The sequence below is a fragment of the Cryptomeria japonica genome, chromosome 11 (genome assembly GCF_030272615.1).
Source record: "Cryptomeria japonica chromosome 11, Sugi_1.0, whole genome shotgun sequence".
In the NCBI taxonomy this organism is placed as follows: Eukaryota; Viridiplantae; Streptophyta; class Pinopsida; order Cupressales; family Cupressaceae; genus Cryptomeria; species Cryptomeria japonica.
Window position 1 is genome coordinate 362243610 of NC_081415.1, and position 72089 is coordinate 362315698.

Genomic DNA, 72089 nt, shown 5'->3' on the forward strand with positions numbered 1-72089 from the left:
TTATAGTTCTTTTTGTTCTTTTTCATACTCTTCTTGAGTTTGTTGAGTGTTTACTTCCTGTGATGTTGAAGGCAGTATCTTTTCCTTCCACTTAGGCTGATGATGGGAAGTATGTTTCTGGTCTAATGTCTTTCCTGGATTGTATCCCAATCCAGCTTTATCATTTGTAGACTTAGCTTTTAGTTGTATAGGTTCAACAATACCTTCTTGATGTTTTCCCAGAGGACCAGTACCTGAATATCCCATGCATTGAATCATTTTATATCCTAGTGTTGGCATTATGTGAACCGGCATGAGCCTGATGTGAACCGGCATAAAGACATAATGATATTGTATGTTGTCATTGATGTCAATATGGGACATAGTGTGAACCAGCACATGTGATAAGTGAAGAAAGAGGAACCGACATATGTGTGAACCGGTATATGCCAAAGTGAAGCGGCATATTTGCTCAAGGTGAACTGGCATGTAGTTATGGGAACCGGCACATGGAAGCACTATATGACTACCAATTGGTAGGAAGCTTCCACTTTGGGGTTTCTGGTTGGAATACCTCAAGTCTATGTGACTCAATCGATGATCTTTGTGTGATAAGTTAGCAGTATGATGGAGGACAGATCGTGTTGCCACGTAAGCTCTGTGTGCGTGAAGGACCTTGCATGAAGATGACTATTCCTATCTACCTCATGAATGTGCAAAGTCTTTCAAACAGTGATAACGCGTGATGGGTTATCAACTGCCATGAAAATGGTGGATAATGGATGATGGAGAATGTCTTGAGATCGATTCAAGACTGGTGCATTTAATGCAGTATGATTCAATGGTCAGGATCAAACCGTTTGAATTGCTCAACCTAACAGATTTAGGGTTTAGGGTTTTTGCTACCGACCTGTATGTTTCCTATAAGGTCGATGTTGGGTTTCTGTCTGAGGTTGTTGGCAAAAGTTGTGAGTGTGTATCCAAGGAAAGTGATACGTGATTCTTGCCAGACCAAAGGAGAGAAGAGATACCTGCAAAGTGAATGTGTAGAAGGAAAAGAGGAGCCTAAATGGATCTTCATTAGCATTGAGTGCTGTTAACAGATCATTGTAATACTTGTTGATCTCTAACCACTTCAACAGTTGTAAAATCCCCTAACAGGGTAGCCATAACTGGCTTGATTCAAAATCCCTTAAATCGGGTGGTCTTAACCGGCTTGTCTCAAATCCCTTAATCGAGTAACTTGAGGCTAATGAGTTCTGAGAAGCTAGAGAAGCTTAGGAGATCCTTTCAACTATTGAGTTCTTAAAATCCTCTAACAAGGTGACCCTATCGGGTTTAACCCTTAACCGGGTATACCTTAACCAGATGATCCTTAACAGGATCGGTTCCTACTAGAACCTATTGTAATGTCCTTAACCGGACAAGGCTCCTAATAGAGCGGACTTCTAAAGAGTTCAAAAAGCAGCTTGTGGGTATTCATCCCCACCGTGGTTTTTCCCAGTTGGGTTTCCACATGAAAAATATGTGTGTCATGTGTAATGCTCCTATCTTGTGATGCTCTGTTTTATCTGTTAAGCACATGAAGGTTCTATGTTTTATGTCTGTCTATAAAACACATTGAACTCACTGTTGTGAAGATCTGATGGTTAAGTTTACTAGTTTGTGGATGAGAATATAATGATAATGTGGTATTGAGCTAAGAGAAAAGATTATTGAGTGACCGGTTCATGACTGATTAAGCTATACTGGATGTTACCAGTTGCTCTCTATTTTATCGATATCCCTATTTATCAGTCATTTGGGGTATTTGTTGTCAAACTAGTTTTTGACTGTATTTGTGTTGGTACTGATTCACTCCCCCCCCTCTCAGTACCGGTTTGGTACTAGTGGTTCATCATTGAGTTATCACCTAAACCATATTGTGTCGGGGAAATCTCACAATGTCATACTTCTTTATTTTCACTATCTTCTTTGAAAAGCCATTTGAGAACAACATCCTCTTCTATTTCATCTACAAGGGAAGTAGAGGATTGTACAAAGAGACCATCATATATGACATTTGGAGTGGAAGTCTATGGCTTCATAACCTCTGATGGTTTTCCTAACTGTCTTGGAGATGGAGGAAGAGAGATTACTGAAAGTATTGGTTCTATCTTGTATCCATCTATGCCAATATTTGTGATTTTCAATTTCTTTTCTAGGTCCTTTATCAAGGTTTCTGAACTGTCAGTGGTAGAGGCTACTCTATTATGAGGCACAAAGGTATCAACACTCTTTGTTAATGCATTATAGGGGGAGTTTGTATCAGCGGGAATACTGACGTCAACTCTGTTATAAGGAAATTTTAAGCACTGATGATATGTAGATGGAACTGCCTTCATTTCATGAATTCATGGCCTGCCTAGTAAGATGTTGTATGAAAGAGGGAGATTAGGCACCTAAAAAATAACATCTCTTTCTATAGGTCCTACCCTGATTGGTAATAGTACCAAACCTTTAGAGGTTCTTTCTTCTTCATCATAGGCTTTGATTGTTATTTTCTTGGCCAGATCAATGACATTTTTAGAAAATCCCAGCTGTGTAAGTAGATTATAGGTACAAATATTCAACCCAGCACCTCCATCTATCAAAACGCATTTAACTCGGTGTTTATGGATCATAGCTTCAATGTACAATGGCTGGATATGTGGGTGATTTAGTGAGTTGTCATCTTCTTCAGAGAAAGTGAGATAATGAGGCAAAGTCAGGTGATCCATCATAGATTGAAACTGGTCGATATCTAAATCTTTTGGGATATTAGTAGTGAGCAAGGCTTTATCCAGGATCTCTTTATGAGGATAAGAGATTTTGAGCAATTCAAAGATGGAGATGTGAGCATTCGTTCTTTTCAATTGTTTGACAATGCTATAACCAAGAGAGAATGACGAAGCCAGTTGTTTGGATTTATCCATGGTTGTATCTATTTGTCTATTCGAAGAAGTTGGTAGGTTTGATGTTGTTTGAACAAGAGTTGAAGAACTAGCTCCTTGGAGAGTGACTTTCTTCTGAGCACGGGTCACAACATTTGCATTTTGTGATTCGTGTTGTTTATCTTTGATTATGATCATATTCCAATATTTAGGTTGGGAAGACTCAATCATATTGATCACATTATCATTGTTGGTATATGTGTAATTAACTTTGGCACCTCCGTTTGACTTTGAGGAATCATCTTGTTCATAAATGGGTAAGGGATCTTTGAAAGCTTTGTGATTAGTATTAGTTGTGTGATTTCCAACAACAATTTTGCCAGCATCAATGAGGTCTTGAATCTCATGCTTGAGCTTCATGCAATTGTTTGTGTTATGACCTTTGTTTCTATGGCATTCACAATATTCATTCTCTCTCCATTATTTTGGTTTGACTTCGAGATCATATGGCCTATAATTGTCTGGTAAGGTTATCAAATCATTTGCCAATAAAGTTTTGAATGTGGATTCGTATGATTCTTCTAGAGGAGTGAAGTCACGTTTAGGTTTCGAAAGCCAAGGTTTCTCTTTAAACCACTCTTTTACTTTCCTCGGAGGATTTTCTGCTACAGTTTTAGCTACTTTGAGTGCTTGTGTGCCACTAGCCAGGTTAAATGTCATGGATTTTGATTTTTCTTTAACAGTATCTACCACTTCATCATTAACAACATTTATGTTGTTGTCTTTGCCATATTTCCAATATTTGTTCTTTTCTTTGGAACTAGAACCTTGTTGTGTTTCTTTCCAAAGTGAGATGTCTCCTTTCTTTATAAGCACATCTTCCATTCTAAGGGTACTGTCTACCATTTTGTTGAATGAAGGGTATACTTGCATTTGGATACTGTATTTCAATTCAGGGATAAAGTTGTTGACAAAGCTATCCATCTTCTTAGAATCTAGAATAGGTCATGAATATCTAGAGAACATTTTTCTCCAACGTTGGAGGAAAGTGAGAAAAGGCTCTCCTATTTTTTGTTTGGTATTGCAAATCTCTATCATAGTGATTGGATGATGAATGTTATAGGAGTATTATTGTAGAAACAATTGGATTAATTATTCAAAAGTTTTTATTCCCATAGGTAGGCTTGAGAACCATTCCATAGCTTGCCCTCCTAAACTTCTCGAGAAAAGGCGCCTGAGATATGTTTGTTCGTGCATGAACTCCATACATAAAGCACAAAATTATCTGACATGGTCTTGAGGACTTGAGTTGCCATCGTATTTGTCAAATTTTGGAATCTCTTCTCATGAAGGAAATGAAGGTATGTAAAGGTTTTTATCAAATGGAAATGGGCATATCGTGACCAGAGAATATTGTTTTAATGATTTATCCTTGTTTTTCAATTCTGTGATATCAGTCTATAACACTTGTAATTGTTTGTTTACCATTGCTAAGGGTATCTCTTCCTCTTTAGTGATGAGGGCCTCAACATTATAACCAATAGGAAGTTTAGCACCTTGCTTTACTAGTTCTAGAAAATAGTCTTCTTTTTCTCTAGTCATGATAACCTTCATCATTTTTTGAAAATCTTTATCCTTTTGACATTTATGAATATTAGTTTCGGTAGGTTCAGAGGCTTCAGATTTGCCTGATGAGGAATCACTGTCAGTAGCATGGATACTAAGATCATCATAAGCATTGTGTTTAGCAACTCATCTTTCTTGTTTTGTTCCAGATATGGCGGGAGACAAGGGTTGATCATAAACTGGTATATCTGATGATGAAGGTTTATTAGTAACAAGGTCCTCTACATAAAATGGATTATCTTGATATGAAAAGGATGGTCTTTTGCCTCTGTCGGCTTTCTTATGAGAACTTCTGGTTTGAGTAGGCATTTTTATTGACTAATGTGACCTAGAGTTGTTTGTGATGCAGAAGTCAAGATCAGATTTGGAGCTAGTTGTTTGTTTAACGTATTTATTGAGATAAGCAACTAAGATTTAGTCTAGTTTTAGGAAAGATATATCCTATGTAAGACATGATCTAAGTTACCTAGTTTGATTTAAGAGAAGTGACTAAGACTCAATCTCATTTTAGGAACGATCTATCCTATGTAAGACATTATCTAAGTAACTTAAGTTTGATAAATGGTTGATTGAACTAGCTGAAAGATGATTGACAAAATCATGCAATACAATGGCAGAAGTACACTGTTTAGATTTGTTAATGCTCAGGATGATGATAACCAGTTTTATGCTCATTGTAGACTATTTTTAGGTAATTTTGACTGTTCTGGACTGACAAAATCATATATTCATACGACAGGGTTTACAAGACCAGACAACAGTTTAATAGCTTCAGGATGATGAAAACAGTATTTAATAGTTTAATAGCTTTAGATGACAAACTGATGAATGTGATGTTTTCTCATACGACACAAGAAAAGGGATCATATGATACTTCCCTAAGAAGGACGATAGTTTATCAGATCTCGTACAACAACTAATGCAGGGTCAAACGACAAATTGTAACGCTTGATGAAATTTCGTACGAAAATTAGGTATGTAGTAGGACAATAAATCAGAAGACTTGTACGACAATTTACTGGACAGAGACAAAATTCTGACAGACAGAGTTTTCAATGACTGACAATGACCAGTTTTGAGGTGGACTGAGTTTTTGATAGCTAATGTAGACTAGTTTTTGGTACTAACAGAGTTTTGACAACTAAGGTAGACTAGTTTTTTATACGGATAGATTTTTGACCACTAAGATAGAATATTTTTTGATACGGATAGAGTTTTGACCACTAAGATAGACTAGTTTTTGATACGGATAGAGTTTTGACCACTAAGTTGTTTATTGTTTTCTCCAGTTTTGGTATTCCAGTTTTAGTTTCAGGGATGAAAACACAGTAAAAATGCAATAGGTATAATGAATTCAATCACAACACGCTAACCCTATGGAAATTGGTGAGAGAAGAAAACCTTTTTCTTGCAGACTCAAGTACACACCCAATAGCTAGTCAGAATACGGTCGTTGAGTCTCACGCAATGGATTCTCAACATCGTATTAGCTGACTCCAAATGCTAATGGGGGCATGAAATGGCAAGTATCTTGGGAGAGTTACTATCTCTCTTGCACAAAGATTATCCCCCGTTTCGGAGGTGAATCGGGTATCCTCTATCTTATAGTTCTTATTCAGGAATTATGTTTTAAATTACCCCTTGAAGTCACACAAGCATGATTGAGGCCTATAGCCTGACAAGGTACCGAAACAAGTTGTAGTCACATAAATGTGATTGAGACCGCGAGGCCCTCCAAAATGCTCGATATGAGATATCTTAAAGAGAAAACTCAAATAATCCCATCCTTTGAGACTTTAATCAACCAAAGGCCTATTTATTATAGTGAGTTAGAATGCCCAGGTCTGACTGTCCTCACTTGGGTCATTCTCACAGGGTGATTACTCTTTCCCACTGTGATAGGCCCGCTAAAGGTACACAAATCTCAAACTTAGAAAAAGCCTCAAGGGTCTGGATTTCTGATTGTTTGTGTAGACAAGAGAATACTCTCCCACCTCTCAAAATTTTCTTAAAACACAAAAGACATATTTGTTCATTAACCAGATAGCAATTTAGGTGCCTAAAAATGAATTTAAAGAATACACGATTTTACTTGAATCTCCTCAGACAACCTACAAAGACAACAAATCAGTAATCATATTGTCTTTGTTTGACAAGCATATTCTTCGACAAGCATTCTGCAAAAAATGATTAGGCTATGAAAAATCCTCAGACCAATGAACAACAAGCCAAGGTCAGCATTAGTATGATCAAAATTGAATAAAGAACTTGAAGAATGAAATATGCTTTTAACCCAAAAATACAAAATACCGTTCCATGATTCTCACCGAGTCGTACAATAATTCATACGAGATTGCATGATATCTATAGTTTGTTGTTCGGGCATGTGGGAAATCTCGTACGATATTTTGCAATAACTGTACAGACAAAAATCAAAAAAAAAAAAAATCTGAAAAATAAGAAAAATTTAGTCTTCGAGGCCGAAAGATGTAGTCTTTTTCCCAATGGTGGGCGCCATAAATGTGTGTGTGAAAAGTGGAATAAGTATCTACAAGATGTAAGACACAACACTTCAAATAAGTCATTACATGTATGGTTAGATAGATATAAGTATGAATAATAAAACCATAACAAATAAACCAATTGCCTTCTAAAAGGTGTGAATATAGACTTTCTCTCAGATTTGTATAAGCAATACCAGTGACTAGACTACACCAAGATGAAGGATTTAATCTATATGAGCATGATATTAAGCTAAATGGATGCAAGATTTAAGCTAGATGGATGAATAGTAAGCTATATGAATTCAAACAATCATAATTGAACTAAATATGCAAAAAAACAACTAAACTAAGATGCAATAATCTCAAAAAAGAAAGCACAATATCTTCAATGACTCTAGAGCAAAAACTGTATAATAACAATAAATCTCCATGGTTTTTTGAATGAGAGATGAAGGTTGAATTTATATAGAATAACAAGAGAGACCAATGATCAAGATCAATTAGTAACGAGCGGTTGAGATTATTCAAGAAAAAGCACAATTTAGGATAATTGAAATAATTGAGAGATCAGATTCAGTTAACCTTGAGATAGATTCCAATTATAGTTTAATTGAAATGCATTCAGATCATAAGTTTGAGTTTGCATTGGAGATAAAATTCAATTAATTCCATGCAATTATGATAAAAATAGGTGATTCCATGCGATTTCTTTGATTTATTCAAGAAAAAAGTCTTTTCAATGCAACTGAGCCTCTTTTCTCAAAAGCTTTGAGTTCCAATTTTAGAGAATGATTAATAATTCATTTAATTGCTTTTCTAATTTCAAGTTATCACAATTTAGAAGAAGAAATAATATCTCAAGTTTGATTTCTCTTTCAATTCAATTCTTTTATTTTATTTTCAATTTAACTCTTGCTTTGTATATTGATTCCTCTTTTGTAATAATTTAATTCTTTTTTTATGATTAAATGGCAAATTTATTAATTAATTAAATATGCTAGGATATTTAATAAATTAAATAGGACAAATGATCAAAATGATTTACTTGGAATGATTTAATTAATTAAATAAATATTTAATTAATATAAAATAATTCACTTGTCATGTGACATTTAATGATTGAAGAATTAATTAATTGTGTGCTCAAAGTTGATTTATTTGCCTTTGGTTAGGACCTTGGTGATGTTGTCGAGATTAGGGGCTCATTGTTTACATGACCATTTTTTGGGTATTACAATAATGATATGACCCTATGACTTATGAGGATGAAGACTATGCAAGGACTAAAACAGGGATTATGACAACAGTGCAAGGACTTATGCAAAGATTATGATGACTATATAAGGAGTTATGTGAATATTATGAGGATGCTAATGGGATACGAATGAGGAATTTATAAGGACTATGCAAGATTATGCAAGAACTTATGCAAAGATTATGACAACGTATATAGGAACTCCATGAGGACGTAGATGAAGACTATGCAAGGATTTTATTGAAAGGACTGATGTAAAGTAAGGACTTAAATGAGGACAATAATGAGGACAATAATGAGGACTATGAAAGGACTATAATTCAAGTACTATTGCAAAGTAAGGACATAAATGAGGACGTGAATGAGGATGATAATGAGGACTATGCAAGGACTATAATGCAAGGACTGATGCAAAGTAAGGATGCAAGTGAGGACTATAATAAGGATGATAATGAGGACGATGCAAACCCTAAGGAATCTAAGAAAACCTATGGTCACAAGATTGTAAGATCTCTTTGCCGTAAAAAATTTGGAGTTTGTTGGACTGTTTGACGTTCCAAGATAGACTTTGTTTCAAGTAACTCTATTTGTGGGACAAGTCTTTTTTTCAATTCTAAGAACACTATCTGAAGATAAGTATAGCTGGATGAATTATGTTTTGATGAACTCTAAGAATTCAGAGCTATGCAAGGTAGGGCCTAAAATAGCCCAAATACTAACTCAATACTAGTCTAGCACATCGATACATACAAAAACACAAAAGACAATCTTAGGTCAGATAGTGGAAACCGTTCAATGCGACCCTGCAATAAAATATCAAGACAAAATGGACAGATAGAGAGTCTGGTAGCATTGGCTCCACTCCATGGCACACACTTCTCAGGTATGTCAGTCTCTCTTACCCCGAAGATCCGAAGATCTCATCACCGAGGATTTTTTCTCTCATCATGCAAGGTACATGGAGGGTATCTCTGGGGTATGATCTGCACTCTCGAAACCAATGAATGAGGGATTTGGGCTACTAAGTTGGTTCTTATTGTAAGTTTTGAGGGGTCTCGATCCAACAACAAATTCTTAGAGAAATCCACTTAAGGCTTTAGTTAAGCTTATCAGTGCAGGGAAGGCCTCCACATACATCGAATTCACTCAACACTCTAGCCACCTGACCATTATATTTATATAGCGACTCAAAAAACCCGCTCGAGAGTACAACGAGAGAGATGATATCCCTAACGCATCCCAATTTGAAGTACCTTTTTTGGGTGATGAAATCCCCAGTCAAAGATACCCCTCACTACTAAAATAAAAGTGGGTGTCGTTATCACCTTTCCCTCTCTCCCAAGACCCTGAAGGCGGGTGGAAAGGTACTTAATGCAACAATAGGTCCACCCAAGACACAAGAAATTTTGTTTTCCCTTAAATATCACAATGTATAATTTATTCTATTCATAAGGCAGATTCATGTCAATTTTAAAGCCCAAATTGAGGTGTGAGATACACATGTGCATGTTTATTTTAAACACCAAAGTGAAGTGTGAGATCAAGCATGTCAATTTTAATCCAAGATTTATTTTAAGCACCAAGATGAAGTATGAGATCATGCATGTCAATTTTAATCCCAAGATCTATTTTAAGCACCAAGATGAAGTGTGAGATCATGTATGTCAATTTTAAACCAAAATTCAAAAGTGAGTTAACCCTAAAGAAATTTGCAATCAAATTTTCAGTAGTCTCAAAATAGTCTAGGATGATCAAGCCTTCTCTGTAAGTTGGCCACATGATACAAATAGACCATTAGTAGAAGAAATCAAAATGACAACATAAATTAAAAAAAAAATTAGGACATTTTATCACCGCCAAAAATACTGCGTTACACAAAGAATATCACCAGACCCATAAGATCTTCAATAAACCGCAGAATGATTAATGCGGACTGCCAAAACAAATAGGACACAATCAAGAAACACCAACAAGCACGTTAGAACCATCTGCAATAGTTGCACCAACACCACTTAATCAAATCTTCATCTATCAATACGCTAACACTCGAGAACACTTAACAACAGCCATTCGGACTAGAAAGATGACTTGCAGAACACAAAATCATGAACCATCTAAAATGAAGATACACATGAACATCCAAAACACTCTCCCAAATCCACAACCAAAGATATAGTCATAACGGAGCACAACAGATCAAATACCAAACTCTGCCAACCACTAAATAGAAATACTAAACCTCAAACCAAATCAAATGATATGATCAAGTAAAATTTTGATCACTAACACCAATAAGGAATGAAGTATTTTAGCATCCCAAATAGATAAACTAACCAGATCAACTCATTGTAATCACCAGATCACCAAATAGCTCTCTGCAACACCAAAACATTGGAATATATTGACATAAACGACAAAAATGTCCTAGCAGCAACACTATCCAAGAGATAAGTAGATTTATAGGATAGTGGATGTGTGAAAGAGGGATGGAGGAAGGACTCAAGCATCAAGTTCCATGGATATTATCCCTTATAAATGTGCTATAATGGACTAGAAGGAATTTTGGAGGTATGCTCATAAACGTCGGTAGAAATGGATGTGGAGATAGAGAAGGATAAGGATTTATGCAAAGGATTGGATTAAAGGAATGGGATTATGAAAAATGGATGTTGGATAATGGATGGGGTTTTGAAAGACTTGTGGATAAATGCATGGGGATGTTGGGAATATCAACATTGGCACACACCTCAAGGGGTGGTAGAGTTGTCGAGGAGAGGATTTTGAATAGATGGAGGATCAAATGTGTATTTTGGGAAATGAGGACCCAAAATAGATGGAGGGGATGATGGATTTGAGATAGTGGAGTTTAGGGCATAAGGGCCTAAAATGGATTTTGATTATGAGGGAGTTTTAAATGAAGGATTAGAGGACTTATGAGTGGAGGAAACTTTTGGATTACCAATTTTGGATGCCAATTCGGACTTTCCTTTTAGATGCATTTCTTTTATAACAACTCTATGGGCCTTGGTACTCATGTTTCTCAGTAGCCTTTAATTGTTCAAGAGGTACCAATAAGTTCTTCGTCAAGTGAGAGAATGTTGAGGAATTATGCCTCAAACTTACTAGTTAGAACCTCTCATAGAAGATTAATGTCTTCAGAGATTTTGGTGTGACTCCTTTAGTGTCTTGGAAAAGTCAAGCATAGAAGGATTTTGGTGTGAATTTTGTCTTCACCAAGACTAGTTGAGTAGCTAGCCGAAGTCACTTATTTCTCTGATGAGCTTTTATTTTGGTGTGATGGTAGAATGGTCTTGATGATGAGCTGTGGATATTGATGTAACTATTCACGTGAAATCTGGAATCTACATCTGCAACACAAATACTCAATAGATCATTACATGCATGGTTAATTGATCAAAATCAATAAATGTAAAACCATCACAAATCAACCTAGTGCCTCCTAAAATATGCGAGTATAGATTTGCTCTCAGATTTGTCTAAGCAATACCAGTGACTTGACTACACCAAGATGGAGGATTTAATCTATATGAATGCAAACTAGATGAATGCAAGATTAACAAAATAAGCTAGATTAATCCAAAATGATATGAGATACATGATTGTATGCATGATTAATCTAAGATGTTAATTATGCTAGATGATTGAGATAAAATTTCCTATAGTAATGATGCTAAAACTATGAATGCAAGGGATCTTTATTACTCCAAAATGAGGGGTATTTATAGGAATTCCAAGGCCAAAGCTGAGGTGGTAGGAATCGACGGTCCAAATTTGATTTGAAGATATCAAGGGCTAAGATTGGGGAAGTTGGAGAAGAGGTTGGAGGAAGGGACACTTGTCATCTCTATTGTGACAAGTGTCAAGGAACCTTACACATGAGAGGGCAAGTGTCCAAGGGAGGAGACATGTGGAAAAAGTGCCATGTGTCTCAAGGAGAGAATATCCAACCCATAAGAGGTTAGGATGAGCAAGAAGATAGGGTTAGTTAAGGTTAGAGGGTGGTTAGGTTAGGAGGTTAGAAGTTAGGAGCCATTAGCTCATATTTGAATTTAGAAATTCAAATATTAGAAAAAAGATAATTAATTTCAGCAAATCATGATTTGATTTGTTTTAACTAATTATGAGATTAGAAGAGTGAATTGAAATGGGGGGGGATTAATTAATTTAGATTAATTAATCAAAGGGGAATTATTGAAATGAACTTAATGAATAAATCCTTAGATTTATTTATAAGTAGATTGAATGGGGAAATTAATCAAATTATTTGCGAATTCAATTAATTGGGAAGGGTTATTAATTAAATAACTATGTATTTAATTAATTATATCCAGACCATTTTTAGGTGTGTACAGTAACAACCAGGTTCGATAATACCCTACAAGCAGTTCGCAGAATCCTTGTTTCTTACCAATTTCAGTGAGACAATTGGTAAGTCTCGACACCATGACAAAAATTTGGGGTGACATGAGAGTTCAATGAGAGACTCCAAGCTGGTAGTCAAATTTGTGGTTCTTACCGATGAAAGTCATATCGGTAAAAATTTGTTGAAGTTTTGGAGACATGAAGGAAGTTTGGGGTAACATCGGTGTTCGTTGAGACTTGTTGAGCTCATAGCCAGGGTCTTCCTTCTTTTTGATATCGATAAGATGAGTGTTGGATCTTAGCAAAGTATAGGAGTTCAAAGTGACATTTGAGTTCGATAAGACTCTTCAATCCAAAAGATGAAGTTCCTTTCCTTGGAGATAAGACCATTTCGGTATAGTGTTGTTGAGTCTTGGCGATGAGTAGTTGCATTCGGTGAGACTTCAATGTTTGGTAAGAAATTTCCAAGAAGAAGCCAAAGCTATAGTCCATTTTGAAAAGCCGATATCCAATATCGATAAGACAAGAGGGTTGTCTGGGTGATACAATTGATTTCAATGAGACAATGAAGATTGATAAGAGATTTCTAAGACATTGTCGAAGAATCAACTCTTGCCGATATCTTGTGAAACTTGGTGGGGACCACAATGGACTGTTTTGACTCATTGAGTTGTTTGTTGGTGATTTGTCCAAGCTAGAGAAATGGGAATTCATTGTGAGTTATATGTACTTATTTGATAGCTTGAGAGTTAGACTGTTAGAGAAATGAGGAAACTAAATCAAACCATTTTCTATACAGAAGATATAAACTTTTGGGAAATCAGCTGTAGAGGATGACGGTCAATTGTTGATTCAAGTGGGTGTTGAATGTGATTGGTTACAAAGTGATCTGAGACTGTGGTCTGTGGATTTGAAAACAATCTAATATTTTGTAATGCTGCTTGAACAGAGACTAGAACAAAGCAATTGGTTTGTATATTGTATGTAATCAATTTTACTGTAATACAAGTGACTTTCTTCAATGTGTGGGTTTTTCACCCTTAAGGGTTTTCCCACATTAATTCTGGTGTCAACTTTGTGATTGTGATTTTTTATGTTGCTTTGATTTCGTACATTGTGTATCTTGATGACCGTAGTTTGAAATTAGAAGTAATTATTGCTTCACTCTAAGAAATTGGCATTCTAGAAGGTGTTTCCGCACTCTACTTTCCTTAAATTTTATGGATTGTTGGCTCTATGCATTTTAGAGATGGCATCCAAATTGCTTCCAATAATGATGGTATGGGTGCATGAGGATGGATGACTTGGAGATTTTATGGATGGGATGACAGAGGGGGAATGTTGTGAGGAATTCAAAGATGTGTGCCCTTTTTTATCTTGCTTAGGGATCATTTAAGGTGATGGAGTGGTGGATGGAAAGATGTAAGGACCCAAGATGGATGGAAGGGATTAAGAGTTTAGTTTTGGAACATAAGGACCCAAAATGGATTTGGAAGATGGGGGAGGGGAACTTTTGGATTTAGATAGAGGGATTTTAGATTTAGGAGGGATGGAAGATATACCAACATCTTGAGCATGAGCTTTGTAACCAAGGCCATATGAACTTGTATTTTCTTTGACTTGAAGAGGTTCCAATATTCCTTGTTCATGGAGGCCTAACCCTTTTCCTTGATAATTCATTTTTTGATAAATTCTTTTTTCAATAGGATACTTAATTCTTTTGGAAATAATATGTGTCCATTTTGAGGGGGATGTGAGGTGAAAGGGATTGTAAGTTATTGGAGGAAACCATAGTGGATAAAGGTGGAAGAGCCAAGTTGATAGGTATGGGATTCATGGATGGACTGGATAGGTGTAATAGGATCACGTGGATGACCAATATCATGTGGAGGATTAAGATCATGCGAAGGATTAGGATCATGTGTGGGATTATAAGGAATGTTAGGATTGTGAGATGGATTGGGATCATGACATGGAGATGAGAGGACACTTTAATATTGACTTGGGATGGGAACATGTGGTGGAGTAGAAGGTATGATTGGATCTTGAGATAGAAGGAGATCATGCAATGAGGTGGAGGGGATACTTGGATTTTGAGATTGAATGGATTGCAAGGGGAATGAGGAGGTGTAAGAGGTTCATGGGATGGATTGGGATCATAGGATGGAGTGGAGGGTAGACTTGGATTTTGAGATGGAGAAGCATCATGAGAAGGATGGATGATTTGATCTTGAGGTGGACTAGAGGAATCTATGCTATCATGCTCTGTAATATGTGCTTGACATGGATGGGGTTGGGAATATAGTTTGATGGAGGAGGATATGGATTATTCAACTTGGATAGATGGGGGAATGAGGGTATCATGAATAAAAGGGGATTGAGGTGTGTCTTGATGGGGATGGGATGGAGATGGATGTATGACTTGGGGAGATAGGGTAACTTTGTTTGAAGGTGGGGATTTAGTCTCCTTTTCTATGATTGCTTGGATAATATTATGAAGAAAAGACTTAGAGGATGGAGATGATGTGGGTGTTGGAGGAATAGGATTAGATGGAAGATTGGGATTATGTAGTGGGGGATTAGGATTAAGGCTTGGAGAACTATGGTGTAAGGGACTTGGATGGTGAGTGGAGGTGACGGAGGTGTTGCAAAAAAAGGGGGATTAGGATGTGGATGGGGAGAAGATTGGGGTATACATATTGTATGGGAGGGGTAATATGGAGACATGGATGAGTAATAATATGGGTTTCTCTTGTCAAAGGTAGAGGAAGAGTAAGGAATGGGAGATGAATTGGGATCGGATATAATGTATTGAGGTGAAATGGATGGGGATATGGTAGATGTATGTGAGGTTATGGGATTGACTTGGTAAGTGGGCTAGGGTGGGAGAGATGAATAGGTGGAATTTGGATAACTTTGAGGCATGCATGAGCTGGATAGGTGTGATTGATAGGGTGATTATTGAACTTCCATAACCAATTATTCAAACCAACCCAGGATGTTTGAATGTGGGTTTTGGGCAGCCAACTTTTTGTTTTTTTGAGTGTCTAGACCATGCAAGGGTAACTTCAAGATGAAAAATATGGAAAGAAAATTGAGATGATATGGAACAAAGTGATCAAGAGATGATGATGAGATGTGAGATGAAAAGTGATGATTAGAGCTTAGCAACTTTGGATTTGATTTAGGATTGATTTAATATGATTAGATTGGATGAGAGGTTGGTCCTTAGATTAGGATAAGATTGATTTGGATTTGGATAACACCCTAATATTTGGTTTAGGATTAGGCGAGATGTAGGGATTAATGACAAGGGTCACAAAGCAAGGTAACAACCAAGCTACGCTAAATTCAAATCTTTGGATTGGGATTTAATTTGATTAAGCCTTCTCCTACTTAGAATAGGCTAAGTTCCTACGCAAGATTAAACAAAGATGAGGGTTTGGATCAACCCAAAAGATTAGGAATAATTAAGGTAAATTTCTCAAGGACCACATTAATTAGGGATCAACAAATGATAAAGGTCTAAATTAGCCTTTGCAACGTGCTAACCTTCGATTGGGAGATTTAATGATTGATGATTGGTTGATTGGTTGAATGATTTGGATTAGGGTGTTTATTAGATAGATGTGCTAAGTCCTCAAATATGGAATGAAATGATTATGGATGAATAGGTTGAATAAAAGAAAGGAAGGTTACCCTAGATGGAAAGATGACTCAATACATGATCTCTAGTTGAGGAAGGAGAGATAGTCAAATTTAGCCACTCCTATTAAGTGGTTGGGAAAATGTTCATCTCTGCTTAAAATAACGGGTTCTCAATAGTTCTTGATCAAATTCATTATTGAAGCCATGAAGATAATCATGGAAACGATGTAAAAAGGTTCAATGTTTCAACAATAGTTTTCAATTCTTATGCAAGAAGCTTTGGCGTTTGAGAATATATTTGTAACTAGGATTCTTCTTCTTGAATTGATGGTAAATTGACCTCTTGGGATGTTTGAGATACTTGGGTTTATGATGCATGGATGGGGATTGACTGGAAATTTAGCACTGATAGAGACGTTGAAACAGAGGCAGAGAGGGTGAAGCACAACGGAGATGTCAATCCTTAGAAACACAGATGGCAAAATAGAGGCGGAGATGATGAAATTCAGAAACATAGAAGATGAAACTTAGGTTTGACAGTGTCAAAGTGAAATTTAATGGATTTTGGTCAAATGTTTGGTCATATTTGGAAATTTTCAAAGTTGTTTTTAGACTTGGCAAGATATAGAAAGTAGTGAATACACATTGGCCAAGGTGACGCTTGAGACAAGAGTGAAAATGAGGGCCAAGATTAGCCCGATCTAATAAAATTTGATTGGTTTACACAATAGAAGACATGCAAAAAACATACATTCTAAGCTGGAAAGTGGATTCTACTTGTTGAATCCCAACTTGAATTTCTCCAAATACTCAAACAAAGTGGATAGATAGAACTCTAGTAGCGTTGGTTCCCCCACCAAAACACTCACTTCTCAGGAAAACAAGAACCTCATACCCCAAAGATTCAAATATCTTATGAGTCAAGTGACATCTATCTCTACTTTTTGTAGTACAATGTGGGGCAACTTTGAAGTTTCAACCTCCTGCACCAACAAGAAAATAGGATTTTGGGCTGCTAAACAAAGTGTCTAGTAAGTTTCTAAGAGATTCCAATCCAACAACAAATCTACAAAGCAAGCCACTTAAGGCTCTAATCGAGCTTATTGGTGCAGAGAAGGCCTCCACATAGTCGAATTCACTCAACACTTTGGTCGTTTGACCGGCATATTTTTATAGTGGCTCAAAAAACACCACTCAAGACGATATCCCCAACGTGCCTCTATTTTAAAACACTCCCTTGAGGTGATGATTCCCCTAAGATGTGATTCTCTACTAAAAAAGAAAAATCAGGTGTCGTTAATCACTTTTCTCTTTCACCTAAGATCCACAAAAGCGAGGGGAGATGATACTCTATGTAATGATAGCTCCACCCTATGGACATGTAAGTGCACCAAACAAAAAAGACAATGATTCTTTTTAAGAACCAAATGAAATGTTAGCTAATCTAAGAAAAAAATCTAAACTAGTTTGAAACAAGTTTCCTTCAACAATAATTAATAGTTTGAATTTGCGGTCTTTGACAAGCAAAAGTCCTACAAGATCAAGAAAAATTAGTGAAAATATGAAAGTAAAAATGCTCACAGCATAGATGCCAAAGTGCAGGCACATACGGTGAAGTGTCTATAAAGACTCCAATTAAGGTTCGACACAAAAAAATTTAATTCAAAATTTAAAAATTAGAAAGAAGCGGGAAACTTGTTAGATGGGGATGTCAAACGGTTAGCGTACACATTGCAACATGTGTGCAGATGTAGATGTGTGTTCTGTAGAAAATCAATTAGCTAGAAAAACCTGAAATATGCAAAGATTTGAAGGAAACTTGAGTATCTTGATTTATAAAGATAAAAGATAAAATAAGAATCTATATTTCGTGTATTTTTAAACAATATATCTATATATTTTTGGCATTTAAGAGAAATGTATGTTAACAATAAAGAGCCACAAATAAAAACTATTTAAACACAAATGGTGATTTAGATAGATAGAGACGTTGAAACCAAAGCACAAACATTGATCTGCAAATAAAGATGTTGATCTACAATTCTTGCAGAAAACATAGTTAGGTGGCAAAATTCGAAAAAATGGTGACACCAATTCAGGAGTGCAGACATTGATGGGCAGGCACAGATGGTAATCTGAGACAGAGACGTCAATCCATGACCTGCAAAAATATTTCACAAACTTGGAAAAATTATTAAATTTTAGGGACTTGAGTTCCCACCAGGTGTGCCAAAATGAAGAGGGGAAAAAATAAGACAAAGGTTAGTTGCATAAATCAAATAAAAAAACAAGAAAGCATTCAAATAAACAAATAACCTTTATACCTTGCCTTCTCTTCTTCCTCCGATTGAGCTTGAAGTGGAAGTGTGCTCAAATGCTCCACTTGATTTTCTCTTTGAGATGGTGGGTTGTGGATTTCTCTCCACTACACAACAAATAGATTTGGATTGGATGATTGAATAGGATGGATATGGCTTAGATGAGGCAAAATTTTGGCATTAGGAGGATGCTATGTGTTCAACCCAACAATAAGAATAATAACTCTAGTTGAAGTCTCAACTCGAAGTTTGGATATTTACTTGGTAAAGTCACTATTTCCATAGCTAGTGTGCATTTGATTGTCAGCCCAAGGACGTAATACTTGAAATGGGTCTGCACTATATATGCACTAAGTTCCTACAATAGCTACTTTGCATTACTGCAGCAACTAACATCTATGCGGAAAAGATAAGCAAGAATTGAAACTATTTAAAGGCTACAAGAAAACTTCTGCATTAACATAAATTCATTCAAGAAATATTGGCTAAGTTCAATGCTGCTAAATAGAAATTACTCTGTTTTGGTTTGGCTACAAGAATAGTCAATGGATCTGTTTCCAATGGCTACAGGAACAGTCCATGTAAGATTGTCTACTGCAACTAAAGAAGAAAACTAATCTTAACAAAGGCACAGGAACACTCACCAAGTGGGCCCCCTTGGATGAGTGATTACAGGCTTCCCAAAAACAACTCTAAGTGCTTAGAATAACATATTTTTATTAATTTTTCTTCGAAAGTCATTACATGATTCAACGTCAAAAGAAACTCAAAACACTTGTAACTTTATTTCTAAAATCCTCTGCTCTTCTTTTTTCTCTTTTCTATCTAACCTCTGAAAAGAGATAAAGACCTTTATTTAAAAGAAAACAATTACTTCCTATTACACAAATAATGCCAATTAGAAGAGGTGGATAACTAATCAAGAAAGGAAACAATCGGAGTTAAGTTGTTGATAATGTGGATCTAAACCGAACCACAATCATAACACATCATGGTGGTATTTTCAACACTAATGTATACTTTGAGTAAGACATTGGTAAACTTTGCGCAATTACTTTTCCTCTGTCGTTCCTTATGCTCATCATCATTTCTGCTGATTCAATCTTTCAGTCTCCTCCTTGAATATCTACTACTGCAACTGGCGCAATAGGAGAGCCTTCCCAACAACATCAATTTATTCCTGCAATCTCAAAAATAAAGAACATACAAGAACATACACATCTATTTTAATTAATCAAAATGTCTATTAATTTGACACATGATATTGCCTAAACAATCTGCATGGCAATAGGAATGAATAACATGGCTAGAGGAATAAACTAGCAAAGACAAAACATGTTTTAATAGGTTCGGGCTAACATCTGAAATACATATAGTAAACTTCTGATATATCATTACTATTATGTAAATAAAAATATGAGAAAACTTAAGAGTTTTGAGGATAAAAATATACTAATGTCTCAACTCATCATGCCCCCCAACTTTAGGGTATTGTTGATCCTCCAGCAAGAGGAAAATTCCTGATTCTGGCACTAACTCTTAATTCACCAATGATTCCTTGACCTATTCCTCCTGAAGGCAAAATTCCAATTAAACCCCTTCATCTTTTCTAATCTAGACCATCTGGCCTCCTTTGTAGTTGCGCCATAGGGGTGATCTGTAACCTTACATGCCAACAATGGCCACATAAGTATAGGGGGCTGAAAGATCAAAGGTAACCGGTTATTGGTTTTCATCATGCCTAGTTGGATATATTTAGGGGCTCTTTGCATAGTTGCATGAAAATTTGGCAGTGAATGAGGTTCTCCTTATTTCAATTCTTCTGGAAAATTATTCCAGCGCTAAGTTAGGCCTTTAATTGCAGCTGCACTTTCATTTTGAACTAAATGTGATGAATAATGATGAACAATGAATACTCTAAATGGTACTGAGAGGGGGGGTAAATCTGTACATACAAAAACTTCTTAGCAACTTATCAAGTCAAAACAATACTAACCAGTTTTCTTCATTACTGAACTTAACCATGACAATACCGGTTAAACACAGTAAGACTTCAAACAACATAAACTAGTAAAACTGAACACTTCAAATGCATTCAATACTTGATAACTACTTTACCCATAAACATATGCATGTGGTATATCAGCAATACCATAACCATTAGCTCTGCATGCATAATCAATTAAACAGATAATACTTAATCATCACATGAAAAATGCATAACTCATGACACAGATTTTTCACGTGGAAACCCAAATGGGAAAAACCACGGTGGGGATGAATACCCACAATCTTGTTTTGAACTCTTTTGAAGCTCACTCTGTTAGGAGCCCAGTCCGGTTAAAGACTTTACAATAAGGTTCTACTAGGAACTAATCCTGTTAAAGATCACCTGATTAAGGGATGGCTATATACCTTGTTAAAGGTTACCTTGCTAGAGGATTTAAAGAACTCAATGAACTTGAGTCACCTCATTAGAGGATTTATAGTAAGCATGTTAAAGCTACTCGACAAAGGGATTTTCCTTCTATTGAAATGATTAGAAGTAAATAGGTAAAACTCTGATCTGATAATAGCACTAAATGCTAAGGTAGATCCTTTTTAGTTCCTCTACTCTACAATCACACTCTGCAGTTTTCTCTCACTGGTTTGGCAAGTATCTCATCACTTAGATACACACAAAAATTTGGCCAACAACTTACAATAACAAAAATAATCAACCTTATAAACAATAATTAGGTTGGTAGCATAAACCCTAAACCCTACGCATTTAGGTTTACAATTAAAGGTAGCCCAATCCTGACCGTCCAAACACTTTACCTAGAATGAAACAATCTCAAACAAATCACAAGTCATTTTGCATCATCCATTCTTCATCGCACATAGAAATCAGTAACCTATCACACTTTCTTCTCATACCACTAAGAAGAATGTTCATTCCTGAGGTAGACATTTAATGCAGTCAATCTTCACATGCAAGATCCTCAAGGAAATCCTTCACATGCACAAAACTGATGTGGCATCATGATCTCATCCTCATTTCTTAGCTAACTCATCACATAATATCATCGGTTGCATTCTTCATTTAGCTTGTTCCTAAAAACCCATTTGGTACCTATGGCATTCTTATGTTCTGGTCTGGTTACCAAGGACCATGTTGCATTCTTTTCTATCCGGTCTAGCTCCTCTTCCATTGCCTAAATCCATTCTTCATCTGTAAGTGCTTCTCTGTAAGTCTTGGGCTTCAATTCAGAAATCATGCAAGAGTTTTCTTTCACCTTTCTTCTTGTGAGTATCCCTGCATCTTTATCTCCTATGATCTGCCTCAGATCATGATGTAGTTTCACATATCTAGGAATGACTCTAGTTGGTTTTGCTTGGTTTTCCTCTTCTTCTTCACTTACTTCTTCTTCTTCACCTACTGCAACTTCTACCGGTATAGAAACACTGAGATCTTTACTTGTTTCTTTCTTAATCAATTCCTAGAAGGCTACACCTGATTCATCTTCCACTTCCTTGTTGTAGGTTTCCTCAGGTTCCTCAGGGGATTCATCAACCCTGACATTGATACTCTCAATAATTTTATGTGTTCTATTGTTGTATCACTTGAGAGCTTTACTCTTAGTGGAATATCCCAGAAATATTCATTCATCACATTTAGCATCAAACTTGCTCAGATGTTCACCTCCCTTGATGTAACACTTACTACTAAATACTTTAAAATAACTCACAGTGGGAGTCTTCCTTTTCCAATACTCATAAGGAGTTTTAACTCTACCTTTCTTGATGAGTACTCGGTTCATAGTATAGACTGCAGTGCTCATCGCTTCTCTCCAAAAAGTGTGAGCAACCTTTCCTTGGATCAGCATCATTCTGGTCGCTTCAACTATAGTCCTGTTATTCCTTTCTACTATGCCATTCTGTTGTAGTGTCCTTGGGGCAGACAACTGCCTCTTGATACCATTATCTTCACAGTACTTGTTGAATTCATCAGAAGTAAATTCATCTCCTTGATTAGTTCTTAGGCATTTTATCTTTTGACCACTTTCCTTCTCTACTAATGCTCTAAAGGCTTTGAACTTTCCAAACACTTCAGACTTGTCTTTCAAGAATGTGACCCACATCATTCTTGAGCAGTCATCAATAAGAATAAAGGAATACCTATCTCCCTGAATACTTCTAGTCTTCATAGGACCACACAAATCAGTATGCACAAGATCAAGTAAGTTTTCTGCTGAAAAAGACTTACCTTTGAAAGTTGAGGAAGACATCTTCCCAAGTTGACATTCTCTGCATAAAGCATTCTCCGGTTTGTTCAACAAAGGCAATCCTCTTACTGCCTTGATCTTACTCACCTTTATAATATTATCAAAGTTCATATGACAAAGTCTTCTATGCCATATCCAACTATCATCAAACTTCACCAGTAGATACTGACTTATCTTGGCATTCAGCTAAAACAAGTTACCTCTGATCTGCTTACCGGTGGCAATAAGTTCACCACTCTTTCCAATTATACTACAGACTCCACCTTTGAACTCTAGAATGAGTCCTTTATCATTTAGCTGAGCAACACTCAACATGTTATGCTTAAGACCTTCTACCTAATAGACATCATCCGCACTGCTCTTTCCATTCAGTGAGATGGATCCTTTTCCTTTTACCAAGCACGGTGCATCATTGCCAAATCTGACAACACCTCCATCATATTTTTCTAGAGAGAGAAACTTTCTCCGATCATCAGTCATGTGGTGAGAATAACCACTATCAATAATCCACTCAATAGAGTTGTCAATGTGAGAGACAAGTACTTTCTTGTCAGACACTTCTTCCTTTACAGCTACAAACACTATGTCCTCATTCTCTTCATTCTCGGATTCTTCATCAGTAACACCTTCATCCACTACAACAAGAAAATTTCTTCTATTTCCTCCTTTATACTTTCTAAACCTCTTCAGTTTATCCTTACTATCATTTTTAGGACAATTAATAGCTATATGTCCTATCTTATTGCAGGAAAAACATTTTAAAGGAAGCTTACCTTTGTATTTTCCAGTGTCTTTTGGAAGTCTCTTGGCAAGAAGAGCTTCAAACTCCATCGAAATCTCTTCATCATCCATACCTCTACTTTGCATGGATTCATAACTGGTACTTACTTCTTTTCCTTTTCTGGTTGGTGCAACAGATGCTCTAAAAGCTGACTCAGTCTTCTGAACACTTCCATCATAGCTATTCAACTCATATGTAGTCAACTTTGCAATGATAGAGTCTAAGGATACCTTGGTTTTGTCAATAGACCTTAGTTCCTAAATAGTAATAACTCTGATTGCATAGACTGGTAACAATGATCTCCAAACTTTACTAACAATGGTGGCATCATCAATTGTTCCACCAGTGCTCTTGATATCTCCAACAAAATCTTGATCCTTATGCCATATTGCTGAATGGTTTCACCTTCAACCATCCTCATGTCTTCAAATTTTCCTCTAAGGCTCTCTTCCTTAGCTTTCTTGACATGCTCATCACTACCATAAATAGTTTCCAATGTGTCCCATACATCCTTAGGAGTGTCCTTATCTTGTACATCAATGAACTCAATATCGGACAAACTACTAATAAGAGCTTCCATAACTTGCCCATTTTCTTGAATCTCTCTTTTCTGATCATTGATTAAAGTGCCAGTTGGGATTACATAGAAATTTTCAACATAGCTCCAGTGTTGAGCACCCATTCTCTTGATATAGATCTTCATTATATTTTTAAGTTATCTCTATTGAACTTAGGACCTTCCCTCTTCATCATTAAGGCAAGATCTTTTTCCTCAAGCGGTTAAGCTTATATCACCGAGGACCTAGAGTTGCTCTGATACCAATTGATGAATAATGATGAACAATGAATACTCTAAATGGTACTGAGAGGAGGGGGGGTGAATCAGTACATACAAAAACTTATCAACAACTTATCAAGTTAAAACAATACTAACTGGTTGTCTTCATTACTGAACTTAACCATGGCAATACCGGTTAAACACAGTAATACTTCAGACAACATAAACCAGTAAAAATAAACACTTCAAATGCATTCAATACTTGATAACTACTTTACCCATAAACATATGCATGTGGTATATCAGCAATACCATAACCATTAGCTCTGCATGCATAATCACTTAAATAAATAATACTTAATCATCACATGAAAAATGCACAACTCATGACACACAGATTTTTCATGTGGAAACCCAAATGGGAAAAACCACGGTGGGGATGAACACCCACAAGCTTGTTCTGAACTCTTTTGAAACTCGCTTTGTTAGGAGCCTAGTCCAGTTAAAGACTTTACAGTAAGGTTCTACTAGGAACTGATCTTGTTAAAGATCACCCGGTTAAGGGATGGTTGTATACCTTGTTAAAGGTTGAAACCCTGTTAAAGGTTACCTTGCTAGAGGATTTAAAGAACTCAATGAACTTGAGTCACCTTGTTAGAGGATTTACAGTAAGCCTGTTAAAGCTACCCAAAAAAGGGATTTTCCTTCTGTTGAAATGATTAGAAGACAACAGGTAAAACTCTGATATGATAACAACACTATATGCTAAGGTAGATCCTTTTCAGTTCCTCTACTCTGTAATCACACTCTGCATTTTTCTCTCACTGGTCTAGCAAGTATCTCATCACTTAGATACACACACAAATTTTTCCAACAAATTACAATAACAAACATCATCAACCTTATAGACAACAATTACATCGGTAGCATAAACCCTAAACCCTAAGCATTTAGGTTTACAATTATAGGCAGTCCAATCCTGACCGTCCAAACACTTTTCATACAATGAAACAATCTCAAAGAGATCACAAGTCATTCTGCATCATCCATTCTTCACCGCACATAGAAATCAGTAACCCATCATGCTTTCTTCTCATATCGCTAAGAAGAATGTTCATTCCCGAGGTAGACATTTAATGCAATCAATCTTCACATGCAATATCCTCAAGGAAATCCTTCATGTGCACAAAACTAGCATGGCATCACGATCTCATCCTCATTTCTTATCTATCTCATCACAAAATATCATCGGTTGCATTGTATAAGTTATATTGCCAAACCAAAAACCCTAGAGTTGAGACTATGAACTGGTAGTCACACTTAGTGAAACCCTAACACCGATTCACTACATCTCTTCATACCGATTGACTTGTGCCACTTCCAAGCTTCATACTAGTGCATACTGGTGTACCTGCTTGAACACATATTGACATCAATTGCAACATACTTTGTCACCGGTTCATCATATGCCAACAAAATTCTCATATGCTTGGAATATTTCTTCCCTCATTGGCAACACTTGATTCCTCACATCTTGCCTTACCAATAACTTCTGCCATTCATAATAGATAACTCTTGGCTCTTTTTCTTCCTTCCTCAGTGGTAATGGACAATCAAATTCAACATCCCTATGTGTTTTGGCATGTGCTCCCATGCTGATCTCATTATGAATCCATGACATTAAGGCTTTTATGTGGATATCACCAATGTATAACAAGGGATTCCACTCACTATCAAAAGTTACAACATAGTTATGCAAGTAAAGCTGACACGATAAATTTTTCATAGCTGCTGGGGAAGTCTGATAGGCATCATAAAATTCCTCAAGGGTTTCTAAAGAAGGGCTAAGGTCCTTGACAATGCGGTTTAATTTAAAATTTAAATACTTCTCTTTCAATTGCAGAGCATAAACTCTTGGCAGTACCCTACATTGCATTAACTCTAGGACCATACTAGTGATTGTATCAACTTTGGCTTCTAATTCTTCAATTTTATTATCCCTTTTTTCAATTTCCTTATGTTGTTTGTCAATAATCTCATGTAATCTAGCCCTTTCTATCTCCCACTTCCTATAAAATGTTAATGCAATAGATAAACTGTTGTGAGATGATAGAGGTCTAATAGTTATTACCTTTGGACGTGGAATTTCTTCAATAGGTTCCTCAAGCTGTCTTGCCACATATGCCATACTTGAAAGTCTATTAATGTCATCCTCCTTCTGAATTTCAACCTCTAATGGGCTCTCTTCTTCTGATGCTTCTACTGAAATAACCTCTATTGCATCACTTACCAAACAGACTTTTTGGGTAGTACTCCTAGTTCTTCTTTCATAAACCTTTGGATTAGCTGCAAGAATATATTCTACCTATGGCTTTGCTATAGGATTATTTCTCTTTGATCTACACCTCTTGGCTACAGGGGAAACTTGAGTTTCCTGCGGCTGAACCATAGGTTCATCTTCTGCATTAATTCCTTCTAATTCCTTCCCTTTTCTTTTAGAAGATGTTGATTCTCTTTGAAAAGAAGTGGAGGGCTACTCCATGTTTATCTCAACCATCTTTTCCTCTGTAATAGTCATAGCTCCTTCAGCAATGAGCAATTCATTCTCTACAGAAATTATGGGAGAAGAGGGTTCTCCCATTTCCTCCTTTTCAACTGCTAACTCATCTGCAACTGGAGCATCTTCAACCTAAACTACGATATGTCTTCAAATACCCCCCTTTCCATCTATGAAACATCCCTAAGAGAATGTTCTACCAGCAATTTTATCAAACCATGATGGTTGATAGAACGATTTCCATTCTTCTGTGTTTCTTTGGCACTTGTGGAAATAAGGTGATATAAAAAATTAGGAACATTCACTCTCCGGCCATGTCGTAAATGACTAAGCAATTTGAAATGGGGTGAATGTAAATTTGAATACCTCCCTTCACAAGTAATGTACTTCATGACATATAAAGCCACCTAGGGCCACTCTACTGGAAGGGAAACCCTCCTAGTTTCTTGCTTGTCCACTATTAGAGGTCCATCTATGGGGCGTGTAAATTCTGCTCTAGTGCTTCTAGCGTCTTTTGATTCTGGAAACAATTCTCCTTCCTATAGCAACCCTATAACCTCAGCTATTCGTTGCTCTATAGTAATGACCCTTAATCCTTTAACAGTAGCCTCACCTTTGTTGAATGAATGCATAAACTCAGAGGCAATTTCTTCATTATAATCCCTTATTTTTAGAAAGTAGACAATCCAACCATGCTACCGGAAATAATGCTCACAAAGAGCATCCTGTAGCAATGCATCATGGATTATTGGTTCATGGCAAATTGGATCTCCACCCATTTCTTAATATGTTAATGTAGCAATCTCCATAGCTGAGAAATGAAGAACCAAAATACTCTACAGACTGAAAATTGAAACTCCCTTACCTATTTCCAAATTTGGTGACAGAGTTCATTACTTTCTTGTGCCAAAGAATATCTCATTAAAGGAATGATGGCAAGCAATCAAATCAAGGTACTGAAAAGGATAAGTAATTACTAATTTTGGAAACCGGACCATAAAACACCCCCCCCCCCAACTTACTTTGGCACATGTCCATACAAGCTGAAAGGATTTACGGAAGTGTACGCATATTTAGCAAAGGAAATAATCATAATGAAATCATAAATGCCTAATTAAAATAAAATAAAATATGTACATACTTGTAGTCATGCGAAAAGAATGGCAAAATGAAATGAAATGACAAATAGGGAAATGAGATAGGATGACATGGATGGAAAAATTTATTTATGGAGAATAATATTTCCATAAGACATGGAAATAATATTGTGAAATGATGTGTGGAGAATTATGAAGAGGCAAGTATGTTCACTCCAGAGGTTGTAGGAACCTTACTTCCAATACTTTGTTCAATTGTAGAAGGAACTTGACCAGTTGCTATAGGAACGTGTGTTTGATCCTTTTTAGCAAATTGTTGCAGGAACTCCTCTTTGCTGGCAAGCTTTTGATAAAGACGCAATCTGTGACCATTTACCAAAAGCTTGAACCGAACCGGGTCAATTGTTGTCAAACAAACATCTCCATTGTTGAAAACTTCCTCTATCTCATATGGACCTAACCATCTGGTTTGCAGCTTTCCCATAGTATCTTTATATCTTGAGTCATACAATAGTGCCCAGTCACCTGCTTTGAACTTTTTCTCTTTTATGTATTTATCATGCCACTTGGCTCTTTGATTTTGTATTAGTTCTGTCTATTGGACAGTCATTTTTCTCCATTCATCCAAAACATTCAATTGCTGAATACAATCTTTTTGTGCTTCAAAAAGTATTATATTTAATTATAAAGTTGTCCTCAGAGTTTTATGCTCAAACTCAATAGGCATCATTGTTGCTTTTCCATACACCATCTCAAAAGGTGTAAAACCAATTAGTATCTTCCAAGTTGTTCTGTATGCCCTTATTGCTTCTGAAAGTCTATGAGACCAGCCTTTTTTATGAACAACTACTGTCTTGGTAAGAATAGCCTCAAGCTCCCTATTTGTAACCTCTACTTGTCCATTAGCTTGTGGATGATATGTGGTAGATTTTTTGTGCCTTATATTGTATTCATTGACCGAGTCTGCAATCAATGTTGAAGTAAATTGTGGTCCTTGGTCTGATACAATTTCCCTTGGTACTCCATATCTTGTAAATATCTCCTCATAAAGGAACTCAGCCACCTTATTATCTCTTGCATGTGTCATGGCATGAGCTTCCACCCATTTGGTTACATAATCAGTACATTCTAAAATGTAAGATTTTCCATTAGAAAGGGGATCAATTGGGCCAATAAAATCTAGTCCCCATTTATCAAACGATGCAACCAATATTTGTGGATACAATGGCATCTCATCATATTTAGTAGGTTTCCCCATGTGCTAGCATCTGTCACATTTTCTTGTATACTTTGCTGCATCTTTATATAATGTGAGCCAATAATATCCTATATTCAGTATTTTGAGTGTTGTTCTTTTAGCAGCAAAATGTCCTCCACATAGCTCATCATGACATGCATGCAGGATATCATATGTTTCATCCTCTCTTACACATCTTCTCATGACTTGGTCAAGTCTAGTATAAAACAAACAATCAGTAATCCATGAGAAGTCAAAGATTTTCTCAACTAATGACTTTCTTTCTTTAGGGGAGAAATGAAGTGGCATTTTAGCAGCAGCTAAATAATTGGCAATATCAGCATACCAAGGAGTGTGGGCTTGTATAAGGAATAGATGTTCATCCAGAAGCATCATCTATGGTTGTAGGATCTTCTTATAACTGAAGCCTTGAAAGATAATCTGCAACCATATTGGACATTCCCGGTTTATCAATAACTGTGATATCAAATTCCTGCATCAACAATAACTAGTGAGCTAATCTACCAGTAATTGAAGGCTTATTCATAAGATATCTGATTGCAGTATGATCAGTATGCACAAATATAGGATACCTTGTTATATAATGTCTGAATTTGTTGAGTGCATATATAACTACTAACATTTCTTTTTCAGTGACTTTGTAATTTAACTCAGGCCCCTGCAAGTTCTTGCTAATATAATATATTGCACTCTCCAAGTTATCAACCTTCTATCCTAAGACTACTCCTATTGCATAATTAGATGCATCTGTATGAATTTGAAATGGTAAAGACCAATTCAAACCTTTAAGAACTGGTGCTTGGGTCAAAGTGTGCTTAAGCTTTAAGAAATCTTCATTACATGAAGAAGTCCATTTAAATTCCATATCCTTGGTAAGTAGAGAATATAAGGGACTTGCAATTTTGCTGAAATATTTGATAAACCTTCTATAATATCCAGCATGACCAAGAAAACTTCTAACATCTCTTTGCTTTACCAGTGCATTGATATTTTGAATACTTCAATTTTTGTTGGGTCAACCTATATTCCTTTTATAGATATATGATGACCAAGGACTATTTCTTCCTGCATCATTATGAAGCACTTCTCACTATTTAATGACAAACTATATTCTTCACACCATTGCAAAACTTTCTTCAGGTTCTCTAATGCTTCTTCAAATTCAAAACCATAAGTTGTAAAGCAATCCATATAAATTTCCATGATGTCTTGGGAAATATCTTAAAATATGCTTATCATTTCTCTTTGAAAGGTGGCTAGAGCATTACATAATCCAAAAGGAAGGACAAAATATGCATATGTTCCCCAAGGACAATTAAATGTAGTCTTCTCTTGGTCCTTTGGGGCTATCTGAATCTGGTTGTAGCCACTGAATCCATCAAGAAATGAAAAGTATCTTTTCCCAGCCAAAGAGTCTAATACTTGATCCATAAATGGCAATGGAAAATTATCTTTCCTTGTTGCTAAGTTCAAAGCTCTATAATCAACACATACTCTCCATTTTCCTCCTTTCTTAGGAACTATTACCAAAGGTGATACTCATTGACTATCAGAGATAGGATAGATAAACCTAGCCTTTAACAACTTCTACAATTTCTCTTTAACTATTTCTTTTAATGCAGGATTGATTCTTCTTTGTGGATGTCTAAGTGGGAAACAATCTTCTTTTATGTAGATACGGCGGGTACAAACTTCTGGATCAATTCCATGCATGTCCTTGTAATCCCATTGAAAGGAATGTTTACGACATTTAAGAAAGTCCATGAGTGCTACTTTTTCAGTATCTGCAAGATCAATGTTGATATTCAAATATTTATTCAAATCAACTTCTATTTTGATAGTAAGATCAATCTGGGATATATCAAAAAAATGAGAAGTACAGACTTTCTGCGGCAACAAAGTATGCAATATATCAGTGGCTGCAAGAAAGTCTACATCTATAATATTTGGTACCAACTCCTACAATTGTTGTTCTTGTTTTAACTCATTTGTCAGAATTTTATAAAGAATTGAATCTTCATCATGGAATTGCATGAATGTTCCTCTATCAATCATCATAAGGTGATTAATAGAGTCAACTCCCTTAGATTCTTCTCCCAAAGTAGGCCAAACAGCTTGTTGTTTATCAAACTGGGGATGAGCAGGAGAATACAAAGCTAATGCTTTTGTAGAGTTCCCATCTAAAATAGTCATATCCCCAGATCTACATCCAATATATGCATCAATCATGGCAAGCCAAGATCTTCCCAGAATCACCAGATATCCTCCTAATGTCGCCTTTGGAGATAGAATCATAAAGTCTGCAGGGTATTCCCAGGAATCCAAAGTAACAACCAAATCTTCAATCATACCATCAAGTCGAATTGTAGAGCTATAGGACTGTAGGTGTAAGTCTAAGACTATTGATTGCAAGACATTGCATTACTTCTCTTGTCATCACATTAATGGCTGCCCCTAAATCAACTAAAACATTCCTTATCTGAGTGCCATTAATGACTATATTCACAACAGGACTACTAGGAGTAGAATATTTAGGAATTGAAACCTTTCCTAGCATAATATCTATCAGTTGACCCATCACATGCACTATTTGTGGATCCTTCTTCTTCCTACAAGGTTTTCTTAGACATGCCTCCCTGAGTGCTTTACTGTATATAGGAACATCTTTTATTGCTTGCAACAATGGAATTTTAAAGAGCTTATTTTTCTTGTAATCTCTAGGGAAATGGGGGTAATCTCTATTTCTGAGGTGTTGTGGTTGTTGGATTAGAGATTTCTTGTTCTTCTTGCACCTCAGTTATAATTGGAGGAGATGGATTAGGCAAAGTTGTCCTGGATCTGAGGTGAATATCACTTATAGATAGAAAATAGGCTGGGTATTGATTAGGATCAGTTGAATAAACTTGTTGTTGTTGCTGAGATTTAATATTAGGATTTGGCATTGGCTAAGTGGGCAACTATGTTGGTTTAGGTGGAACAACAATGACTACAGGGGGAGGCATTATTGCAAGTGGATGTGGTTGTTGAATAGGCTGTTGATATCCAAAAGATTGGGTAGTCCATGGTTAACTCCCCCTCCGTTGAGGAGTAGGTTTCCAATTCCCTTGAAACTGGTTCCCTTGTGCCTGAGGTGGATACCAATTTCCCTGTGGTTGTTGCCACTATGGCATTTGACTATGATTCCCTTGGCCTTGAGGACCATACAAGTTTGGATAATTACCAAAATTTTGATCATATGGTGATTGCCATTGATTATTTGGTACATAAGAATTTCCACTATAACTAGAAAAAGAAAGTGGATCTGGAGGCATACCTTGTCTTTGGAAATTTGGCCTTCTTTGAGAAACATAGAAAACTTGTTCATCCTCACCTTATATTGGCTTGAAGTCAAGAACCTCAAGATTTGCAACCATTTTACATCCGTAGTCCTTTTTTCTTTGTCTACATTGAGGGTAAAATTCTACAAGAAATGCATCAGCTTCTTCATGCTTCTTCTTAGATGAGAGTGTATCCAACTGAGTAGCCATATTGTTTATGATGTCCTCCTTAAAGTCCTTCAACAAATGGCTAAGTTCCATTCTAGAAACTCCAGTACTAGAGGTTGATGAAGGAACACCTGGCTTGAAACACCTATTTTTTTTAGAAGCTGATCTAGAATACTTGTTACAAATTTCTCCTATTTCATTCCATGTAGATTGTGTAATATCACCTCCTCCCATAAGATCCAAAGCATTAGTGCATTCATCACTAATTCCTCTTAAAAATATTAGCTTGAGGGAATCTTCATTTAGAGTGCTATGCTTGGACTTTTTGACACTAAACAGAAACCTTTCTAGGTAATCCTCAAGACTCTCATCTTCTTTCTGTGTCATTCTAAAAATATCATCCCCATGGTGATCGGTGCCTCTAAAATAGTCTTTATACTTTGCAAGAAACAATTGTTTCATCTCATCCCATGTATTGATTGTGCTACTACCCAAACTCATAAACCATGTTAAAGATGATTCTTTCAAAGTGGCAAGAAATATTTTGAGTCTATGGGCATCTGTAGTATAATAAAAAATCCTACAGAGAACATCAAACTCAAGCAGAAATGTGTTTGGATCCTCTGTCACTAATCCATACAATTTAGGGAGGGAAGAAGCTGGAATGTTCTTGAGATTAGCATTATCATGCTGATCATATATGGGGAACTCAAATGTTGGGTCCAAAGGTGGGGGTGGATTATTCCCACCAGGAGGTGGATTTCCTTGCATTGGACTTGTGGAAGGGATTACAAAATGAAATTCTTCTTCTAGTGGTCCAAAAAGGAAATGAAGGCTACCTTAAGGAAATTCAAATTCAGGGTGGTTCAAGTTCTCTGGGGTTTGATAAAGTTCAGCAAAAGGATTTATATCTAGGGAATTAATTTCTGCATGATTAGGATGTCTGGGTAGAAATCTACCTAGAACATCTCTTCTTCGCCTATGTATGCAGGTTCATAAATTTTTTCGAACAATCAGGTATGCCAGAAAAACAATTAACTGAAAACTGAAAAGACAATAACCATAACAGGTTCTTAGTTTGACACCATCCCCAACAACGACACCAAAAATGTTCAACCCAACAATAAGAATAATAACTCTAGTTGAAGTCTCAACCCGAAGTTTGGACATTTACTTGGTAAAGTCACTATTTCCATAGCTAGTGTTCATTCGATTGTCAACTCAGGGACAATACTTGAAATGGGTCTGCACTATATATGCACTAAGTTCCTGCAATAGCTACTCTGCATTACTATAGCAACTAACATCTATGTGGAAAAGATAAGAAAGAATTGAAACTATTGAAAGGCTATAGGAAAAATTCTGCATTAACATAAATCCATTCAAGCAATACTGGCTAAGTTCAATGCTACTAAACAGAAATTATTGTGTTTTGGTTTGGCTGTAGGAACAGTCAATGGATTTGTTTCCAATGGCTGCAGGAACAGTCAATGCAAGAACGTCTACTGCAGCAAAAGAAGAAAACTAATCTTAACAAAGGAACAGGAACACTCACCAAGTGGGCCCCCTTGGATGAGTGATTCTAGGCTTCCCAAAAAGAACTCTAACTGCTCAGAATAACATATTTTTATTCATTGTTCTTCGAAAGTCATTCCATGATTCAACGTCAAAAGAAACTCAAAACACTTATAACTTTATTTCTAAAATCCTCTGCTCTTCTTTTTTCTCTTTTCTATCTAACCTCTGAAAAGAGATAAAAACATGTATTTAAAAGAAAACAATTACTTCCTATTACACAAATCACGCCAATTAGAAGAGGCGGATAACTAATCAAAAAAGGAAACAGCCAGAGTTAAGTCACTGATAATATGGATCTAAATCGAACCACAGTCATAACACATTGTGGCGGTATTTTCAACACTAATGTCTACTTTGAGTAAGACATTAGTAAACTTTGCGCAATTAATTTTCCTTTGTTGTTCCTTACGCTCATCAGCATTTCTGTTGATTCGATCTTTTAGTCTCCTCCTTGAATATCTCCTATGGCAACTAGCACGAGAGGAGAGCCTTCCCAACAACATCAATTTATTCCTGCAATCTCAAAAAGAAAGAAAATACAAGAACATACACATCTATTTTAATTAATCAAAACATCTATTAATTTAATTTTCAAGATAACTGATTGTGTGGGAAGAATAAATGGAGAAAGGAATTAAAAATTCCTTGGGAAGAGGGGACATGGGGATATTCAAGGGATGTGACATTCCTTAAATGGACCAAAGTTGGTCTATTTAAGGTTTGGAGGATCAGATGGGAAAGCCATTTATGGCAAGAAGTTGATTCATCACTAATCATTGTGATTAGGGATGTGCAAATGATTAAGGGGGGATAATTAGGTGAGTTAATGAGGGATTAGGATTGTTGTCACAAGGATTTTCACCCAAGAGCTAAGTGTGATGCTCAGCAATCCCGTGAAACATGGGAACATATTTGAGCCTATGGGTTTCTCATAGTAAAAATGAACCTCCAGACTATGGGTTGTCTCCCCTTTAGATATCCTAGAAACTGATGACTTTTGAATGGAAAAGAGGAAGGAGAATTCTTTGGAAATGAAACTATTGATTAATAGGTGATGCACCAATGGATGAAAAGACTTATCCTATTATTTAACTCACAAAATTCACTCAACTATTAAGCTAAAATAGCTTGCAATTTAATTACACATGCTTGCAAAAATGGTTCACATGAATGGTTTAAGTTTTTGATGTTGTTTGAAAGAAAATATATGTTTTCCCCATAGCTTGTATTCATAAAAAATGGCAACACATTCATGGACCTGCACTATTGTATGCTACTCTTGAACCAAACATTGAAGGAGTTATACAAAAATAAATGATTTTTAGCCAAAATCACAATATTCTCATCACATCATTCACATACAATAGTTGGCTAACAAGATAATTTGAAATTATTGAAAAATTAAGAATTTCTTGCATTACAAGAATTGAAAAAGCTTACAAAATCACCAAATTGTTCATAATAAAATGACTTACAAGAGTCTACAACTTGCTGCTATAGCAAAGCCAAAACTCAGAACTAGAGAGAAGAGAAGAAGAATTATAACTTATAATAAGAGTGTTGGCATGTGGCACTTCACTAATGATATGATGTTGTCAATGATGGCAACTAGCATCTTGTGAGTCAAATATCCAATCCACAATTTGTGATTTCTTCATTTTGGAAGATTGACGAAAGTCCAGTGAGGTCTAGTAAGAAGAACAGTGTAACCGACAGAATGCATAGTTTTGTGGTTAGTGGATTATTTTGGCTGAGTATTTTTCTTTGTGGATCTGGGAGATGTGTTGTGAATATGCAATTCACCCTATTCTAGGTTTGTGGCCTCTGGTGTTAATTTTGATGTTAGGTAGAAGATTCGGTAGATCGTTTCTCTGGTATAACAATTTTTTGGTGCAGTATCATGTAAAGATTTGTTGTGCGGCTCGTGTGGAGTAATTTTGATGGTTGCTTGCAGGTTCATGGTTGGTTATCCGACATATGGGAAATGTGTCGACATCCTATTTTGTCTTCTTTGGTGTTTTTGGATCGGATTGAGCCAACCTGGATTACACGTTTCATGTTGCATGCTATGCATTTTTAGGCCAACATGGAATTGATCTAATTTGATAGTGAAAATATATTAGTCTGATTGATATAATCATTTGGGTTGTTGTTGGTGATATAGAAAGTGTGTATGAGTGAATGTGCACAATTTCACGTATGTTGTTGTGAGATCTATGCTCTGGTATGTGACAGGGCAGAGTCGAACAAAGCAAAGAGATAGAACAATGGTAGAGGACCTTTTGCGCTTAACCAGAACTACTTTATGGCATTTGTAGATGCTACTATTCAGTTCAAACATTCTTGTTCTTATTTATAATCACATGTAAGGAAGTGAGACTTCCTCCGGGTTGTAGCCCTCTTTTGTAATTAAGCAGCAAGCTCTAGGCAATGTGCCTGAATTCATGTGCATTACCCTCTTGTAATATTATTATACTCTTGATCATAGTAAAAATAATATTGTGGGCCTCAATCCTACTATGGTTTTTCCCTTAACTAGGTTTCCATGTAAAAATCTTGGTGTTATGGTGTTGATGATCTTTTCTTTGTGTTTTTTTATTTACTTTACTTCATTTACATAATGTGTTTGTATGATCAAGTTATCAAAGTCAATTTTGTTGAACACTGATTCACCCCCCCTCTCAGTGTTCCCTTGATTCCAACAAAGAGAATGTTACAGATTTCAAATTTTTTAGTTCTTTTTGTCTCCCTTTGGCTTGACTGAATTGACTAGATGACTCAATTGAAAGTGTTGCTGAGCTAGCCCCAAACTCTCCTTCAAACTAGGTCCAACTAAGCTTTGAATTCAAAAATCTCTTCTAGGGTTGAGCTGACTTGAAAATCCCACAAAAAGAGGGAAGTAACCAGAAGATACTTGTTGTTGTACTCCCAAAACTCCCCTTGACTAATGGTTCACCCTTGGAGGCCTTCAAATTAGGGGTTAAATTGCTAATATTGTCCCAAAATCCCCCTCAAATCATGGGATTTTGTCTTTGGATGACCCCTCTTTGACTCAACTTGAAATTTAAACTTAAGTGTTGATGACAAATTTGAATTAGGAATTCAAATCTCAATAAATAAATTGAACTTGAAGACTGAAACTATTTTGAGCTTCTTCTTGATTGTCAACCAAAAAGAATGTTCAAATTTTGGTCCTTAAAAAGATCTTAAAAACTCTTCATGTGCTTTTCCTGGTGCTTTCATGCTATCAACAGTGATGGGGCATTTTTCACTGTTCTTGAAGACTACTATCCTTTACACTTCTTTTAGACAAAGTCCATGTTTGGGTAGTCACAATCCTTAGGCCTAATCATGGCATTTAGTCGCTATCCTTGCTAGGTGTAGACCTCCATGACTACAATGTGGTTATTGTCTCACTATCCCTCAAGGGTTTCTAAAGAAATTTACAAAGACTTTAATCCTTTTTCATTATGCTAGTCCCAAAAATGCCTAAAGCCTTTTTTTGCTTTGTCCATTTCTCTATCTTCACTATGAGACCTCTTGTTTTGTGTTTCATGATCATTGTAATCAAGACATCAAGCTTTAAATTCTTCTCACCATGGCCTTGAACTGATAAAGATATATTAGTGTCATTTTTCTGTCATGATGGGCAATACTCCCATGCCTACTACAAAAGATTGTCTTACTATTATTGTTTCTTGTTTTAGAGGATCTGAGACACTTGGTAATTGTGAAGTATTGTCTCATTCCTTTCTCCTTCTCTTGGAAATATTGCTCATGAGATCACTTTCTTTTCATTTCTTTAGGAAACCATGATAAGGACTGTGATATCATTGTAATCATTGCATTCACACCACTATCCCTTTTGACTCTACCAAGATCATCATGTATGGGCTTTGTCATCTATGCTTTGATCTGTTATTCCTTTGGGTATTATGAGAAACCTCCATAACCATTGTATCTTTCTCATATTGTTTATTTCTTTGTTTTCTATCTTTATTGCATACCTCAAATTAATGCTATAAGACTATCACTATATTGTGACTGGCAGACCTGCAACTTACCTTTGAGCCCTTATGGGTTGTGATGACCCTTAGGATTGGGTGACTACACTTTGGATAGTAAGAGGCTATTGTGATTATTCCATAGCTTTTGATAGTTATATCACCATTCTTAAAATGATAATGATTGCTCCTTACTTCAAAATGATGCCATTGTGAACTCTCAATGACCTTTTTTCTGTAGTTGTCTGTCATTATTTACATTATCAATGATTGTATTTGAAAGATCTATTTTTGGCACTGTCTTTGTGTCAATGATCTACAACTACTCTAAGACTTGTCACTGGTTCTCTAAGATACTCCTTTCATCTCATTGTTAATTGTCTTCTTTCTCACTAGGGTATGAACTGCATCTCTGCTCCGATTCACGAAACTTGATGTCATGACTTCTCACATACTATCATGCACTATGTTGAGTCTCCTAGTTTTGAAGGGCCTTCATATCACTGTATACTCTCTTGGCTGGGAGTTGCTATTTCATGTCATTGAGAGATATTTCTATCAAAACCCTTCCATTATCTATGCCCAGTGCTTCTCTTTTTGGTGACAATCATCTATGTCCATCTCATGCCTTTGTCAAGGATTTTTTTTCTTGAGACTCTTCAATACTTTATATAGATCTAAGATTTTAGTGTATTCAATTGATACTCCCCCTTGATCTTTCAACTAACAACACTAGTCTTGGATGCCTCATGGAACCAACTCAGTGAGTTGAGTTATTAGTTTAATTATGTTGTTCAAAATATATTCATTGTCATAAAGAATATGACTGGCATAGGGACTGTCCTTGTTGTTCATGGAGGTTTCTCTTTTCACTATTATTTCTTTATACTTTATATTTTACCTTGACCAAGATCTGTCCTCTTGTATATAGATGTTCCTTATGTTTGATATGCAATAATAACACATGGTTGTTTCCACTTTGTGCATGGTTGTGTGTCTCTTCAAGACTGTGTAATGACTATTTTTATGCCTTTGGAAGGATGCACTTTATGTATGATTGTGAATATCATCATCATTATCATCTTGTGGTAGTCCTTGTGCCTTACCCTTACCATAAATATCTTTTCCTTATACTATATATCTCATGGATTGGTCTGAGACCTTTATAAAAAACTCCCTTGGTAACTAGTCTTTGACAATGAATAATGATATTTGACAAGATATTATTCAATGTTGCATTGAAACTTGCAAAGTGCTACTATGATTCTCATGCTATATGTAGCTTTATAAAATGAATCTTACTATTCTACTACATTTCTCATCTATAAAGACCTTCATGATAATGAATAAAATCACTGTTACTTAGGTTCTTTAGATCCTTAGGTCTTCGTTTGATAGTGACTTTCTCATCTATGGCTAATCCTCTAACATCAACAATATCAAGACTTGAAAGATAGTGATCTTTGTCTTTTCTTCACTGCTAATTGTCTGGTATCTTCTTACAAGGATAGTGACTATTTCAACAATATAACATCTCTACCATCTGTGGATGGTGGTCTCTACCATGGATGTACAATACTTTATAATGTTAATTCGCCATTTTTGTAATCTTTATCATAAATTCCATTTGATGACTTTGGCTGCTTTGAACCTTGTTTGGGACTGGGCTTTGTGGTCATTGTTTTCTATCTATTCACTTTTGAGTTTTTTGCCATTGGACTGATCAAAACCTTAAGAATTCTGAGCAAAAATTACATCTACTCATACAATATTAACTTTTCACAACCATAATTAGTATGCAAAAATGACCTTGTTTGTATGAACACCATAAGAGAGTTTATTGTAATAAGGTAAACTTACTTTGTTTTAAATAAAATGGCATGCACATTTTGATCATGTTCATCTCCTTGAATCGTGATGATTTATCCACATTTGTCACATAAAACTGCAGATGAAGCAGTTGAACTCATCCTTATCTTCCTATCAAGATCCCCATTAAAGATTCAAAATAACCTTAGATGCTTAAGACACACACTTAACCCCTATTGAGAAGCTCCAAAAGTTGTCATTATTCATGAAATGTGTCATGTATCCCTTTTATTCAAATGTAACATGCCACTAGCTACTCCTTTTGACTTGAGTAAGCCACCACCACACCTCTGCAAGAAGAATATTGTAGAAAAATAGGGCTTTCACTGTTAGACAACTCAAGCTTCATTACCAAAACCCTAGCTCAACTGATGCTATATGGTCAATCACCATTTCAAAGTTTGAACTCCTCATGCATCATGTAAAACTTTATTTATTTTAAAAGTTTTGCTTCCCTTCAAACATGCTTCTTCAATTTTGCGATGAGGACAACACTAATCTCAAACTTTAACTCATCATACAAAACTTTTGACTCCACTTTGAGAGGCCTAATTTCCTTTTGACAAAAGAAATAAGTATATATTTACTCCTTTAGAACTATGAGAAACATCAATTAAAATATTTTATATTGACAATTTTGAACATTGGGAACAATTTTAACATTTGCCAAAACTTAAACAAACTATTAATGACCTTTGCATTCAGTCAAAGCCTATTTTTTAACTCGAAAGTGAAAATAGGTAACAAAGAGCACAAGTGGGAAAGTTAGCAAGGTGGGACATGAGGAGAGAGAATGAGTGGAGGAATATAAAATTGGAGGAAATGATAATCATGATTAGGCTAGAATTAATTAGCTTAGATGATGGGGATTAAGAAGGGTGATTTGTAGGAATCAAGGGATTAGTTAATTAACTAGGATTAATTAATGAATTAGGATTTTTGGAAGAAATATTAGCTAAGGTTAGGAATTGAAATAATTTTAGAAGAATGGGATATAATTAATTTTGATGAATCAATCATAAGGCTAAGGTGATAAAATTAATTAAAATATAATTTAATAAATTTTAAGGAGGATTGACATAATTAATACAAATAATTATGTGAAAGGGTTAAATTAATTCATTATTAATTTAATTAATTTTAGGAATCTACAGTTTGTCCCTCTTTGATATAGCATCATGAAGTGATGTTATATCAAATAAGAATAAAATATAGTGGATAAAAGAGATTAAGACTAGTAGTGTGATGCCTCAGTCATAGGCGGGTGACGAAGGATGACGAGGAGGTAGTGGTATGCACCTCGAGAGGACATGTAGGTTCTAAGAACAAGGGTGTGCTCTCAAAATGGATAGGAGGATTAGATAATTAAGGTTGTGAAAAGGATAAGGATGATGGAGGGGTGGATAAATAAATAAATTGGAGACTTGGAATAATGGAAATGATGAAGGAGGTGAATGGATTCTTGGGACTTGTTGTGTAAAATGTAAAGAGAAAACCTAGTTTTGATATTACAATGAACGATCTACACCATTGAATATAAAAGTTGGGATGTTATGAATATTCGATGTGTGGACTAGACTCTCAAACTATAGGTTATCTCAATGCACAAAAGTTCACAAATAATGATGAAGGTGTAAGTGTGAGACTGTTGGATCATATAAGAGAAACCACCAAACACACCATACCACAAAAAGATGCCCCAATATACACCAATCCAAGACATACTAGGATATAGAATAATCAAGATTGGCACAAATAGGTGTAGGCATAGGACATAAGACAAAAATCAAAGAGAAAATACAAATCATGCACATGATACACACATGGCCAACTGACATCTCTTGCCAAGAGTGGGATGAGGATCTGGATAAACTGTCAAACATGAGAAGGATACATTCTAATGGGAAGCATGATGGATTAGATACACTGACATGTTAGATTCAATGACAGTCCCAAAGACACTGAGAGGGGGGGTGAATCAGTGTCTAACCGGTTAGCAGAATATTTAAACTTATTTATAACTTTGCATCCCAAAACAGTGTATCGGTAAATAAGAATTATTGCAATAAATAGAAATAATAGAGATAGCATAGAAACACACCATAACACAAGATATTTAACGAGGAAACCCGGTGTGGGAAAAACCTCAGTGGGATTTGTGACCCACAATATTTACTCACTAGCCAATGAATAAATACTACTTACAATAAGGGGCGTGCACATGCAGGAAGGCCAATAGCCTAGAGCTCATTGCTCAATAAAGAGTCACACTGACTACAAAATGGATTAACAAATCCAATACAATATACTACTCAAAAAAACATCTCCTATGCCAGGTTCAGTACTAATTTAAGCTTAGTCTATAATCAAAACCTTCACTATCAACTATATCACCTTATACAATAAAATGTCTCACTCTCTATTCCTCTCATACAACTTCCATCTCCCTTATCAAAATGACCTATAAGATCTCATACATATATGAGTCTTTTACAATATACCATGTCGACTTACAAAAGATAATTACATTACAAAACAATTCATATAAATAAAACTTTATCCCATGTCGGCTGGAGTGTCGGTATGCTTTGTTACCTGAATGTCGATGAAGTGTCTATCGGTGCCGGTGTATGTCGGTGTATGAAGTTTGTGATGTCGGGCATGTAGAAACCAATTGTCGGTGAGTTGCCAATTGGTTGCCATCAATGACAATATCAACTATTCTCATAAGAGTGTAGAATACCAACAATCTCCCCCTTTGGCATTGATGGCAACACTCATGAGAAAAATCAAAACTGTTATCCAAAAAACTGAAGTCCAAAAAGATGTGCTCCCCTTGAGCAAGTGATCTCCTCTGTACATGCATTTTTCTCACCACTGCTACCACTTTGACATCAATGACAAAGGATGTCATAAATAATTAAAAAATTCTACCTCAAAGTTTGTAACGGATTGGTTACAATCTAAAAGATGTCGGCCAAAATCATATTCAAACTCTGCATAAATTTGTTGTTGTTGGTAAGAGTTGCCTCAGTCTGTTGGATCATACTGGTGAGATAGTGGATTTGATGCTACGATGATTGTTCTCCTTGAACTATTGCCTTAGATAAATCAACTCTCTGAGTAATCAGATTATCCAGCCTCAGACCAAGTTTATCCTTTAGTTCCCATGCATTAGACCTTATTCTTTCCTTCTCTTTCTCAAATTTTTCCAATTTCTCCTAAAAAACTGCCATTTCTTGCTCAAAAACTGATATAAGTCTGGATGAACCTATAATATTATCCGTAATGTCATCAATTTCCTTTTGTGTCTTTTTGATCTCCTCACCAATGTCCTCAGTTAAATAGTGAGGTTTACATGCTTCCCTATATAACTCCTTATACTCTAAAATTGTAGAATTGAGTACCGGTAAAAGTGTATCCACATGATCGGTACATTTCTTTATGGTGTTTTCAAAGAATGTGTTTTTCTCTTTTTCAACTCTCTCCTTTATGGTATCCTCATTCACCTTATCTATAGTTATTACATTATCAACAATGAATTTGGACAATGTGTCCAATTTCCCTAAAGAATCATCAATGTGATCTATCTTACAATTAGGTGCAATCATCTTTAGAATGGGTAGTGTGTTATCAATTGCCTTAAAAGCTAAGGAATTGCAATCAGTAATCCTTTTAATTGAATCCAAAAGTATCTCTGTGATATTAGTGGGTCTGAATTCTCCTTTAGATGTGCTTGGTTCTATTGTAGGTTTATTCTCAATAGATCTCTGACCAATCACCTTCAATATATCCACTTTACTCCCAACAGATGTATCCACTTTGTTTTTATTTTCTTCCAGTGGATCTGTATGTTTCTGTACCTCTACCTTTAATGGTTTCTCAATCTGATTAGGCTTCTCTGCAACTATCGGTGTCACATACTCAACATGTACCTTTGGCTCATATTATTTTTCTGTTAGTAGCACTGCCGATTCCTCAGATTCCAATGGCCCTATGCTAGTTGTCTTGTCCTCTGTTTGTTTCCTAGTCTCTGGTTGCTCCGTTTGAGCTGGTATCTTAGTTTCTTGAGAGTCAACTGTTTGTGTCGGTTTCTCTAAAATCTTGTTGTCTTTAAAATTATCAGTCTTAACCTCTGTAGATTCTTTTTCCACAACAATGTTTACCTTCTTATTATCCACATTCATTCTAAAAAGTATCTCCAACTTAGGGTTAGTATTATCGTGTGTTATACCTTCAGTAGCTATATCCGGTGGATTAGCTGTATGAACCGGTGATGAAGGTGCTAAAGGAGGGGTGTCATGGGATGGTGGGGGGATGTTATTTGTTATCTTTATGGAGGATACACCACCTACTTTACCTTTTCCCATGTCCTTTTGATATACCTTGAATGTCTTCTCCATTTTAGGTCTTCTTCTTTCCTCTTTCTTTTCCTTCTCTACAAAGAATATGTCCCATTTATCTGCAGTCTAATCTGTAATTTCTTTTACCCTTCCAGCCATCAATCTCACTTGCCGGTGTCCACTAACAAATACTGACAACTTCCTTAATTTGTTTTCCTACCAGGATGTCATAACCAAAATCCTTGTGACCTATGTTGGGTATCTTTTTGGTAAAGTATAGCATCAAGCATACTAGTAGGTTCCCAAAACGGAAAGTACCTTTCTTATCTCCCTTAATCTTCTTCAAATTGTCAATTAGTTCATCTTTAAGCCATTCACAAACATCAATCTTAGCATTATTGTTCACCATCTCATATGCACTGTGAATATAAAGACTAGAAAGGGAATTCAGTCTATTTGCATGTGTTGCTTTATATCCAAGTACCATACTCACATATCTCACATTTATATCCTTAACATCATTGACTCTAAGTGATCTACTATCAGATGTGGCTCTTGTTAAGCTTGTCACACTTTTGTTGGGTATTTTCTTGGTTTTATCAGGTCTACTACCGGTTGAAGGTAAACCAGTAACTTCCTTAATTGCTTCCTTGGTTATCTTGCAAACCGATTCTAGCCATATGAACTCTCCATGGACTCTACTCAATACAAGTCTTACAACTTCCTGAGGAAATTCAGGAATGCTTAGTATTTCTACAAAACCTAAGTCTTCCACAATCTTATGTTCAAGTTTAATTGCACCTTGTTCATCAGTAATAGCCTCATTAAACATTTTCTTCAAATCCTCAGTCCCTAAGTCTTCTATCTTGCAATGTATGTATATTCTAGGGTCTTCAGCAAATGCTACACCCTTCGGAATTTTCAAAAAAGCTCCAACAGAATCATCCTGCTTTGCAATATAGGGGATAATCTTAAACATAGGTCTAGGGCATTTTACGTTTTCAACAATGGTTGGGTTCGAAATAAACTTAGGAATAGAAGATGAGGAAGCCATTTCAAAGATAAATACCTCTTAACCGAAATTCTGAATACCTAAAAATTCACTTCGCAAGTTCGCCTTAGAATGCTCTTTCTCAATTTCATGCTCTGAATGTTTGAATGCTCGATGAGTCAAAAGTGAGGGATTTCTGGTTCTTTATAGAAAAATGTCTTCTAACAACCGTATTAAATGCTCGTCGGTTAAGTGAAAACTTAACACATATGCCGGAAAAGAAGAAATGTATCTTCTCACCATCAACCGACGGTAAAATTCATGATTTTCAATTTGTTGCAATACCCCCTAGGGATTATTCCTCAATTAGATGAATAATCTCCTACCAATGGAGGATTACTCTGTTCTACTGGTGCAGAGATAGTTTCATTAGTTCTATAATCACTCTTCTTAATCCATTGTTTTGAAAATTCTTGCTTTACTTCATCTACCTTTTCTTTTCCCTTCACACTAGATCCTTTATTGTTCGCTGGTATAGTCTTGCTTCTACAAAATTTTCCAATATGCCCAATCTTGTTACATTCATAACAAGTTACATTATTCCTCTGAATAGCCTTTCCATATCCTTCACCAGTTTGTGATTTGCATTGATTAGATAAATGCCCAAATCTACCACAAACATAGCATTTCACATTCATTCTGCAATTTTTTGAATTATGACCAACTTTGTTGCATTTGGAACATTGACCAGTGGCTGAGTTTGTATTCTGATTATTTCTAATTCTACACTAATTCTCTCTATGACCATATTTGTTACAATTGAAACATTTCCCATTAAATTTATAAGCATTAGGTTGTCTTACCGGTTTGTTCTGATCATGATTATTTGTAGTACCAGAACTTTCTCCATGTTCAAAACCAAGTACAATTGTATCTCCATCAGGTTTATGTCTTTTAAGCATGTCATCAAGTCTTTCTGAACTATTCTTGAATTTTTCTTTGTGTTCATTTGCAGTGATCAACTCATTTTCTAGAATTCCAACGAGTCTTGCAAGCTCCTCCTTATCATGTTGTATGTGAATCAGATCTGTCTTTAGCATATCATTTTCATGACAAAGTCTCAGATTTTCATTTCCTGCATCATTAAGTCTCCTATCCAAGTCTTCTTCATTCTTCTTTATGTCTTGAATATCCTTACATAACCTCATAGTCATATCTTGCATTTCATTCTTCATATTACTGTTTTCTTGTCTCAACTTATTTGCAATGTCTCTAAGAGTTTCCTTTTCATCATCATCATTCTTCATCTTCTCATGAAGTTCTTTTCTCTTATTTTGTGCTATAACCAAGTTCTCCTGAAGTCCTTTAATGCATTCCTTAGCAGTCCTTAGATTATCTTTGAGTTTGATATTCTTCAAATTTTCTGCATCAAAATCTTCAAGAGCTGCTTCCAACTATTTTCTTAAATTCTCCATCGGTGTTGGTTTTAGAATCTTCCTCAAGCTATTAGGATTTTGCAAATAGAGGACCAGGCTCTGGTACCAATTGTTAGATTCAATGATAGTCCCATAGAAACTGAGAGGGGGGGGGGGGTGAATCAGTGTCTAACAGCTTTAATGAATATTTAAACTTATTTGTAACTTTTCAACCCAAAATAGCGTATCGGTAAACAAGAATGAATGCAGTAAATAGAAATAATAGAGACAACATAGAAACACACCATAACACAATATATTTAACGAGGAAACCCGGTGTGGGAAAAACCTTGGTGGGATTTGTGACCCACAATATCTACTCACTGGCCAATGAATAAATACTACTTACAATAGGGGCTTGCACATGCAGGGAGGCCAACAGCCTAGATCTCACTGCTCAATGAAGAGTCTCACTGACTACAAAATGGATAATTAAATTGTAATGCCCTGCCAGGAACCCCGAAGGAAAACCCATAACAAGGGTGAAACAATTTTTATTTTTTTTGAAGTATAAACATCATAAGTGCATTTACACAACATGCCCGATAACAAAAGTGGAAGACTTACACCAGAATTCCTTAAGGGTTACCAACGAAGAATTAACTCCAAGAATAAAATTCACAGCATCATAAATCCACATATGCATCATTAACTCAATGATCACAAGAATCCATAAGCAATAAAGATTCATCATAGAAATATAGAAAGGATACAACATAATTTCCACTTCAATAAGCATTTACTAACTTCATCAAGGAAACTTGATAGAAAAAAACATCCAAACATAGGATTACATTGCTCTTTCAATTCATAGCTTCTTAATAAACATAAAGGATAGATCTCATCCCATTTACAAGGTTACATAAGATCAATATTACAATGATACAATGACCACATAGGTCTACCAATACCAATAATCTCCAAAACATGAGGTGAAGCATGAGTCACGAACCACAGGAACACCTATGAAGCTAATCCTCACATGAAGGCACAAATTCGAACATCTGAAGGGAAGTGGCACTACCACTCGACCATGTAATTCCCAAAAGGAATCACCCCACTATGCTAGGAGATAGCTGAGGACCCTCAAACAAGCATAAACATGACATGGTCAACAAAACAATACGACTCCATGATAGCATAATAAGACTCCACAAGAATCCAAGTGAATCAACTTCACAAACACAAGTGAACTGACATCACAAAACACAAGTGAACCAAATGAGAGAGTGTCATCACATATCTTAAGATGGTTACCCTGGTAGGCCCTCACAGGTCCCGGCTCTCTATCCTGGTAACCTCTCCCAAACTTCCGGCTCCAACTAAGTCTCATGCGGACCCTACCAACCTTTCATGAAGACAAGGTGGTTGGTTTGCCATTCCAAGCCTTCTCAAAACATTATGAGCCCTGTACTAGCACTCACCTATGCACGAGGTACAATTATCTTTATTAATGTTATGATACTACCCACCTAATCATTTCATTAGATTACCAGTTATTATCTGACTTTCATTGGGTCATAATGCCTACCACTTTGGGTGCAACCCCCAAATGAAAGCCACTCTCTCAAAGGACACTACACAAAGCATGGTCACTCCCCAAGGACCCTATGGCGAAGCAAACAGCCATAACACCACTATTAGAAACAAGTGGTCAAACAAGGACATATTGACTCTTGGCTAACCATAAGGCAAAGACACTACATGGTTATGACAATGAAGCCAACATATATCACTTGGTCAAAGGTACCAATTGCACCACCACAGGATGACTGAACCACATACCAAAATATCACAATAAACACTTGCAAGGACAACTAAATACATCAAATCCACACTCAGACAATCTTTGAGATTATCAGCATCCTAAGCACTTGCAACATCATTGATTGGAATTAAATATAACACTCTTACGACAGTCACATTATTCAATTCCCAAATCAATATTCCATCATAAATGAAATCCACATTTATACATTCGACCAGTTTTAACATGAATTCCAAACAGGCATTTAAATCATTTTCAGAATATATCCAAATCTACCAATTTGAATCTCTAATTCATGCCTTGATTTCCATTGGTAAAATTATTAACCATATAATAAAAATCACATGAAAATTACATTACATCACACAAAACCACTTTAAACATTCCATTTATAAAATTTAAGTTCTTAACATAAACCGGTTTTGGAGACCAGTAAGAGCTCCAAACAAAGCGGGACCAAACAAACCCGCGGGTGTGCTGCTGTCGGGCAACAGACACCAGTTACCAGTTGTGTTGTTGCCGCTGGCAACAACCCAATTGGCTAGGGCTGCCGCTACCAACCAGTAGCACTGCTCCCAACTGGAAGCGGTGCTGCAAACCGGTAGTGCCACCATCGCCAGTACCAGCCGCTACCAACCAGTAGCACTGCTCCCAACTGGAAGCGGTAGTGCCGCCACTGCCAGTAGCAGCCGCTACCAACCGATAGCAGTCCTACCAACCTGTAGTACTGCTACTGCATAGCGGTGCTGCCGACTAGTAGTTCTACTACCTGCAGTAGCAGACACTACTGACTCACATGATGGGGTGAGCCCATCACGAGAGCGGTAAGGTCCATAATCAGAGACAAAAACACTGCCTACAAGCATTCAAAAACCATAAAACCACCAAATCATTTGACACAAGAAACAATTCATTTCCAGAATTATTTCACGGGCACACACATACAGAGCCAAATCAAAAATTTCAAGGAATATTTACCAACAAGGTAATTGGTGAAATAAACATACTGGAAGCATTAGCTAATCAAATCTTGGCAAAAAGATACTAGGCTGCACTCAGCAAAACCAATCTAAATCATTCTTTTCCAAAAAGAAGAGGTAAACTAAGAAATTGATTTCCAAGAACAAAACACACATCCGATAGGGAAATGAACCATTTCCTTCCTAAAAACAACCACATGATATAGATTCCACAAAACTAGCAGTAATAAACACTAATTCTTTCATTTCAATCATTCCACAAACATCTACAGGAAGGTTGTATAAATTTCCATGCACAGGAAGCAAACTGAAAAATTACAAACAAATTCAAAACAAGAAGGAAACCTCCAACCTTGAAGCAATTAGCAAGCAAAAGGAATGAAGCAAATCCAGCCTTGCAACCAGAACAAAATTCCAGCTCTTCCAGGAAGTTTTTTCCAGAATTTTCCTCTCCAAAAATTCTCCTCTTCTCCTGCCGTGTATATTTTTGAATGGATCCCCAAAATATCTTTTAACCCAAGCTTTTAGGTTAAAGTTCTTCATCCAATCAAATTTAAATATTTTAAAACTAAAAGGCAATCAGATTTATTTCTTTTCTAAAATAAAATAATAATTTTTTCCAACAATTAAAATGAAAAAGCATAAGTCAAAAAGGAAAGAAAAAAGGAAAGCTTTTATTAATTTCTTTTTCCAAATTACTTTCTTCCAACATAAGCATTTTACCTTTTTGAATGGCTAGGCAATTTATTTATTTCACAAAAATATCACTTGCAACTTTACACAATAAATTAAGCCATTTTAACCATTTAATCTAGCAATCATTAATTTAAATAAACAATAATCACAAAGCATATTAATTAAATGACTACACCAACATAAGATAGCATCATCCATTTAAATTAAATAACCATTTAAATAACGGAAACATGCAAAACCAAGATAGATCAAATGACGACTCTCAAATGACCAAACCAAGGCACCATGACATGCATAACAGCCAAATGGGGAAACACAATCGACTAACAACACTCACACGAGTGTAACTGCGGTCAAGCTAGGGTACAACAACTATCTCCTCCACTCCCTTCAGATATATAAGGCATGCTCAGACCTGTGAAACCAGGTGGAGTCAATACCCTGTACCTTCCTGATACTAGTACCTGCAATGTCCTGCACCAAAGAACCACACGTGCATATAGACCAATATATATATACAGACGTGGTAAACACACCGATGAAGGAGAATCGTGACGTTCCCTATCTCATCGGAGTGAGTGAAGGAAAATCATCCCCTCGCATCCCAATACACTTACAAACATGCAACATATAAATGACGCATCACAAAAGAAGGGAAAAGTGTCAGTTCATGATAATGATCCATCAAATAACATTAATCATAAGCACTGAAATACTACATAAAATCATACACCATAAATCCAGATAAAGCATGAAATAACATCGCATAATATCCGAATCAAAATACAATAATGTTCCACAAAACAGTCACTGAAGTAACTCAAAATATACAAAAGAGGTTGATCGAGGAGGGGTACTACATAAATCCCATACAATGTACTGCTCAAAACAACATCTCTTATGCCAAGTTTAGTACCGGTTTAAGCTTAGATAGATACCTTAACCAAAAACCTAAGCTACCACTAAACAATTATCTTCTACCATACATATCCTTAATTGTTCTTACAAAATGATCTAGAAGATCTCATACATATATGAGTCTTTTACAATATACCATGTCGGCTTTACAAAAGATAATTATATTTACAAAACATTGCACATAAACAAAACTTCTCACATGTCAGCCTGAGTGTCGGTATGCTTTGTTGCTGATGTAATCTGAATGTCGGTGTAAGCCAGTGTATGATATCTGTCGGTGCATGTAGATACCTATTGCCGGTTGGTTGCCAGTTGGTTGTCATCAATGACAACATCAACTATTCTCATAAGAGTGTAGAATGCCAACACCTTATCTCAAGAAGGAATTCATATAATAAGGCACCAATATCAATCTATTATTTGACACAAGTATTATTGAATAGCAACCTTAAGCATCAATTAAAGAGTAGACCTTAGAACACATGACATTTATAAAGGGTTTTGGAGTTAAAAAAGACAACTTGAGTTCATGTTCAGATGAAAGAGACTTGAAAATGCTCGAGAAGCCTTTTCTTTGCAGCCATTTTATTGTAGTCACAGTACTAAGAAGAAGTTGAGTGCATGAAAATCATTTGGTGGGCAGTCACATAAATAATTGATTATGACAGTCAAAATGTCTATACAATAGCCAACACAATAGCCCTTATTAACATCAACAAGACAATGAGAATGAATATAAAGAAGTTGCAAATTTGGTAGTCTACATAATAGGTTTCAAACCTACAAGGGTTGCAAAGCACACATAAGAAAATACCACAACTAATGCAATCAAGGTGCAGTCCATGGCATAGATTGAAAGATCACTTAACATGCATAGTAGTCAAAGACAAAGGAAATCCTCTATCCAACAAGAAAATATCTAAAATACTAGTGTCAAGCAGACATGGAGAAAGATTCACCAACCTTAGGATAATATGGTGGTCCATGTGGTAGCTTGGAAATAATCCAATTCTTCGCATCCTCTACTCCATCACCATATTTGGCACTTACAGGCAGAATATGATCTGCACCACCAAATTTTCCATACCATTGTAAATGGAACATGACTATGAGGTGGAAAAATACTCTATTTGTTGGTTATAACATATTGATAGCATATATGTAAATAAAATGGAAAATATATTGATCACCTCAAATAAATTCACATCTTTGAAGCTAAATATAGAAAGTACAAATTACACAAGAATTTTTTGTGTTTTTTACTTTGTACCATTGTGAGCACAAATTTTTACCTCTACTTTCTTTGCAATTTCACCAGGTTTTATAAGGTCCTTCTTCTTCAATACCAGCAATGTTGGTGATCTTTCCTTTGTCTATGAAATATCTTCTCCCAATAAGCCATCAACCTCCATGGAAACCTTCAAATCAATTAAAATCAATATCAACTCATAATTTATTTTGACTATGCCAACATATACAAAGAAAGCATACCTTTTCTGGAATCTTTCAAGAATCAACAACTATCAAAACACATTCTACACCTATGGTTGTCATATGCACATTCTTCATCATCATAAAACCTAACTTGTACAATTTCTTTTGTATCACTTTAGGCGTATCATATAAAATCATCTGTAGAATTGCAAATTCAAATTGAAAATATATGAGAAACAATAACCTTGAGAATTCTTCAAATTTGTAACAATTTGTGGGTCTTACAAAATGTAAACATGCATTAAATAAATGAATTTCATTATTAATTGCATAGATGCACATAACTACCCACAATTTAAAGAAACTAAAATGCATGAACCTTTGTACTAAATGATTTCAAAAATGTTTTAGCTTTTTAAAACTAAAACTTACTAAAATGACCCCAATTGATCATTCCCTTTCTTACAAATAGCAAGTTCACTCATAAATCATAAAATTGAAAATCCATATGCAATAATAAGCTTAGATTGTAGGAGTATTTGGGAGAATTTTAATTAATGTTACCAAAATTAATAAAGCATGAATAGTGTTTTATTAAACCTTTCAAAAGCCTTAATCCACGTAAAAGAATCAAAGAAAAATTTCTTTTGGCAAAGAAGAGGTAAAATCAAGTTTTGAAACTCAAAGTCTGCTCAAAGTTCATGTGGATCTAGGGTTTGACATGAGTTCTTCATTAAGCCTGTGCTTTATGTCATATTTTCATGGAAAATGGAGTTTTCAGTGAGACACATTGCATGCAGAGATACTTACGCCTCTTTTCCAACCTCGAGGACCCATGAAAAGGCTGGCATGCAAAGGCATGCAAAGGCTCATGCATGGAAGAATAGAGAAAATATCTCAAAGAAACTATCAAAAGCTCTAGTTCAACAATGTAATCCATGTTAAAAGGTAGGGTTTTAAACCTATTTACATTATTTTGCAAGGAAGAAGAGATGTTATTATATTTTCCTCGCATGACAGACATTATTTGTTGTTTTCTTTCATATGAGCATTCAAGAATGGTTAAGCTCATTAACTTATGTGAAGACAAGGTTAAGCCTTGAAAAGAGTTTTTTGATAACCACTAGCGACACAAAAAGGGTTTTAAGAATGAGATAAAGTGTGTTTTTCCATGATAGCCACAATAAGAAAGATATTCTTGTTATGAGATGTTTATACCAGTTGTCAAAGTTCATGAAAATGGTTAATCATTCAAGAAAGGAAGGCTCATTCAAAGGAGATCATAAAAAGGAGCATAGGTTTCCCAAGAAATGACGGAATAAACAATCTAGGGAGGTTGGAGAATATTTAGACTTCCTAGGACAAGTGGACAATGAGTCACTTTGACCAAATTCATGTGGACAAAGTGGTCCAGGAGCACCTAGTGGACTTTATGCCTCCATGAGGCCATTTTTGTAAATAGTTGCTTTATGTTGTGTTTGAGTCATTTAATATGGTCTTAAAGATCATTTATAATGTGTGTAAGGTGTCTTGATTCATTATAAGTTTATATGTGGTGGTTCATCAAATTTTGTAAATTCTTGCAAAAGTTGTCATGTTGTCAAGGTGCAAAAATGCAAGAATGGAAGTTGAAGAGTCAAGGGGTATTAGAATTTGGTTGGTGGTTTGTAACTGATCAAAAATAAAATTTAAAAGATTTAAAAAGGCTTTGTCTATTTGACCACAAGGGGGGTGGTCGTTGGACATGGTGTATTGGTGAGAAACTCAATAACCATTGGTGAATAGGCCTAATGCAGATTACCAGACAATTTTAGGTCTTTGTGTTACAAAACAACCTGCCCTGATTTTGATATATGTCATATAAATCCCAAATGGATGCCCAAAAGTGATCTTGGATCCTCTAGGTCAGTTTTGCATCAAAAGTTATGCCCAAAAAACTCAATTTGTTGTACTAAATAGGCTTAGGATCACAATTACCAGTCATTATTTGACCCCCATGTTCTGAAACAACCCATACCAATTCTTGTAAATGTTTTAGGGAAGCTAAAAGGGTATCCAAAAATGCTTTCACAATTTGGGAATGAGTATTTCTCTTAGATTTTTTAATGATTGTCCTATTCAAGAGGGCTACAAGGAAACTAGGTTGCTAGTGAATGAAGGGTCTTGAGGTGAAAAACCCTAACACTTTGTGCTATAAAATATTTTTGTATATGTCATTTGAACCCCTAATCTGCATCAACTGGTATCAAAACCCAAAGATCCGGGCAAGTGAATAAATTTTAGATTTTTGTGTTTGTCTTTTGTAGGTTGAGGAGAGAACTTGGATGCCAAGAGAATAGGTGGTGAAGAAGAGAGGAAACGTAGTTGATGTGTCATAGACAAATAGAAGCAAGTTGAAAGAGATTTTCTTGAAGAGAGATTTATTTGTTAAGGATGTATTTGCAATTGGAGGGTTTTCTAGAGAAGAAAAAAAAGAGGAAACAAGAGGGAAAAGAGAGAAAGAAGGAAAATGAGAAGGCAAAGCAAATGGAGATTGAGCAAGAGATTAGGAATTGAAACAAGCCATGAAACAAATAAGAAAGGATATGGTGGAGTTGGAAAAAACAATGGAACTTGTAATGAAAAGATGGCATTTAAAAATAAAAAAGAAGGTATCATGGCCTATTAAGAAGATAGTTCAAAGGAGAAGTCAAGTAGGGGCAACAAAATCAGACATGATGAAGTCCATGCCTGAAGAACAAGAGCCAAGCAAACAGGAAGAAGAATATGGTAAAGTGGTAACTACACTTATGGCTGATATTACATCAATTAGGATTGATGAATTACCATTAACATCTCAAACAATTTTACAAGGACATTTTGATGTGGTAGCAGATGGCAAGAATTTAGTTTTCATGAATGGGAAGACATACCCTTCCAGGGGATGGAAGATAAGGGTGTAGCATATTGTGTTTTTGAATTGATCAAAAAGTTTGAGAGAGGTGAAGTTATGTCGCCTACATTCAAGTCACAAGTTTTATGTCATGTTGTTCACTTTTTCATTAGCAGGAAGAGCAAAGGTTTGCTAAAGAGGAGGGAGGTGTTGAGGTAGATCATGCCATCCATCAGGACAAAAGACATAATCTACAAGGTGCCAAGCCAAAGAGGGCACAAGTTTGCATGGACAAGATGAAGCCAAAGGTGAAGATGAAGAATACATACTTCCAAGAAGACCAAGGGAAGAAGTTAGAATATTTCAAACAAGCTCATTCAGAGATAAATAACTTATACTACCCTCAATTCAAGAGCGCTTTGAATTTATTTTTAGTCGAGAGTATGGTCCAGGAGCACCTAGTGGACTCTATGCCTCCACGAGGCCATTTTTGCAAATAGTTTCTTTATGTTGTGTTTAATTCATTTCATAAGGACTTAAAGACCATTTCTAAGGTGTGTAAGGTGTCTTGAGTCATTATTAAATTTTTAGGTGGTGGTTTGTCAAAATTTGTAAATTCCTGCAAAAGTTGTCATCTTGTCAAAGTGCAAAAATGCAAGAATGGAAGTTGAAGAGTCAAGGGGTATTATAAGTTGGTTGGTGGTTTGTAACTGATCAAAAAAAGATATGAAATGTTTAAAATTACTTTTTATGGTCGAACACAGGGGGTTTGGTTGTTGGACATGGTGTATTGATGAGAAAATCAATAACACATTGTTTATCCTGCATTTTTAGACTTTTCTTATTGTTTTAGTCCTTGTGTGGCCTTTGTATGGCCTGGAAGTGAGAAAAAAAATCAATTGGAATTCATGGTGTATTGAATCCTTGTTCTTTTTCCATTAGTTTCATTGATTTTCATTAAGTATTATGAAAGTTATGATTGTTTTAAGGACTTCAACTTCTAGATTTTCAAGTAACAGACATGTTGTAGCAAATTGTATGGATTTGTATAGATGTTCTATGATCTAAAAGTGGTATGGTTGGATATATTATTTAATAAAATTTCCATTGTGACTATTCTCATTCATATTTATTGAGTTTTGAGTATTTTAGAGGTGTTTTACTTAGACAAGGTCTGAAACCCTTGGTGAATAAACCTAATGTAGATTACTAGTCAATTTTAGGACTTTGTGTTACAAAACAACCTACCCTAATTTTATTATATATGGTATAAAGACAAAATGGGTACCCAAAAGTGGTCGTTGATCATCTAGTTCAGGTCTTCATCAATATTTATGCCCAAAAAACTCAATTTGATGTACTAATTAATCCTAGGATCAGAATTACCAGTCATTATTTGACCCCCAGGTTTTGAAACAACCCATTCCAATTCTTTACATATTTTAGGGAAGCCAAAAGGGTATCCAAAAAAAAATTTATATTTTGGGAATAAGGATTTCTCTGAAAGTTATTAATGACTATCCTATTTAGGAGGGCTATAACAAAACTAGGTTGCTAGTGAAGGAAGCGTCTTGAGGTGAAAAACCCTAACACTCTGTGAGATCACATATTGTTGTATATGTCATTTAAACCCCTACTCTACATCAATTGGTATCAGAGCCCAAAAAATTTTGTAAGTGAAGATTTTTTGGAGTTTTGTGTTTGTCTTTTGCAGGTTGAGGAGAGAACTTGGATGCCAAAAGACTAGGTGGTGAAGAAGAGAGGAAACGTAGGTGAGGTGTCAAAAAGACAAAAGAGAAGCAAGGTTAAATAGACTTTCTTGAAGATAGATACATTTGTTAAGGAGGTATTTTTAGGTTGAGGGTTTTCTAGAGGAGAAACAAAAGAGGGAACAAGAGGAAAAAGACAAAAAGAAGGAAAAAGAGAAGGGAAATCAAATGGAGATTGAGCAAGAGCTTAGAGAACTGAAACAAGCCATGGAACAAGAAAGAATGGAACTTGTAATGCAAAGATGACATTTACCAATCAAAAAGAAGGTATAAAGGCCTATTAAGAAGATAGTTCAAAGGAGAAGACAAGTAGGGGCACATGATGAAGTCCCTGATTAAAGAACAAGAGCCAAGCAAATAGGAAGAAGAAGATGGTAAGGTAGTAAGAACACTTATGATTGTTATTACAACAGTTAGGATTGATGAATTACCATTAGCAGCTCAAAAAAAATTGTAAGGACATGTTGATGTGGTAGTTGATGGTATTACAAGGTAATAATTTAGTTTTCATGAATGGGAAGACATACCCTTCTAGGGGATGGAAGATAAGGGTGCATCATATGGTGTTTTTTAATTGATCAGGCAGTTTGAGAGAGGTTAAGTTATGTGGCCTACATTCAAGTCACAAGTTTTGTGTCATGTTGTTCACTTTGACATTAGCAATGAAGAGGAAAGGGTTTTTGAAGAGGACGAGGGTGTTGAGGCATATCATGCCATCCATCATGACAAAAGATAGAATCTACAAGGTGCCAAGCCAAAGAGGGCACAAGTTTGCATGGACAAGATAAAGCCAAAGGTGAAGATGAAGAGTACATGCTTCCAAGAATACCAAGGGCAGAAGTTAGAAGATGTCAAATAATCTCATTCAAAGATTAATACCTTCTACTACCCTGAATTCAAGAGGGCTTTGAATTTATTTTTGGCTGAGAGTATGGTGCAGGAGCACCTAGAGGACTTTATGCCTCCATGAGGCCATTTTTGTAAATATTTCCTTTATGTTGTGTTTGAGTCATTTGAAAAGGTCTTAAATACCGTTTCTAAGGTGTGTAAGTTTCCTTGAGTCATTATTGAGTTTATAGGTGGTGGTTTGTCAAATTTTGTAAATTCTTGCAAAAGTTGTCATGTTGTCAAAGTGCAAAAATAGAATAATGGAAGTTGAAGAGTCAAGGGGTATTAGAAGTTGGTTGGTGATTTATATCTAATCAAAAAAAAGATTTAAAAGGTTTAAAAATACTTTGTATGGTCAACTACAAGGGGGGAAATCGTTGAATGTGGTATATTGGTGAGAAAATCAATAACACACACCTTTTTCCTACATTTTCAAATGTTTCTTGTGGTTTCAGTCCTTGTACGACCTTTGTATGGCCTAGAAGTGACAAAACTTTTATTGGAATTCATGGTGTATTGAATCCTTTTTTTTTTCCCATTATTTTCATTTATTTTGATTCAGTATTATGAAAGTTATGATTGTTTTAATGACTGCAGCTTCTAGTTTTTTGGGTAACAGTCATGTTGCAGTGAATGGTATGGATTTGTACGGATATTCTATGATCTAAAAGTGGTATGGTTGGATATATTATTGAATAACTTTCCATTTTTATTGGTCTCATTCATTTTCCTTGAGTTTTAAGTATTTTAGAGGTGTTTTATTGAGACGGGGTTTGAAACCCTTGGTGAATAAGCCTTATGCAAGTTACCAGTCAATCTCAAGCCTTTGTGTTAACCTACCCTGATTTTGATATATGTTTTATAAAGACCAAAAAGGTACCCAAAAGTGGTCTTGGATCCTCTAGGTTTTAGGGAAAATGGTGTCTCAACCTTACATTTACATAATATTACTATTTATAGTAAGTTTTTATTTGAGCATGAAATGATGTGAAATTCTCGCCAAAGCTTCTGGTTGGCTAGATAACAATTTCGGTAAAGTTATGTCACAAGATCACAGCTAGTTTTGAAGATATTAAATTTCCTATTTTGGAGGGGTCCAATGAAAGGTTTAAATTTGATTTTGAGGACTTTGGAGGCCTCAAAATGCCCTGAAAAGTGGGTGTAAATAGTGTAGCAGTTTATGAGGAAATAGAGCACTTTGCAAGCTTTTTGGTGCTTCAAACGGTTCGTCAATAAGACACGCAATTCTCAAGTTATGGCTTCTGGAAGTTTGTACTCCTAAAATAGGAAATATAAAATACATCAGATAGATAAATGAGTTGTAAAAAGGGAGGGACACATCATAGGGCATCTAGAAGGGAGATAAGGTCGGTTACACCTTATTGTGTGGTTTTAGCCCATGGTTTTGTAATACCGTTTGATGGTTTCTTGTATTGTATCTCCTATATATGAGGTGTGTGAGATAGAGGTTATGTGTAAGAGTCTTATAACTATTGAGTTACCTCTAAATCTCTGATCAGTGGTACTCCTGCGAAGAGCTTTCTCTGCAAGTATATTGTAATCTATTTTTATTGTGAAATAATATATTGGGTGGCTTTTGGAGTGTGGGGTTTTTCTCCCGAAAGGGTTTTCCCCACATAAATCACTATGGTATGGTTTGAATGTTATTATATCTATTTTTGTTTTTTGTAACTGTTGTGATGATCTATGAAAGTTTTTGCATTACCCTCCTATCAAGGTTAGTGTAGGAAGTTGTTCTTCTACTTAGCTTCCTTACATAGGTCGGGTATGCATCAAAAGTTATGCCCAAAAAACTCAATTTGTTGTACTAATTAGGCTTAGGATCAGAATTACTAGTCATTATTTGACACCCATGTTCTGAAACAACCCATGCAAATCCTTTTAAATTTTTTAGGGAAGCCAAAAGGGTATCCAAAAATGCTTTCACAATTTGGGAATGAAGATGTTTCATAAAGTTATTAATGATTGTCCTGTTCAGGAGGGCTACAAGGAAACTAGGTTGTTCATGAAAGAAGGGTCTTGAGGTGAAAAAACCTAACACTCTATGTGATCAAATATTGTTGTATATGTCATTTGAACCTCTTATCTACATCAATTGGTATCAAATCCCAAAGATCTTGGCAAGTGAATAAGTTTTGGAGTTTTGTGTTTGTCTTTTGTAGGTTGAGGAGAGAACTTGGATGCCAAGAGAATAGGTGCTGAAGAAGAGAGGAAACATAGGTGAGGTGTCACAAAGATAAAGAGAAGCAAGGTGAAAGAGACTTGCTTGAAGAGAGATGATTTTTTTAAGGAGGTATTTGCAACTTCAGGGTTCGCTAGAGAAGAAACAAAAGAGGAAACAAGAGGAAAACATAGAGAAAGAAGGAAAAAGAGAAGACAAATCAAATGGACATTAAGCAAGAGATTAGAGAAATGAAACAAGCCATGGAAAAAACAAGAAAGGATATGGAGGAGTTGGAAAAAATAATGGAACTTGTAATGCAAAGATAACATTTACCAATCAAAAAGAAGGTATCATGGCCTATTAAGAAGATTGTTCAAAGGAGAAGACAAGTAGGGGCAACAAAATCATACATGATGAAGTCCCTGATTGAAGAACAAGATCCAAGAAAAGAGGAAGAAGAAGATGGTAAGGTGGTAAGTACACTTATGACTATTATTACACCAGTTAGGATTGATGAATTACCATTAGCAGCTCAAAAAAAATTTCAAGGACATGTTGATGTGGTAGTAGATGGTAGTACAAGGCAAGAATTTAGTTTTCATGAATAGGAAGACATACCCTTCTAGGGGATGGAAGATAAGGGTGTAACATATTGTGTTTTTTAATTGATCAAACAGATTGAGAGAGGTGAAGTTGTGTGGCCTACATTCAAGTCATAAGTTCTATGTCATTTTGTTCACCTTGACATTAGAAAGGAAGAGGAAAGTGTTATTGAAGAGGAGGAAGGTGTTGAGGTAGATCATGCCATCCATCAAGACAAAAGACATCAGCTACAAGGTGCCAAGCCAAAGAGGGCACAAGTTTGCATGGACAAGATGAAGACAAAGGTGAAGATGAAGATTACATGCTTCCAAGAAGACCAAGAGCATAAGTTAGAAGACGTCAAGAAAGCTCATTCAGAGATGAATACCTACTACAACCCTCAATTCAAGAGGGCTTTGAATTTCTTTTTGGCCAAGAGTATGGTGCAGGAGCACCTAGTAGAATTTATGCCTCCATGAGGATATTTTTGTAAATAGTTTCCTTATGTTGTGTTTGAGTCATTTAATAAGGTATTAAATACCATTTATAAGGTATTTAAGGTGTATTGAGTCATTATTAAGTTTATAAGTGATGGTTTGTCAAATTTTGTAAATTCTTGCAAAAGTTGTCATGTTGTCAAAGTGCAAAAATGCAAGAATGGAAGTTGAAGAGTCAAGGGGTATTAGAAGTTGGTTGGTGGTTTGTAATTGATCAAAAACAAGATGTAAAAGTTTTTAAAATACTTTGTATGATCGACCACAAGGGGGGTGGTCGTTGGACATGGTGTATTGGTGAGAAAATCAATAACACGAACTGTTTTTCCTGTATTTTCAGGCTTTTTTTGTTGTTTTAGTCCTTGTACAGCCTGGAAGTGAGAAAATTTCAATTTTAATTCATGTTATATTTAATCCTTTTTATTTTTCCATTGGTTTCATTTATTTTCATTATTATGAAAGTGATGATTGTTTTAATGACTATAACTTCCAGATAAAGGGTAATAGTCATGTTGCAGCAAATAGTATGGATTTGTACGAATGTTCTATGATTTGAAAGTAGTGTTTTTGGATATAATTGAATAAAATTTCCATTGTGACTTGTCTCATTTATTTTCATTTAGTTTTGAGTATTTTAGAGGTGTTTTACTAAGACAGGGTCTGAAACCCTTGGTGAATAAGCCTAATTCAGATTACTAGTCAATTTTAGGCTTGTGTTACAAAACAACCTACCCTAATTTTTATATATGTTTTATAAAGCCCAAATGGGTACCCAAAAGTTGTCTTTTATCCTCTAGGGGGGTCTACATCAAAAGTCGGGTTCAAAAAACTCATTATGTTGTACTAACTAGGCCTAGGATCATAATTACCAGTCATTATCTGACCCCCATGTTCTGAAACAACCCATACCAATTATTATATATGTTTTAGGGAAGAAAAAATTATATCCAAAAATGCTTTCACATTTTGGTAATGATTTTTTTTTTGTGAAAGGTTTTAATGGTTGTCCTATTCAGGAAGGTTACAAGGAAAATAGGTTGGTAGTGAAGGAAGGGTCTTGAGGTGAAAAACCCTAACACTTTGTGTGATTGAATTTTGTTGTATATGTCATTTTAATCCCTTCTCTATATCATGAATCCACCCTCTAAGATATAGGTATGTGAGAGGGATTAAATAGGAAGACACATAAGTCTCCTCATCTTATTGACTAGGGATGATGTTTTTTATTAAAGGAAAAGCAAGTTTTGAAGGGACTCAAAACCCTTTACAAATTTATTTTGAAAGAATTTGGAACCCAAATACAAGAAGTTGTCAAAATATAGGAAAAAGAAGTCACCAGACAACCATGGGTTTTAAAGGTTCCCATAATCATAAACATGGGTTTTCAAAGAAGGATCCCACAACCTGAAATAGAAGTTGTAAAAAGATAGCCAAAAAAGCCAGAAATTAAAAAATCATTTAATGGGGGCCCTTCCTTTTGAATGAGAACGTAGATTCATGTCAAGGCCTCCCTCCTTCATTGTCTTTTTAGCTTTTTTGCCCTTCACCATTTTCCAACCATCTTCTATCCTTTCAACTTTCTTCTACCACCCCTACATCTCCTCAGAAGAGAAGCAAGACTTGCTATCAAGGTTTCATTGTTGATCCCCTAAGAGAGAAACACAATTTCCATGTCCACCACTAAATTTAGCAACATTCTCAGTCATATTCATCATTTTAGAATTCTTAGCTTGAATATTTTTCAACAAAACCCCAGAGTTGTCCTTAGATGAGTTTGGAAGCTCGATCCTATAATCATGCAGGCAAATCTTAGCTTTCAGGCCTACACCTTCCGTGAAGCCTCCAGAGACTTGGGGAGGTAGAGTAGGAACAGAGAAAGAAGGAACCTCTTTAAAAGCCACCTCAGACACTGTATCCACCTCTTTCCCCACTGAATCAGAAGATATTGATTCATCTTTTCACCAAGTTGCCTGTCTAAATCTCTTCTTCTTTGGGAAACTCTCATCCATGTGCTTAGTCTGGAAATGCTGCCTACATTAGAAGAGAATACATTCATAATCCACTTGTTGGATCCATTCTACATTATCCAATATCAGAGAAAACTTAGCAAGAAAATGACTAGGGATGATGTTGAAGATAATTGAGGAATTAAATATTTAAATATTTAATTTATTTACCCACATGGTGATGAGATGGCATGATTATGTGAGAAGGTGAGATGGAGGATGATGTAAAAATTATAATTGAAGACTTAGGTTAGGTAATTAATTAAATAATTTAGGATTATTTAATTAAGATAGAATTTAGAAGAATTATGATGAATTTAATTAAATAATGAATTATTAATTATTAAATTGGTCTTGAAGAATAAGATAAATGAATTAGATAAATAAATTATTTAATTTATTTTTTCATAAAAGAATTAATACCATTGTCTTCGGACATGTAGTGTCATGGTTAAAACAATTTGTTGGTGAAGCAGTTGTGTGTGTGAAAAAGTGGTATGTAAGTTGCAAGCACAACACTTCAATTAAGTCATTATATGCATGGTTAGTAATCAATAATCAATAAGTAATAAACCATAACAAAGTGACTAATTGCCTTCTAAAAGATGCGAGTATAAGATTGCTCTCAGATTGTTATAAGCAATACCAGTGACTAGACTACACCAAGATGAAGGATTTAATCTATATGATATTAACTATATGGATGCAAGATGGATGAATAATTCAAGCAAATAATCAATTCAAGCAATAATGGATGTAAAATGGATGAGTAAAATGGATGCAAATAATCTTAAAAAGCACAATAATCTTCAATGACTCCAGAGCGAAATTAGCGTGATAATAATCTTCAAGCGTGTTCTCAAAAATCTCTAGGGTAAATTGAAATGAGAGCTGAAGACTGAATTTATAGAGAATTACCAAGAGAAAAGCTCAATTTAGAATTAATTGAAAATAATTGAGAAATCAGGTTTAGTTAACATTGAGATAGATTCCAATTATAGTTTAATTGAAATGCGTTCAAATTAGAAGTCCAAGTTGCATCGGAAATAATAATAAATTAATTCCATGCATTTGTGATAAAAATAGATAATTCTTTTATTTATTCAAGAAAAGGGTCTTTTCAATGCAACTGAACTTCTTTTTCTGAAAAGCTTTGAGTTCCAATTTTAGAGAATAATTCAATAATTCAATTTAATTGCTTTTCTAATTTCAAGTTCTAAATTTAGAAAAAGAAATAATATCTCAAGTTTGATTTCTCTTTCAATTCAATTCTTTTTGTTTAATTTCAATTCAACTTTTGTAATTAATTCCTCTTTTGTAATAAATTAATTCCTTTTGCATGATTAAATGGCAATTTTATTAATTAATTAAATATGCAAGGATATTTAATAAATTAAAATGGGATAATTGATCAAAATGATATTCTTGGAAATGATTCAATTAATTAAATGAATATTTAATTAATATTGAGTAATTGATTTGCCATGTGATATTTGATGATTAAAGAATTAATAATGTGCTAAAGATTGATTTAATTGCCTTTGGTTAGGACCTTGGTGATGTTGTCGAGATTAGGGGCTCATGGTTTAGAGGACCATTTTTAGGGTATTACATTTGCCCCTCTTTGAATTAATGTGTGAGCAGCGCGTTGGTTCAAAGAATGTGTGATGTCTAGGAGATGCCGATTCTGCACTTGAATGATCATGAACTAGATGAAGAGCAAGGTGTTTAGCTTGATTTGAAGCGGCAAAGTTGAATGAAGTCTGATTAAAGCGATATCGTTCCCAAACTTGATTGAACTAAGGAACGATAGAAACAAAAGATACCGAACTTGAACTTGATTGATCAAGAAGTGGATCTTACTGATCTAGAACTTAATTGAACTTAGATGTAGTGAGTGATGATAAAAAATGATCTTGAACTTGATTGATCAAGATACGATGAAGATAAACTATTCAGCTTGATCAAGAAATGAATACTGAACACTTGCTTAGATTGAGTGTGATCAAAGATACTCTTTAAACTTTTGATTGAGTTTAAACGAATAATCAGCTTGATTTGAAGTGATGAAACTGATTAACGGTAAGAGATTGATTCAGATGAAAGACAAATATCAGCTTGATTTGAAGCGATGAAACTGATATGCCCCTAGCGATTGATTCGATTCATATGATCGAGAGATCTCAACTTGATGTGAAGCGATGAAGCTGAGATGCCCCTTAGCAATGAGAATTGATTTTCTTTAGTTAAAAAGATTTTGCTCGACTTTTGATGAAGATTTGAAAAAAAAATGTTCTCGACATTGAAGATTTGAGGTCATAAGGTCGTGAGTATGCCCCCTCGGGAGCGAAATTGAAAGATAGCGAGGGATTGATGATAGGCAATTGTTGGCGATAATAAGTTATTTGAGCGCAAATTGATCCTAAGGAATTTTTGAAAAATTCAGCATTGATTGATGATTTAAGCACAGAGTTGATCGTAAAGTTGATGTGTAGAATTGAAATTGATATTTAGTGTTGAAATTGAGCGCAATTTGAAGAAAGAATGAGCATTTGATGAAAAGAGCGCTAAGCGGTCCAAATTGTGAAATTGACTAGCAAAATGATCTCGAATTTCAATTTCAATCCTGAAAATGGAATTAGAGGGGTCAAATTAGCTAAGGGTACAATTTTCATGTCCATCGGAGCAAGTTGAAAAATTAGGTTTTTAGCTATATATGGGACAAAAGTGTCATTTTCAAATCATTTTAACCCTCCAAGTTTGAAAATTCAAAAATCCTTCTGTGAAGAAAATGGTGGTCCCTACTTGTCAGCATCAATTCAAGCACCAGAGATGTCATAATCAACCCCAAAACTATGAGCCAACGGCAAGTGATCGATCTTAAGCCTCTTTATGTTTTCAATTTTGAATTTTTTTGCTCATTTTTCAATTTTTTCGCATGTGTGGGGTCGGGTTTCACGTTTTATCGTGCGAGATAGGATTCTATCTCATACGAGTAACTGGTAAAATTTCTTTTGTCATTTGAAGTCATTTAAATTGTGGTTCGAGATGCACCCTTTTATCATACGACAGGTCTATTAAAAGACCATTTTGTCGTGCGAGAGCCAATAGTATGTCCTTTGGGATTGTTTGTCATGCTAAAGCTATTCCTCACTCGTATGAGATTTTGTCCCTCTATGTTTTGTCGTTTGGGAGACAGTGAGCATTTTTGAAGGTCTAAACATGAAATTTTGATTTTGCATTTGACTTAGTTGGCTTTGCTTGATGTTTTAGTTCTCTTGTAGGCTGATTTGGAATGTTTTATGATGCTTCGTTGTTGGGTTTTTACAGGTTCGATTACCTCCTGTTCTCTTTAGATGCATTTATCCTCCTACTATGGCATTAGGTCGATATTTATCTGAGGTTGAGCAGCCTCATATTGACTTCTGCGGCTTGACTCATCTTCTTGGTTTGCCAGATATCCGTGTGAATCACGAAATGCTCACGGCTTTGGTAGAGCGTTTCTATTCAGAGCATAACACCTTTCATCTGCTAGTGGGGGAGTTGACTATCACTCCCGAGGATGTATATAGGATCCTTCATATCCCTTTTGCTGAGGATAAGGTGGATTATGATTCAGGGCACCTTCCAGGATTACAGGTAGTGAGGCATGTCTTCAGAGATCCTAACATTTTGACTCGTTCCATTAGTTGGGACATATTGATGAGAAGATACAGCAAGGATTTTCCTCTGGCGTGTGTTCTAGCAGGATTCATTGGTTGTTTCTTGATGCCAGATGGAGGGTAGCAGGGTTTCTAATGTGGTTGGGGCAGGATTTTGATGAGATTGATGGAGTCCCCTCAGAGGCTTGGCTGGGGTTCTTTCTTGCTGGCTCACATGTATCACAAGATGCATGAGATCCTATATAGAGATGGTCAGAGCATGGTCGTAGGTGTATATATTTTACAGGTTTGGGCTTGGGAGCATCTTCCTATTTGTTGGTCGATGGTAGATGATAGTAGAGAGCTCAGGCAGCCAATTATATACAGGTATGCCGATTATATTACGCAGCCCCATCTGGGCAAGACAGATTTTTGGCGGTGACAGTTAGACAATTTGATAGTCGTAGTGTGGAGACCTTATAGAGGTTTGGAGCCTTGGGATGATTGGAAGCTAGTCCGCAGGGACCTTTTTGTCATGCATCCTCTTATTGGGAGATCGTAGACCATTGTGGAGCAGTTCGTTGTATCATGGGTGATGAGGCAGTATGGCTTGCCTCAGGGGATCTCACAGGAGTTTACAGCGTATTCTTGTTATGTGGATGAGGAGAGACAAGGATGGTCTCCTAGATTATCTTATGCCTTGGCCATGCAGGAGCTGACTGGTCTACAACACCTCAGATGGGATTATATGGATGATGTTGCGGATGTGGGGGTATTGCCCCAGTACAGAGAGTGGTTCCAGTAGCATCCTTTTCCTAGATTTACTGATCCGAGTGAGCAGGCACCTCACATAGAGGATATTGAGGATGATGCCCCCGCACAGGTATAGGGACAGGGTCCGAGATAGGGATAGAGAGTTGAGCCTCTGAGGTGGACAAGTGGTGATCCTGGTGCTAGTAGTAGTAGGGTTCCAGCTGAGGGTGGATAGTAGAGGGGTGAGGGAGGATCCCTTTGGAGAGTAGGAGTGAGATTGGGTGGAGCTAAGGAGGAGCGAGCAGCTCTGAGATAGGTCCAGTAGCAGAGGGAGGAGCAGGGTGGTACTGGAGATGGAGATGGAGGTGGAGAGCCTGTGAGAGAGCAGGGGATAGACACAGGACGGTCGATAAGAGCACGTCTTGCAGAGCTGCAGTCACAGTTGACAATGGCTCAAACTCAGCTGGCAGAGCGAGACCGGCAGCTTGTAGAGGTGAGGGCTGAGAGAGATCGGCAATTAGGTGAGTTGAGAGAAGAGCATTATCATCAGCTTGTGGTGATGAGAGTGGAGTGAGACACCCTCCATCAGGAGGTTTTGCATCAAAACAGCAGGGCAGCCTACTATGTCACAACATATAGCGTGGCAGTTCCAGTAGCACAGTAGGTGATTCCTTATTCTCAATATATGGCACATTCTGAGGGAGCTCGAGCACCTCAATAGGATCCTAGTCATCAGGCTCCTCCTCCTCCACCAAGTGATGAGGGAGAGGCTTGGAGCTAGATATTCTTCTTGTAGCTCGGATATATTTTTTGTAGACACACCCATTTTTTTGTAGCCTATACGATTCTTGCTCTGATTGGTAGTTTGTATATGTCATTCGACATCATTTTCTACCTTTAGACTTTACATGATATATATATATATATATACAAGATCCAATTTGACTTCATCGTATTTGTGTTAATTCATTTATTAGATGTCTTTTATATGCTTTATTCTATATGTATGCATTTCTTTTCAATATAAATGTATGTAATGCAAATGATTATGGATGTCTATTTTTGTTTCTTTTCATGTGCAGCTAAAACATCTCAAAACACAAGTACTCGATCAAAGAAATGATGATAAATAGACCGCTTAGCGTAAGAAATGATGATGCTTTCAGCTCTCATTCAGAATGTAAACAGATTATTATCATACCAAAATCACTCTAAATTCACAAAAATGCAGAATGATATGCAAAATGATATGCGAAATGATATGTAAAATGATATGTGAAATGATATGCGAAATGATATGTAAAATGATATGCAAAATGCATCCTAAACCTATTCACTAGATTTAAAATGCTTAAGATTCATCACTAAGCATAATGAACACAACAGGCAAGTTAGAGTTCCTTTCTTTTTCAATGTGCAATATTAATTATCTTGTCCGCAATGACCCTTTTTTCATTCATATCCTTGGATAGATTTCGCAGAGACCCAAATTGCATCATAAAGAAATTCCCTCAAATTAGACAAAGAAATGATATGGACCTCCCTATAGCATACAAATAAGTGGAGTCGAGGTATGTGAGGCGATTTCACCTTGTTGTGAAGGCTCTTATCATAGACACCCAGCTAATTTATATGTTTCTAGTGTTAGGGGTCCCACAAACACTTAGAGGGGGGGGTGAATCAGTATCTAACCGGTGATTAGAATTTCCTAACTTAAAACATGTAGAACATAATATAACAGTGTATCGGTATGCAAGAAATAATGCAATAAACAGAATCAAGAACATCCACATGAAAAGTACACCATAACACAAGATGTTAACAAGGAAACCCAGTGTGGGAAAAACCTCAGCGGGATTTGTGACCCACAATATTCACTCACTGGCCAATAAGAGAATATTACTTACAATAGGGGCCTGCACATGCAGGAAGGCCAACTGCCTAGAGCTCACTGCTCAATGGGAGTCACACTGACTATAGTTGGATGGTTAAATCCAATAAGAATGTACTACACAAAATAGCATCTTCATATGCTGGATTCAATACCGGTGTAATGCTAATATGCTTCTACAAAAACCTAGCTTCACCTTCAAATGATGTCTTCATGTATACCTCTGCTTAATCTCGCATATTCCTTCACTCAATTCTTTTTCGTATTCCACACTTGATCTTACAAATAAGATCTTACATGTATACCATACCCTAAGACCAATTTCAGTAGGTCGGCTTTAAAAGATATTACAATAAAATCATTTTACAAAAAATATAATATCCGATGCAATAACCAATTAAACATGTCATCTTAATGCATTTACATCAATAATAAATCATCTCTATAGTGTTCCATGTTGATCTGGAAAAGATAAACCTGTCGGTGTAACCCTAGATAACCTGGACCTATTTGTCGGTAAAAGCAAATATGCAAATATGAATATACCAATGATTAATTCTTCAAAACAAAGTGTCCACACGATGTCTTCAACATTACCAAGTGTCTTCCATATCATTCCAAATACCGGTGAACATTATATCCTGCCGGTGAACCATATACCAGTAACTGTGCAATAGTTACTTGCTTGCCGGTGAATGTTGCTGGATCTCAAAGTGCTAGTTTTTAGTAGGTGTTGACATCAATGACAAAACTATACCAAAATACCAACAATCTCCCTCTTTGGCATTGATGGCAACACAAGATGGAAAAACCATCAAAGTGCCAAAATAGAAATGCCAAATATCAAAAACCAACAATCTCCATTTCTCCCCCTGGGAGCAACATGTGTTTATCCAAAGATTTATTTTCAATACCAAACTCTCCTCAAAAGATAATGTGTTTTTCCATAGATATCTATCCCCCTTTAACATCAAATGTCAAAGTTACAAAAATCAAGTTCATACAAAATACCAACTACTCCCCTTGAGAAGTAGCTTCCTCATCAAAAACTGGAATAAAGATTTGTCTTTTTAATTCTGTCGATTGATGACAATCATCAACTATCTAAGTCTCTACCAGTGGTGGTATGACTCCAAGCTAATCTCTAAGATATTCAAAAGTTTCCTTAGGCAAAGGTTTTGTGAAAATATCTGCAAGTTGTTCTTTAGTATTCACATAAACCAGTTTTATCTCCTTTTCTTCAACTTTTTCCCCTAGAAAATTTAGTTTGATAGAAACATGTTTAGTTTTAGAATGTAATACCAGATTCTTAGATATATCAATTGCTGCAGTGTTATCACAATATATAGTAATGGGTTCCTTGCATTTTACCTTTATGTCTTTCAACATTTGCTTAAGCCATAATACCTGTATACAGTTAGTTGTTGCTGCAACATATTCTAATTCTGTTGTTGATAAAGATGTACAACTTTGTTTCTTACTCAACCAAGAAACTAATCTCTTTCCAAGAAAGAATGCTCCTCCAGTGGTACTCTTTCTATCATCCACATCTCCTACCCAATTTGCATCTGTGTATACACATAGATCAAAATTTTCATCTTTAGGATACCATAATCCAAGATTTGTTGTGCCTTGTAAGTACCGAAAAATCCTTTTCACTGTTGATTCATGATTTTCCCTAGGATTACTTTGAAACCTAGAAACAATACATATTGCATTCATAATATCAGGCCTGGTTTGTGTCAAATATAGTAAACCTCCTATCATAGATTTGTATCTAGTTGGATTAACAGGTGTAGATTCATCCCTTTGAGATAATTTGTCATTTGTAGTCATAGGTGTGATTATCGGTTTAGAGTTCTCCATCCCAAATTTCTTTAGCAATTCTTTCAAGTACTTGGATTGACTCAAAAATATACCTTTATCAGTCTGTGAAATCTGCAAACCTAAAAAGAATTTTATTTCTCCAATCATAGAAATTTCAAATTCTTGCTGCATTTTAATAGAAAATTTCTTACATAATCCATCTTCTCCTCCAAAGATTATATCATCAGAAAATACTTCAATAATCAAGATGTCATCATTAGTTATTTTGTAATATAA